This window comes from Peromyscus maniculatus, chromosome 18 (genome assembly GCF_049852395.1).
Source record: "Peromyscus maniculatus bairdii isolate BWxNUB_F1_BW_parent chromosome 18, HU_Pman_BW_mat_3.1, whole genome shotgun sequence".
Lineage (NCBI taxonomy): Eukaryota > Metazoa > Chordata > Mammalia > Rodentia > Cricetidae > Peromyscus > Peromyscus maniculatus.
The window spans coordinates 22829967-22902055 of NC_134869.1; the positions used below are offsets into that span (position 1 = coordinate 22829967).

The 72089-nt window shown below is 37.7% G+C and overlaps 2 protein-coding genes across 2 annotated transcripts; both read left to right on the forward strand.

Annotated features, from left to right (window-relative positions):
• Nucleotides 1-18656: 18656 nt before the first annotated feature.
• Lum (lumican) lies at nucleotides 18657-25715 on the forward strand. The gene is made up of 3 exons (XM_006989033.4): nucleotides 18657-18925; nucleotides 21272-22154; nucleotides 24893-25715. The coding sequence occupies exons 2-3, from the start codon at nucleotides 21293-21295 to the stop codon at nucleotides 25045-25047; spliced, it is 1017 nt and encodes a 338-aa protein (XP_006989095.2). The 5' UTR covers nucleotides 18657-18925; nucleotides 21272-21292; the 3' UTR covers nucleotides 25048-25715.
• A 27650-nt stretch (nucleotides 25716-53365) lies between these two features.
• Kera (keratocan) lies at nucleotides 53366-62809 on the forward strand. Its single transcript, XM_006989032.4, has 3 exons — nucleotides 53366-53910; nucleotides 55318-56214; nucleotides 60205-62809. The coding sequence occupies exons 2-3, from the start codon at nucleotides 55326-55328 to the stop codon at nucleotides 60369-60371; spliced, it is 1056 nt and encodes a 351-aa protein (XP_006989094.2). The 5' UTR covers nucleotides 53366-53910; nucleotides 55318-55325; the 3' UTR covers nucleotides 60372-62809.
• Nucleotides 62810-72089: the final 9280 nt, after the last annotated feature.

Below are 72089 nucleotides of genomic sequence, written 5' to 3' on the forward strand. Positions count from 1 at the left end.
GTTGCTGAATACATAAACAAATGAATGTTAAAATAAAGAAATGACTAAACAATAAAAGGATTATTTTTTAGTCAATATACTAACTCTGACAAGAATGCAACATGCATGGAATTATTACTCAAAACTGTGTGAACCATTTGTCTTTACCTCCAGTACCTTGTTTTTGGAATAATGGAGTTGTGCAAGTTGGCTTAGGGGGAGGTTTTGTGACTTAACTCCTGAGAGGGGCAGCTGAGGAGGGAGTGGAAAGGGAGAGGATGGAGAGAGCTCACAGTGACACAGCACCAGTAAACGCCACACTTTCTCCATAACTTCTGAATGGAAACTTGTGCTCTCAACAACATAACATCCATTTTGCTCAGAGTGCCAGAGTGGTCACAAAAAGAGAAGGGGAGGAGGCAAAATAAAGAGAGACATGGAGGGAGGGAGGGATGCAGGGAAAGAAAGAGGGAGGCAGGAGGGGAGAGAGAGACAGAGAGGACACAGACACACACACACACAGAGGAAAGAGAGAGAGAGAGAGAGAGAGAGAGAGAGAGAGAGAGAGAGAGAGAGAGAGAGAGAGAGAGAGAACAGTCAGATGCCAAATGTGATTCTCTGCTTTGGTTCTGGACTCAGAACCCTGTAGTTGTGGTGGAACACATTTTTGGCTGCTGCAGGAGGGAAAGCCCCATCTTTTTAGCAGTCAGTGGACTGTGTGTGCTGCTGGGTTATTCAGTCTTTGGGAAAAAAATCCTAGTGGAATCTGTGGTGATGTGGCCACTAACTTTAAGAAGAGTTACAGCAAAGATATCTTCCTGCAGATCTTGCTTGAGTTTACCATTGATGAAATACTTTGAAATCTTTCTTTGATCTTTAAACTGTATATCTACTTAAGAGAGTGTATTTTGAAAGCAAGATAAGGAATCCTGAGCAAGCCAGATATATTCTTTAAAATAAACACAGGCATGAATACTTGCAAAATGCTGGCCAGGGTGCACCACAGTACTTAATACCCTGTATGAAAATGCCATGGGCATTTTAGAATACACACTTAAGACTTTCCACTGAGCTGTTTTCATATTTGAATGAGAAAGTATAATTGCATTTCATCAAACCACTATAGTAACTGCAGATGTTTAAAATAAGTTTTCAAGGATTTGCACAAAAAAAATGCACCAAAAAATTGGACAGCTAAAACATTCACTCTACTTCTAATTGGAATAGGAATATATGAACAGAATGAGTTAGCAAAACCATAATTACAAAATGGCCTGTAAGATGAATCCTGAACCTGTGTTTAGAAGTATTTATTGATCACCCTTACATGCTTCATTTGGTTTCCGGCTGTGTGTGCCCTAGGGACTTAGCCTCTTGGTGCTGACTTATGCCTCTCCCACTTCTTTCTTGGCATCCCTTTTAGCTTTTCTTTTTAGCCCATCTCCATTCCTCACAGTCTCCTGCTGACCCTAGGAACTGCTCCCTAGCAGGGACCCACAGAAGCCACACAAGGCTGGGATTCAGTTACTGTGGTATTATTCTCATTGGGTGGTGCTTCATGACCTCCATTCCAGGGTCTCCAAACCTAACCTTAGCCCTACTGTAGCCTGCTGTCAGGATCCACTTCTCTGAGCCCACATCCATCTACTAGTGCAATGGTTCTCAATCTGTGGTCACAACTGCTTTGGGAGTTAAATGGCCCTTCCATAGGGGTTGCCTAAGACCATCAGAAAACAGAGATATTTACATTGCGATTCATAACAGTAGCAAAATTACTGTTATGAAGTAGCAATGAAAATAATTTTATGGCTGGGGGGGTCACCACACCATGAGGAGCTGTGTTAAAGGTTCACAGCATTAGGAAGGTTGAAAAACTATGGTGATAGGGACTCTGCCTCTTTGTGTGGACACAGATTCTCCCTGTTTATTTCCCATCATCTTTTTAGCCCTTTCCTTCTAGCCCATCTCTATTTCTGTGTAACTCTGGCTGACTGGCAGTGCCACTCTCTACCAGAGACCCCCCAGTCGGTATACGTGGCTAGGACACAAAGTGGGCAACAGTAATTATAGAATAGAACACCCACCCAACAGATATAACAGCAGATATCAAACTAAGAAACATTCCAAACATCCTGACTCCATATTTGTATATAACAAGGAAGAAACATAAGCATGAAGACACCAAGACTTCATTGGGAAACTATAAACCCTATTTCAACAGGCTCTGAGAAAAGTAACTTAGCTGAAGCACGAGACAGGGACTTTAAAGTAGCAATTATGATTATGTTCAATGACTGTAAAGAGGGTATGAGTAATGCCTTAATGAAGACTGTTAAAATGCAAACAATGGTTGAATGAAATGACAAAAGCAATTGAAATGACGAAAGTGGAATTTAACAAAGAAATAGAAGCACTAGAAAAAAAAACTCAAGCTGAAATCAACTGGGAATGAAAAGGTCAGGATATCATTGTTTGGGGTGTTGAACTGTCCAAGTACTTGTTCAGAGTCATGAATTACTACTTTTTGAGTGGCATATGTACTGATCTATATTCCTTGACTGGAACTGTTTACAATTTATTACCTATGAAAGACATCATTGCAATCATTTTTAATGATGTTAGTCATCCCTGTAGTCATTTATGTGTGCTTTTATTCCTCTTAACATTTTGAAGTTCAACTATTATATAATATTGAAATATTGTTCTGATCATAGATTACTGTGATGGCTATTCTTGCTTGTCAACTTGACTATATCTGGAAATAACTGCAATCTAGAAACAGAGGGCACACCTGTAAGATTTTTGCTTGGTTTAAAGTGGGTGAATGTACTTCCAGTTAGGACCTTTGAGGCATAAAGAGACACACCTTTGATCCAGATCTTGAGGTGGGACACATGCCTTTGACCTGGATCTTGAGGCAGGAAGATACACCTTTAAATCTGTGCCACACCTTCTGCTGGAAGCCAATAAGGACATGGAAGAAGGAAGGTTTTACTCTTTTCTTGTTTGGTCTTACCTTGCCAGCAAGTCAATTCCTTCACTGGCATTGTAACCAACTTCTTTAGGATTCTACCATTTACAGACCAGTTGAGATATGTAGCCTTGTGGACTGAGAAACGTCTGGATTCTTGGAATTCCCATTTATAGCCAGCCATTGTTGGATTAGCTGGACCATATCCCGTAAGTCATTGCAATAAATTCCACATATATAGAATATTATATATATAATATAATATTATATATTATATATATTCTTACATGTGGAGTTTATTAGAATATATATATATACACACACATATATGTATATAGAGAGGTTCATGTGTAAGTTCCATTTCTGTAGAGAAGCCTGACTAATACACTTACTTAACATTTTTAAATCAAGGTGTTGTCATAATTAGATTAAAGGTTATGAATATTTTGGTTCACAATGCTAATTTAAGCCATTCTGAAATTATCATTACTATAATATAAAGTAACGTACTTAAATGTGTTATTTCTTTATGTCCAAACGAGTACCTTATTTTAACAGATATATTCTAGATTTGCTATTGTCTTTGCTAGTGGTATTTGTTTAATTGTATGTGTGTGTGTGTTTGTGTGTGTGTGTAGGACAAAGACTTCAGGCACATTTCTCATTTGTTCTCCACCTCATTTTTCATTTTTGAGACAGCATCTCTCACCGAAGCTTGGGCTCATGGATTAGATTGAGACTGGCTGGCCAGCAAGCTCCAGAGATGCTGGTCTTTGCTTCTGTAGTGCTGGATTCCAGACACACGCCAGCACGTCTGATTCTCAGAACCAGAATCTCTCCAGACACACTACTTAATTATACCTTATTAACATCAGTAAAATGGTAAAGATGAAAGACCAAAGGAGTCGGGTGGCTAATCTTCCTGGAATGTCAAACAGATCAATGAAAAGCAGCAATAGCCAGGCTCTTCAGCTGAGACAAGAGTCTTGTTACCTCAGTTTCTTCAAAAACATGAAATTCTTCTTGGAATGTGCTTTTTTTTGTTTGTTTGTTTGTTTTGTTTTGTTTTGTTTTTCGAGACAGGGTTTCTCTGTGTAGCTCGGCGCCTTTCCTGGAACTCACTTGGTAGCCCAGGCTGGCCTCGAACTCACAGAGATCCGCTTGGCTCTGCCTCCCGAGTGCTGGGATTAAAGGCGTGCACCACCACCGCCCGGCTTGGAATGTGCTTTTTGCCCCTGCCAGGTGTATCGGATAGGACTGAGTTTACTTCAGATTATTTATTACAACTGGCTATTGTTAACAATCAGGCATTGCGCTGGCCTGCTCAGGGTCCTCAGCTGCAGCACTTCCCATGTAATGTACTTGCTAGGACTGAGTCATCCACACTGTCCTGCTCAGAGAGACCTGACAGAATAAATCATCAGAGTACAATCATCAGAGTATCAGAGAAGGCCACTATGAAGCTACATAGTTCCTGTGCATGCCCTACACCCATTTAAAACAAGCTCCGCTGGTTTCCTCTTCCCTTTTCTCCACTACTTCTCCCCAGAGGCTGGCCTCTGTACTCCCTCTCCCATCCCCTCCCTTCCAATAAACCACCCACTATGTGAGTTTTGTAGTGCGGTATGACTTTCTAGGGCCCCATTGACTCCAACCTGCCAAGGTCGTCTCTCACCGCAAACTACAGCAGCTGTTGTTATTTGTTTATTTGCCTGTGTGGGAAAAACATGTTTTTGCCAAGTGAGGCTTGTCCACCATACGCAGCTTTTCCCTGTGATTATGCACGTTAGTCATGTGACTCCTCTTAAACCTCAGAGTATAAATTGGCTGATGCTCTGATTATAAAGTTGGCGATTGCATGAGACTTTATCAGCTCCGTTCCCCCAGGCCCTATAGCCAGCTGGAGTGGTAAACAATGGTGCAATTCTTAAAGGATTTGTTTAAGAATGCCTAATATAAAATCCACATCATTTGATGTGTGTAATGCTTTCATCCAAGACAACATTAAGCAATGATCGAATGTATCCATATGTGTTCAAACTCCTGCCCTGTGCTGAGTAGTGCATTAGATTCATAGAGGTGTTCTATGGAACCCCTGGAGAAGCTTCTCTTCCCAGTGGGTAGAGGTTAATAAGGGGATTTATAACTAACTGGCTCAAGTACTGAAATTAAGTGACTGCTAAGTGCTGAGCCCTAAAGAAGACATCTGAGGTCCACAGAACAACACGGAAGTGTCAGCAGGAAAAATGTACGAGTCAGAGCATAGATATGAGCTTTCTGGAAGTTTTCTTTTGAATATGACAGGGGTGCTGCAATCAGAAATGTAACGGGCGTGGCAGCCTGCACGTGCACAAGATTTGTTGAGAAGAAGAGATGTTGGCAGGAGTGTGAGGAAGGGGGAGTAATGGGTGATGAATATGATCACAATATTATATATATATACATATATATGCAAAATATATCAAATATAGAAATATATAAACAATAGCAATAACCTTGAAGAAAAATCAAGGGGTCTTGCCAAAAGGCCAACCAAAGAAACCAAAAGAGAGGGTCATTCACACATGTGCACATCTGGGAGAAGCAGGCAGAAAAGTCAACAGTGAACCATGATAGACACTCTGTCAGAAACAAAGTGAGAGCTGGGCTGAGTGGCTGGCTTGCTGAGAGTGAAGCTTAAATATCTTCTGTATGGGGAAAGAATGTGATTTGAGTTGGGGATGGGATGATGAAAACTACTGAGCCAACAGAAGGAAAAAACCGACAGCATGTGACAAAACTCAGGGTCCTGAGGCTTTGTCTCATGCGGGTTTAGTTTTCATTTTACTTGAAGTTAGAAAATATCAAGTGAAAAAAAATTGTTTTAAATAATGACTATAGTGGGTTTGTATATGTGTACTCATGAATATAAGAAAAGCACTTGACGTGTATGGCTGTGGCTGTGGCTGTGGGTGATGGTATGGAGGTCAGAAGGATGACTTTGTGGAGTCAATTCTTTCCTTTCACCCTTAGAAAAGTTCCAGGGATTGAACCCATCTCTGTAGGCTGAGCCATCTGGCCAGTCAAGAAAAGAACTTTTATATTATAAATTTATCAAATAAATGTAAATGAACATTATTTTCCCTGTCAAGAGTGGTGGACAGGTGCACTCATCCCTGCCATGAGAGTCATTTGAGGAATTGAGGTTAAAAATAAGAGCTGTGTGAAGCATGGCTTAGAAACAGGAGCCTGCTGAGAATGACCACATTGAATCCAGAGTGTTGGAGTCACAGCTTCCCGACACCAAGCCAGGTGCTTCCAGAAGGCTTGTGTATTGGTGGGCTCATGAGACCTTGGAGTCTCATTGGTCAGTGTCACTTTTATTTTCCCACAATGTAATATTCATTCACAGGAAGAAAATGATACTTAGAACCAAGGAAGGAACATATGGAGTTCAGATTATGACATATTAATCATACTGAGGAGTATCTACTTTGTTTCCATGGACATATATCTTTTTAAGGATTCCCTAAGAAATGGAGACACCAGAGGTATTCCTCTTGTCAGAGTGGATATAAATAAGAATACCATATATATGTTTAATATCAAAGTAGCAAGTTTATCTAAAAGTAATGGGGCATGCCTCTGCCTTTATGCTTTCTTGTCCTGTTTAGTGGCAATTTGGGAAGAGAGACTGTGCAGCAGATACACATTAACATGATGGTAGGCAGTGGCACAGGAGATTGGAAGAGTGGAGATGGAAGAAAAGGACTAAAATACAGGGAGTGTGGGCTGAGGATGGTGAGATCAACAGAGAACCTGAAAACTTTCAGGGCCCAGAAGACACTAGGGACATGGGGGAGAGTTTTCGCTGGCTGTTATTGATGATCCAGAACAAGTGTGGCCTGTTTTCCTCCTTAGATTCTTTCTTCATTCCACTTTTCCAAAGTGGCAAAATGAAATCATAATTCAAGGTTCCACTTGCGTCACGGTCATGGCAGGCACAAACACAAGAAGGATGGAGATCCCTCATGCCCTCGCTCTTGTTGGCCCATCTACACTGCAACACCACTTCTGGGAAGAGCAATCCACATACCCACAAGCACATTCCCAGGGTACTTTTAAGATTATTCCAAAGTCTATTCCCGGAAAGGACATTAACTAGATCCAGATTAAATATATCATAATGTTACTTTCCTTGGCTTCCAAAGGGATATGTTTTAACAATTGGGACATATAATAGCTGAATAACTCTACTAAAAGTCACATCTCTACCCACCTTCCTTCCTGGCTATTAAAACATAAAAAAATAAAATGTCAAATTCTCAAATGATGGTATGGATTATGAAATTTCATATGTATGTCCATAATTAGTATTTTTAAAAAGTATCAATAAGTACATTTGAAGTCATTAATCTAAAACAGCAAAATTTCCTCTAAAATCAAAGTAAGCATACACACACACACACACACACACACACACACACACACACACACACACACGAAGAACCAATCCCACAAGGAAACACTGTAGTCAGAATCAGCTTTTCAAAGATGTCCACATTTTAATTCTCAGGTGTCGTGAACATGTTACGTCCTACACCAAGCAGGAATTAAGCTGGGTGGTGGGATAAGGATGACACAATTGACTCTAAATCTTGAGTTGATACTGAATTATCTGCGTAAGCTCAATGCAATCACAGGACCCTTAAACAAAGAAGAGGTGGAAGGTGGAAGGCTTCTTGTCAAAGTGGCCAGGTTGGCAGCAGGAAGCTGAAAGAAATGGGTTCTCGTTCTCTCTCTCTCTCTCTCTCTCTCTCTCTCTCTCTCTCTCTCTCTCTCTCTCTCTCTCTCTCTCTCAAATTAACTAGTTTTATTCATTTGTTTTACATCCAGACCTGAGTTTCCTTTTCCTCCTCTCCTCCCATTCCCTTCCCCGGACCTTCATCCCTACCCCACATCCTCTCCTCCTGTTTCTGTTCAGAGAGGGGCAGGCCTACCTTGGTATCAGGGAGGCATGGTATATCAGGTTGTGGTAAGACAAGGCACCTCCCCTTGTATGAAGGCTGAGCAAGGCAATCCAACATGAGGAATAGGTTCCAAAATGCTTTAGAAATACATACTTGACAGAATTCTGTTTGACAGATATACTGATTTTTAACCCACCCACAAAAATTCATTTTGGATTTTTTTTTTGGGGGGGAGTCTTCAGAGCTAAAATATAGTAATTTGTTTTTGTTTTTTGCACTAATAAATCTGTGGCAATTTGTTGCAGGAGTAGCAGGATGCACAGGGGCTCTCCTGAAATCTTGTCCTCTTCCCTCACTATGCTCTAGGCATGCTACACTGGGTTCTTTACTGCAGAGCCACCGCTGAAGCACAGATGTGATTATAAGCAAGAGAACAATGATGGGCATGTGGTTGACGCAGGACCCAAGGCTGTAGACTCATGAGTTCCTGTAGATAGCCTCAGGAACCAGTCAATAAAGAAACTCAGAGGGTCAACAGAACAATGAAACAGACTCCCACAGCTAGGCCTTACCCAATTTCTGTCTGCCGGTAATGTTAACTCAACGTCCTGATTCCCAAATTCCATCTTATAGAAGGAAATGCTGAAATTATTGAAACAGGTAGCTGTTGCTGGAGGGCTTCTCTCCAGGTTCCCCAAGCCCCGCAGTCCCACAATCCACGTATAAAATAATCACTCAGACGCTTATATCACTTATAAACTGTATGGCCGTGGCAGGCTTCTTGCTAACTGTTCTTTTATCTTAAATTAACCCATTTTTATAAATCTATACCTTGCCACGTGGCTGGTGGCTTACCAGAGTCTCTACATGCTGCTTGTCCTGGCGGTGGCTGCAGTGTCTCCCCGTCAGCCTTCCGCTTCCCTGAATTCTCCTCTCTCCTTGTCCCACCTACTTCCTGCCTGGCCACCTACTTCCTGCCTGGTCACTGGCCATCAGTGTTTTATTTATATAGAACGATATCCACAGCAGGTAGCTCTAAAGTAATTTTACATCTTGAAAGTGAGCTTAAACACAGGTGAAAAAAAAGTGTCAATTGGCCTAAACTTCCTACCACCTACAGTTCAAGGAAGAAAGAGCATGTTAAAAAATGAAAATAAAAGCTATTTAGAGTTTCTGGATAAACATCCAGTGTTAGACAAAATAAACAAGATAATTACTCTGGAATTCACCAGGTTCCAGGTTCCTGAGCACATGACTGAACAGCGGAAGTGTTCTAGAAAATCCTTATACTTTATAAGTCTTTGCCTAAACTTGTGTTATTTGTGGAGAGAATAGGTAAGTTCCCCAGCCCACGTGAGGACAGTCTGAATCTCCTCCATTGTACTTACATATTTTTCATCAGAAAATAAATAATAAGGCAGATTTACTCTCTGTAAAGGAAAACTGAAAATGTAACACACTGGAAAGTGCTTATCAATTGTGTCAACAAGCACAAGAGACTTGAATCTCATGTTCTTAGGAAGTGATAATTTTAACAATGTAAAGCAGGGATGTCTGTCATATTCAGCCAAAACTTTCAAACTTGGCATTATGGGATTTCATGCCACACAAAGAGATAAAAATCAACCAACCAACCAACAACCAACAAAGAAAAGAACATAATTTACATGCACCTCCCAATTATTTTAGTCACTTAGAACATTTGTCAAAAATGTAAATAATCTTGGCCACTCACATTCAGCCTGAAACTTTAAAGGAAATTTCTGGATATCCACCTTTATAAAAGCACATTGCCTTTCCTCAAAATCTGAGATATTTCCAATCATAGCTAAAGAAATGAAAAACATTGTTTTTCTGAAAAAAAAATATATTTAAATAAGCAAACTGTTGCCAGGATTAGCACAATTTAGCCACAGAGCTTTCTCGTTGGAAAGTTTAGAAGAAATTTTATGGACATCAAGGTAATTCCACTGTTGTACGAAGGAAAACATTAGGATTGGGTTGGAACATGAGAAGTTTGGGTACGTATGCACAACCATGTTCCACACAAGGCACAAGGGAGACTTAGAAACAGTGTTTTCAATACTGAGATAATTATTGTAAAAACATCATTGTGGCTTATGAATAAGTCAACTATAACTTGTATTTTAAAACCCCAGAGCTATTTTCTGAAATTCCGCTCAGAAGTGTAGAGGCAACCACATAACTCTGGAAAAGCATATTATCTAAAGTATATTAATGACTACATTTTATGATACAAACTTGCTCTTGCCAATACAGAAAGCAGGGTGTCTGGATTGATAGCTGCATATTCAGTTCTATTTACATTATTTACCCAAATTATTTACACTGAAATCATAAGAACTATCCAGTGCTGGGACACACCAATACATTTCTAGTGGAAACTATTTGATGACAAGTCAACATTATGTCATTTTTCAAACATGCTCTGTGGTTTGGGTGATGAAAACACATGGGAGAATTAGCCATGTCTTTAGAACCTGATACTTTTATGAGGATGTACCTATTAGACTCCTCGGAAAACATTCATTTGTAAGCAGATTTGAAAGTGTTTTAACTTAGACATTAATCGTGCAGGGCTAGTCTCTTGGACGATGTTGGGTTCTGAACCATCACAGATGCACTCTGAAGAAAAATAGATTGGTTTCCATAAACATTCTATTTGTGTATCCAGCCACGAAAATCAGTCAGTTTCCCTTGGAACTTTATAGAGCTTCCTTCTGCCTGGGGTGGTCTGGACTTTTCTCTCAGGGCAAATTTCAGCTCACCCTTTCCCCAAAACCTTTTCCTTGTCTTCCTTACATTGTATAAAATCTCCTCCTGGGACAAAGGGCTGGAGCTATCATGTTCTTTGTCTCAGAGGAGGATGACTTTTTTCTCCTAGGAAAGATATGGTCATGTGGTAGCAAAACTGCATTTATTTGCACACGTTTCAGCTAAGCTTTGTGTTTCTCAGGTTAGAGAATTGCTCTAGGTGTTCACATATGGACTGATGAATGAATGGTCAGCTTTTCATTCAAAAGACACATCAGACTTTTGAAAGATACCCGGAACTCATTGCATTAGTTACTTTTTCATCTGTGATGAAATACCTAAAGAAACCACTTGCATTCAGAAAGGCTTATGTTGACTGTTCCTTACTGAGACTTTTAACCCATCTTGGCAGGTAAGGCCAGGAATAGTAACTCTGTCCATGGCAGTGGGAGGGAGACAGTGGATCCAGAGAGTAAAGCAAGATCCAGAAATGGGTAGAAGCTCCAAAAGTCTACCCCTAGTTTCTGAATTCTAACAGCTAGGCCCCACTTTCTAAAAACTACCATCCTCAAAACAGTACCACATTCAAGAAGATTGATGTTCAGCACATGAGCCTGGGAGAATATTTCAGAGTGAAAATGTAACACCCACAAATTTGTGATGATTATTACTTGAATGGCATGTTGGGAAATAACACCATTGTGTTTGGGAGACTTGATTAGGGTTCAATCTTCAGAAGAGATTAATGTGCTTATTGCAGGGCTCTAGTCAGTTCCTAGGAGAGGGCTTTGTGGTAGACTGTGTTCACCTCATGTCCTTGGCCTCTTGCGCATGTTGCATCATTACATCAGCTTTGTGTTGACCTAGCCAAGGGAGTACTTACTGGAGACTGAGTAGTAAAGACTGCCAAAACTTGAACTTTTAGCTTCCAGGACTTTAAGGAAACATATTTTTTTATCATAAAGTATATATCATCAGTTATTTTGTTACAGTAGTAGAAACCAAAGATATTTAGTGAGCATCGTATCTTAACATCTTATTAAAGAATTGAATATTTACTTTCTTGATTGAGTGGCTGAGAAGTATGCTTCACTTACAAATTGCCATAAAGTAAAACAATGGTAAGTTGAACCATGATAGAAAATTCCGAGTGTTCTCCTTAGTTGCTTCATTACTTTATTGCATACTGTTTATAGCAATTCACAATTTCACTAGATATTTATTTTTAATATATAAATGTTAACATAATTATTAAGCATACATTTGTAAATTTGATTGAATTTTACTGTGGTTTAGCTTAAAATATACCACAATATGTTCTCAGTACTTTTGCATATAAATTCATCTGATCCTATAATAAACATCCTCATGTTAGAGATCATTAGCCATATCAGGGAAAGGGGGTAAGATAGGAAGGGAAGAAGGGAGAGAGAGAGACACTGTGGAAAAATCCTCTTGTACACTGTAAAGATTTGTCACTCAAATTAGTTTAATAAAATGCCAATTGGCCAGTAGCCAGGCAGGAAGTATAGCCCAGGCTTCCAAACTAAGAATGCTGGGAAGAGGTAGGGCACAAGTCAAGAGTCATCAGCCAGATTCAGAAGAAGCAAGATGAAAATGCCATACTGAGAAAAGGTACCAAGCCACCAAGTCACGTGGCTAAACATAGATAAGAATTATGGGTTATTCCAGTGTAAGAGCTGGTTAGTAATAAGCCTGAGCTACCGGTCAAACATTTATAAGTAATATTAAGCTTCTGAGTGGTTATTTGGGAGCTGGTGGGTGGGAGAGAAACCTCCGGTCACACACATACACGCACACACACACAGAGAGAGAGAGAGAGAGAGAAGAGAGAGACAGACAGACAGACAGACAGAGAATCCTTCAACTCAGAGGGCAGAAGAGACAATGAAGACTCACTTCAGGGAATCTACTATCCCAGTGCTCTGTGTCTTTCAAGCATGCTGAAGTGAGGCCCTTGGTAACAGCTTCACCTACTCTTTGTAACCCTTCGTGGAAGAAGGCCTCAGACATCTATCTGCATGCGGAACTCACAACTAAGCTTTGTCATCGGTCACTACGTCCTTTACTTTTAAGCTGGATGCTAAACCTGGTTTTTGCTTTATATTTTGAGATAATGTTTAATTAATCTCTCTAGGTTGACCTGGGACTTACTCTACAGTCCAGGTTGAATTTGAACTTGTGATCTTCAGCTTCCCTAGTAGCTGAGTTAACCAGTCTTGTGTTGTCAGGCATCGATTGTAATGTAGTTTTACACACACACACACACACACACACACACACACACACACACGAGAGAGAGAGAGAGAGAGAGAGAGAGAGAGAGAGAGAATAGAATGATGTATTTGGAAAATGCATTCTCAAAAACCAAGTATATCTTCCAAAATGGAAAAATGTCAGTTTTTGATAATTTTTTATTTTCTATCCCAAAATCAGAATCTTGGAAACCCAGAGAGGTAATATTTAACTCCATTATTTGATTTTATTTCAGTTCTTTTCTTTCCATTTCATCTGTACTTAATACACTTTTGGTTTTGTGTTGAAAATAACAATACTCACCACTTATTAAGTTTCCATGTTTATTTGGAAATCTTGCTTGGATTTACCAAAGGATAGTGCTGTGGGATGGTCCTTCTTCTGCTGTGAATGTGTGTTGCTGTCATTGGTTAATAATAAAGCTGTTTGTCCTATGGCAAGGCAGTATAAGGTTAGGCAGAAGAATCAAACTGAAGACTGGGACAAAAGTAGAGTCAGGGAAATGTGAACCAGCTGCCCCAGAAGCAAGATACCAAAGGACCAGTAAAGCCAATGCCATGTGACAATACATAGATAAATAGAAATGAGTTAATTTAAATGTAAGCACTAGCTAGTAATAAGCCTGAGCTATCAGCCAAGCATTCTGTAATATATATATATATATATATATATATATATATATATATATATACATACCTCTGTGTGTTTATTTGGGACCAGTCAGGACAGAAAATTCCACCTCCTTTTGCAGGGTAGTAGTACATTTACGGTCAAGTAAACATCTGTATGGAGTGGTATTTTCCTCATGTGCAACAGTCAATGTAAAGTGTCACAATGGCTTTGACATGGAGGCTGATAAAAAGACCCAACTTTCTTATAAATAAATATCTGATAAAGGTTTACATCTTGTAACAGAGTCCTTATGTACTCCATACTTCTAAAGAAGTATTTTTCAATGCAAGTGTTTTCATAAAGTGCTGTTCATATTAACAGGGAATGGGTCTGTTATTGCTACATTAATGCATGATTTAGTCATGTCTCCATTTTCATTTTGCATGCCAGCATCTGTATAAATGTACTCCTCATACATCTCTGTAGTTCTCAAACTGTCAATGACTTTTAAAGAATATAGTATGTCCTTTGGATAGGACTCCCAGTTTTTGAGAAGAATGGTTCAGACAGAGAACAATTAGTACATGTGTTGAAGTAGAAATGGAGTTTTGTACATTGGAATCAGGATGGCTGAGTGCTAGGAGAAATAGGAAGGAAGGTGGCACCAGGGACTTCGTCCCCAGTTAGATCCTTTCATTCTTACCACCCTAAAATTAAAGAATCATAAAGACAAACTAAGTTCCACATGTGAGAGTAGATATGGAGTATCTATCTTTTCTGCCTGGTTAATTGCAACTGGACTGTCCAGTTCTATCCATTTTGGTGAAAACTAAGAGATGCCATTCTCTTTTATGGCTTAATATAATATTCAAGTATATATTTAAAACAATAGCAAGAATCCAGACACAATCCAGAAGGATTAAATCCTATTGCTCCACAGTACAGTGGTGACTACATTTCACACACACACACACACACGCACGCACGCACGCACGCACGCACGCACGCACGCACACACACATGCATACACGCATGCATGTAACCATGCATGCATGCATGCATGCACACAACACACACACACACACACACACACACACACACACACACACACACACACACACACACAAATTTAAAAAAATCTAGACTGTAAGAGATCAAGTGGTCAGCATAATAAAGAAATGATAAGGAGGCCTGGCTGGTAGTGAGTGCCTTTAATCAGAGTACTTCAGAGGCAGAGAAAGACAGATCTCTGCAATTTCAAGGCTAGCTTGATCTACATGAGATGTTCTATCAGGGCACATAATTCTGATAAAGTCACATGGTCACTGTGCACCACAGATATATGTTGAAGTATCATTTTGGATTCCATTTAACATGTGTAATTATTTCCTATTCAATCGTAAGAGAAATTGATTTTTAAAGTGTGAAAAGAGAGGAGACAAGAATCTCTGTGAATTCAAGACAACCTGGTCTACATAGCAAGTTCCAAGCAACTCAGAGATACCTAATGAGATCCTACCTCAAACAAACAGATAAACAAACCTTCTCTTTTTGACAGCTTTTACATTACTAGAGAAGGATTGGTTTCATCTGCTTTTCCACTGAAGTCTTCTAGAACTACCTTTTCAGTTCAACAGCAAGCAGGACCTCCCACCAGAACTTTTATGACAAAGGAGTGACCTGACTGTTCACCTTGGGGCTTTGAGCCCAGGGCAAATGACATACTTACCACCTTCCTCCCAATACTTGCTGGTCTCAGGGAATAGAGGACCTGGGGGTCAGGATGCAGAGTGGCCTTCAGTCTGTCATTCTGGGTTCAAATTCAGCCCTCATCACTCATTGTCACACATCTTGTGAATCTCTACTTTCCAAGAGTTCTGAAGGGCAGATGCTAATGTGCCTCTTGTGATGTTCAGGAGGACCAGCCCTTGGCCACCATTTTGACTGAAAATTCTTCATACTTAGTCTTTCTGCTTATTTTCATTGGATATTAATACATTTTTAGTTTTGAAAATATGATCATAATACATTATAGGAATTTGTGTGAAATCTAAAATAAACAAAAATTCTGAGAAAATGGGGGTGTAGTATGAATACATTATAAAAAATGATGGTAGGGGATAGAAGATGACTTGGCCACTAAGAACAGTGCTGTTGTTGCAGAGGACTGGAATTCTGTCTCTAACACCTACAATTAAGATGCTCATAGTCACCTGTATCTCCAGCTTCACGGAACTCAATGCTCCATTCTGGCCTCCATGGGCATCCAAACACAGATGCATGTGCTAAATACAGCCACACACTCCCACTCACAAATACATAAATGAAAATAAATCTTTAAAAAGTGATTTCCTCCTCATTGACCTAGGAAATATGCTTGTGAAATGTACATTTTATTTGCCTACAGTTTTATTAAAGTTTATTTTATTTTTTATTCTTTAATTTTTTTTGAGATCTATATATTCTAGATTGGGCTTCTGAAACTTTTTCATCTAAAAACACAGACAAGCACTTTCAGAAATGCCTCAGATTCATTACACGCTTGATTTTGAACACATTTTTGGTTGTTACATGTTCAGAAATCTGTGGCTGTTGCCACATTTTCACAACATTTGGCATTCAGTCACAGGGTTGTGACCCAGAGTTTAAGAGCAGAGTTCTAGTTATCCTCTGTCAGATGACTACCTGGCACATACTTTTCCTCATTCTCTGGACCTTCATTTCACTCTGTTAATTGCTTCCTTGGCTGTGTAGAAGCCTTTTAATTTATGCAAGTCCATTAGTCAGTTCTGGTTATTACTTCCAGCACTATTGGAATCTATGAGAAAGTTATGACTTATGACTGTTTCTCAAAGTGTTGTCCCTCAAGAGCTGAACAGATATCAGAAAAATGACCTAATTCATGAGGGAGGTTTACTCAGCCATATGATGTCATTTTCAGAAAAATGAATGGCATTGGAGATGATCATGCTAAGTGAAATAAGCCATTGCCAGGAAGACATTTATTACATTCTTTCATACACAGAATAAAAAATTAAACATATAAGAATATTTATGCAATGCATATACAACATGAAAATAGATGAAAGACTTTTTTGTTGTTGTTTTGGTTTTTGAAACAGGTTTCTCTCTGTAGTTTTGGTGCCTGTCCTGGATCTCGCTCTGTAGACCAGGCTGATCTCAAACTCACAGAGATCCACTTGGCTTTGCTGCCTCAGTGCTGGGATTAAAGGCATGTGCCACTGCCGCCCAGCAAGAAAGACTATTTTTAGAGGACAAAGTGGCCAGTGGGAGAGGAGAAGGATGAGAGAAATTAATGGAGAATGAATATTAGCCAAGTTCATTGTATACATGGATGAAATTATCACAATAAACCCATAATCTTTACAATTAGTTAAAATTTTTAAATGAAATCATTAAATTAATTATGTTCATATGAACAATTTTATTGAAAAGCATATACTGACCACATTAGCTTTGTGGACCAAAATCAAATATGATTTATTTAAACTGTATTAGAAATAAAAATGCATTCCTTGCTTTATAAAGAAAAGTCTTAAGGCATAAACAGATGATAGATCAAGGAAGATCCAAGATTCTAAAATTTGAAACACATACAAATAATGTTTACATTTGTCAAATGTCTTATTGCAAAGTCATTTGATTACTTGATCTCTCTATTTGTCTTTTTCTAATAACTTTTTCATTTCCTTTATTTTAAGCCTGACACCTCCCCACAATATTCTTATAATAATGATAATAGTACTAGTACTAGTAATAGTAATAGTAATATTACACTTATCTTTCAACTCTGTCAGCTTTACACGCAAGAGCAAAAACATCTTTTGTCTTTCAACAGTTGTAATGAGCATAAAGCATTTATTCTAGTATTTTCTAGATGAGTAAGGTTGTGATCGAGGAAATTAACTTTCCTTGGGTCTGACTATTAAAATATGAAAAATATGATATGGACTCAGGTTTTTGTTTGTTTGTTTTGTTATGTTGAGAAAGGCTCTCATGAATCCTAGGCTGGACTCAAATTCATTGTGTAGCTGAGGATGACCCTGAATTCCTGATCCTCCTGCCCTACCTTCAGAGTGCAGGAATTAATGGTGTGTATCATCACTCCTGGTGTAACATGTGGTGCTGGGAGTTGAACCTAGGGCTTTATGAATGACAGGCAAACCTTTACCAAGTAAGTGATGCAAGATATTTCTGAAAGAAATTATTTCTATTGTAGCAACATATGTTGAAGCATCTTGCTCTAAGAGTTTCCATAAGTATGAGAAAACGAACATTTTTGAATGAAAAAAACCCTACAGAGAGAGCTGATATAATTAAATAATTAGAGAGTTAAGGGATTGAATACATTGCTCATTTATGTAAGTACACACAGAAAGTGACTTGGAAAGATCTATCAAGCCAGGCTTTTGGAGCAACCACAATTTTGGGTCCCTTCCACCTTGGAAAAAAGCCAGGAGCATGCAGTGACAAAATGAAAGATTAGTGACTTGTGATATTTTTAGGATATATTTATACTTTCTTAGTTGTCTTTGTTTTTTTGGCTTTAAGCTATAGGATATTATCTGCAAGTAGGATTTTGAGTGAGTTCCTGAGGGAAATCCATAAATGAGAAACAGGTTGGACATTGCTGAGTGGTTCCAGATCTGAGGAACATTAAAGAGATTCCTCAGCCTGAGAAATGAAATGTTCATGCCATCACTTGTATCAAAATGTATGTGAAAACACTGTGCATAGCAGAGACATGCATTTATCCTGAGGACAAGAGGCAAGCTGGTCCAAGTGCATCGAATATATAATCCAAGAGAGAAGGATGAAAAAGATTCAATTCCTTTCAGTTTGCTCATTTGCATTTTTCTGAGATCTTTTGCTCTGTTTGTGATTTATGAGTTCTTTACATGAGCACAACAGTTGGCTGCACGGATCACACTTAACTGCAGCCACACACGCAGGAGTCCAGAAGTTTATAGTAGAAACATTTCTCACACAAAATTGCCTCACGTGCAGCAGGCTCAATTCTTAGGGGATTTGATCCAGTTGAGTACATCTTGCTCTCTCCTCTCCCCTTCCATAGGGTAGGGGCTGTTCTGCCCACCTGCACTTCGTTAGAGAGCAGAGTGTTCACATGCTACACCACAAGAACTTACCATGACACAATCCATCCAGAGACTGGCGTGACTGGGCTGGTCCCCCCCCCCCCCACACACACACCCTCCTCAGCTCTTGTATCACTGAGAGTCTGGCAGCCAGTTCCACCCTGACAGAGTTCACAGCATATATTAGTGGATCCTTGTTCTCAGTGTGTCTGTTTAAGGAATTAACGGAAGCAGTGTCGAGTAAGGTAAGTGCTGTTTTAACGATAGCCCAGGGGATGCTGAGTCTTTGGGACAGTGTTTAATTTTAACAGAAACAGAAAAAAAAAATCTAGAGAAATTTTGCCAATTTGCTATTCAACGTCAGGTTTGAACATTTATTTTTACATTTTACTTAATAGGTTCTTCCATCATTTATGGATAATTTTCACAGTGTGTGCCGGATTGATTGGCAAGGGGAATTTAAAATGTTCCAAGGTCACAGTGAGAAAATAGTTCAACTAGACATTCAAAAAGTACAGAAATTAAAATGCTAACCATTTTTGCTGATTAACTACATATGCTTATATTGTTGAAACCTAGTATTGGAGCAGAGAAAGGTCATTGCTACCAGCATCCAACAGATTTCGCAATAAAATATGTTGTTACAGGTTACAATAAACATTCTGTGTTATAAAACATTAACTGAATGGCTAGATATTTGTATGGATTACTTCTTCATGTTTTGCTAATTTTAAAGATTTGTGATTTGGGATGTACACCTTGAAGAACATGTTTTAAAGAAATTCTGGGAAACATTTTTCCTTTTTGCAAAGAGCTTTTCTTTTATGGTCACAGTTATTTGAAAAATATGAGTGAAAGTACAGTGTGGACTTTCTTTCACAGTGGAGGCACTGTATGTTTACAAGCTCATTTTGAATTCAGAGTGTTAGTTTTTACTTTGCCAAAACTTTGGAAGAAATTTTTGTTACTATGCCTATTCAATTAAAAAAGTCAAAACTTACAAATGAATCCATAAAACATTATGCATCATTAATGTGTTGAAAAGTATGAGGAATTCTATTACTATGCCTGTGTTCCTAGTGCTTAGCTATGGGCAAATCCTGTCTACTACATTAAAGACCTCCATCAGAATCATGGGGGAGGGGAGCATAATTTATTAGCACCGTGACTATATTCCATGTTAGAATTTTAAGTGTTTCTTTTGTAAAATCTTCTTCAGTGTTTCATTTGATGAAGTCTGTTAGGATTCTAAGGTATATATTTAAAATGCATGGTCTCCCAACTCCTGCTCACTTCAAGCTACCTGACAGAAAGCTTGTCTCATACTATTCACACAAAATATCACACAATGCCTTTGATTTGAGTGTGAATTCTCTTCACATCATCTCTCTCCAAGGAATAGTGACTTTTTTGTAATGTATTCTCTGAATACCAGCTCTTATATTCCAGCTTACTTTTATGCTGCTAACTTTTCTCTGAAAGCTGAAACATTGTTGACCATCCTCTTAGAAACATGTTACATAAAAATAACTACCAGGAAACATTTTGAATTTACACTCTCAACTTAATACCTTATACACAGGTCATGATGCCATCGTTGCTATTGCTATTATTATTGTTGTTGCTGTTATTTTTGTCTCTCTCATCCTCTCTTCTCTCCGACTTCCATTTTGTAAAGACACTAAACTTTGGATTTGCAAATCATATCACCTTATACTTTGGCTCAAAGAAGATATACTTTTAATGTATTGAAAAGGGAAAAGAACTTAATTTTTAAAAGTTGGAAACAAGCTATTTTTCTCTAGCTGGGATCCTTTTGGGTTTGGGTTTAAAAGCCAAGACTGACATTTTTTTCTGTTGGGTAAACATCTGTTCTTCTAAAATTAATTTACTAAATAGTAGCTTTGTAGTATCGTTTTGCAGTGGGTTTTAAAGCATGGAATGTTAAGCTGCAAATAATGTAAATATTCACCTAAGAATCCACCACCCCCATTCCTCTGAATCCACAATGATAACAAGGCCTTAGAAAGGAATGTGCTTACGGCCCCTTCTGCTTTACAGGCAGCTAGAGCTCTGCTGCCTTCAGAAAAAAAAAAAAAAAAACAAAACAAAACAAAAAAAAAAAAAAAAAAAAAAAAAAAAAAAAAAAAAAACACACACAGATTGCTCCTGTTCCCAGCTAGGATCTTTCTAATGAGGCGCCTTAATGATGTTGATGGCAGAGTGCACTGAAGAATTTACAGTGGTCTTCTAATTTTCATTTCTTGTGGTTTAGAGAAATGTCCTTAAGTAGGGTTCTGACATGGTTTTGAGATGGGAGCTACCTCCTAATTAAGCGAGGACCAGAAGCAAGGGCTAAAGGGGTTATGTTAGCTATACCCAGAAGGGGGCGCATGTGCACATACCTGAATAAACACAACACACCCCGATCCTTATGCTTAAATAAAGAAGTTTAAATGACAATGAAGACACTACTTTAAGAGGCATTGAAAATGAAATAACAAAATGAACTTTGTTGATGGATTTAACGTAAGTCAAACTTTTTCTTGGAGTTATATTATTTCATAATAATTTGTTTCCACTTTATTTAGGATTCAAAGCACTTACTGAACATGAATCTACGTGCATTTGCACTTCTCCTGGCGTTAGCCAGTGGTGCCAGTGGCCAATACTATGATTATGACGCCCCTCTCTTTATGTATGGGCAATTATCACCCAACTGTGCCCCAGAATGCAGCTGTCCCCACAACTACCCCACCGCCATGTACTGTGATGATCTGAAGCTGAAAAGTGTCCCCATGGTGCCCCCTGGCATCCAGTACCTTTACCTGAGGAACAACCAGATCGATCATATCGATGAAAAGGCTTTTGAGAACGTGACCGATCTGCAGTGGCTCATTCTAGACCACAACCTTCTAGAAAACTCCAAGATAAAAGGAAGAGTTTTCTCCAAGCTGAAACAGCTGAAGAAATTGCACATCAACTACAACAACCTGACCGAGTCGGTGGGGCCACTGCCAAAGTCCCTGCAGGACCTGCAGCTCACTAACAATAAAATCAGCAAGCTCGGCTCCTTCGAAGGGCTGGCCAACCTGACCTTCATTCACCTTCAGTACAACCAGCTCAAAGAGGATGCTGTGTCCGCCGCTCTGAAGGGTCTGAAATCACTAGAGTACCTTGACTTGAGCTTCAATCAGATGTCCAAGATACCTTCTGGCCTCCCAGCATCACTGCTCACTCTCTACTTAGACAGTAATAAGATCACCAACATCCCTGAGGAGTATTTCAAGCGCTTTACTGGGCTTCAGTACCTGCGTTTATCTCACAATCAGCTGGCTGATAGTGGAATACCTGGAAATTCATTCAATATATCATCCCTTCTCGAACTGGATCTCTCCTATAATAAGCTTAAAAGCATACCAAATGTTAATGAAAACCTTGAGAACTATTACCTGGAGGTCAATGAACTCGAAAGTAAGTATAAAGCTGCCCCTGTGTTTGACTGCTGTATCAGGTGTGAAAATACTGAAGCGTCACAGCATATTTAAGAATGAATTAAAAGAACAACAAAATTCAAACATGGAACTCTAGCTCAGTCACACACTGAGTTCTTCCTAGCCTTACCTCAGGGTGTCAAGACCAAGAGCAGTTAAAGTCATAGAATTTTACATTAAATTTTTCAGGATTTAATATTTGAGGGTAATTGACATGGCTGCTTTAGCTCTTCATATTTATCTGTTCTTGCCTAGTTTGTTCCTGATGTAGATTTATGTGCTTCCTTTACTATTTGGCAAGATTCGACTGTGGAAAGGGAGAGAAACATCCAGAAGCGATGCAGGAAGCACAGGCTCTCCAGCATGCTCCCACTGTCTGACGCAGACCACACATCTATTGTCCCATTGTCCCCAACCTCTTGAGAGTCAGTGTGTTTCCCTCTTAACATGGCCAACACCACCTCTCTTCCCTCACATGGTATATGTGGCCTTCACAGTATTTTCCTGAGGATTCAAAGGAAGATTAAGAGTGGAAAGATGTTGGTGAAGATTTCAAGTATCTATTTATTTAAAAATATCCTTATAGAACCCTTTGTACAACCCTTCACTTACCCACAGTCATACCTTCTCTTCACATGCTGCCATATTTTATTTTTTTTCTTATCTCTGTGATGGAGCTGGACTTGATACAGGCTTCCATTCTCCTTGGCTTACTTTCATTTAGACAGTATGGAATTAGACATGAAATCAAAATATTCCATCCCAACCTGACCACATAGTAAGAGTTTGGGAAAGGGATGTATTAGTTCGCGAATACATGAAAAATTCGGGTGGGAAACACCATTTTATATAGAAAACAATTATATGCAAGTTGAACTTGTTTATTTAAATTGAACTTGTTTATCTAATGAAAAGTTCGCTTCCCTTGACATGATAAACACATTGCTATCAGAAAAATTATATGGGACATTGTGACTACATTGCAATCTTTCCATGATTCCCATAATGTAGCTCCTGGGTTGCATAATCTCATGAAGGAGACAGTGATTGATAACATGAGCACAATGCTCTCTGTTTCATTTTTAAAGCCACCAAAGCAAGGTTTGGAACTGTTTGACTGACTGTCACATTATATATGGTTCAGACTATCATAATTCTATTAGCACAATTGTTTATAAAGTTCACTATGTGACAATTCATGTTCTTTCATTTTTCTAAGTAATAATTACATTTACTAATTGCAATTATCTGAGTCTAAATCAGGTTCTTCACATTGAACACTACATTTAGTGAGAAACATTAATGACATGTAAAGGCACATTCTTCAGTACATATGGAAAACTGGTTCTCAAACTGTCTTGCATTCAAAACTCAAGTCTATTATATAAATGGTATAACACTTTTGTGTAACCTTATACATATCCTCCCTTGTACATGAAATCATCTATAGATTAATTATGATGCTCCACAAAATGAAGATGCTGTCTGTTTAAAACATTTTGCATTACTTATATATATACAAATTTAAAAATATTTTGGCTTGTTATCACATCTGAAAATGAGAAACATGCCCCCCCCCCAAATACAATGCTGTACTATATAACCACAAACAATTATCCCTATTCCAGTCATGTGAATAAGAGTTAGCTTAAATCAATCTTATCTTCTTTAGGTTAAGTGATTTGAGAATGAGCAATAGGTTAAAAAGAAGATACCAGTGATTGTTGACGGTATTATGTATGTTGTTATGCTGCGAGGTGCTTTGAACAATTCAATAATTTTAATGCAACTTACTGAAAGCAGTACATTATACCAGACAGAGGGGGCAGCAAAGAGTTCCAAGTTCCCAAGCTATGGAGTAGGGATAGTATCCAATCACAGGCCTAAAGTCATCTTCTTTCATTGCATCACACTTTCTCAGAGATGGGTATTGTAGAAAGAAAGACCATGGACTTACACTGAAATGTAATGTAAATAAGCACCATGAAAGAATGGAGTTCTTTTATGGAGAGTGTTTGAGTTTTCCTCATCATTGCTAACTAGACTTTGAGCATAAAAAGAAAACAGCAAACTAAGGACCAGACAAGGTCAAGTTCCAATTGACCAGGGTAAACATAGGTAGTTCTAGTAAAGCTCATTGTTTCTATTAAAATACTAGATGAGTTTTGGTTCATGATAGCTTCTCAACCACCAACCTACCCTGGCTACACATTCTGTGATTTGGTTTATGCCTTGGGGTTTTGATTCTCAGCCATCATGTGTGGTTAATGGAAAATTCTTTAGTGATCATGTAGTCAAGTCTATTGTTTTTCAGCTGGAAATACCAAGGATGTGAGTTTTTCACTGATGTGTTATTCATACAATTCATAGTTCTTCAGGTCAGACTAAACATTTGAAGACAGTTCTAGCTAATTCATATTAGTTGAATGCATTTTTAAGCCTTACTATTAAAGTTAAATAAAAATTGTATTTTTTTTGAGAAATTTCCTTGAGCCTCTCAATTTATCATTATTAGTGCTTATTAAATATTTCTGTGCCAATTTAGTAGCCTGAAATATAAGCTCAGTGGTCTTTATCTCACAAATACATAGTAAAGATGGCTTTCTACATGGGATATCCTATCTAACAACAAATCAGTCAGAGGGTATTTCCTTTAAATAATAATTTCAAGATCATACAATGAAATATGATTGATCTTTTTTATTCTTTCATCCACAGAGTTCGAAGTCAAGAGTTTCTGTAAGATCCTGGGACCACTATCTTACTCCAAGATCAAGCATTTGCGCTTGGATGGCAATCCCCTCACCCAAAGCAGTCTACCCCCTGACATGTATGAGTGTCTACGTGTAGCAAATGAAATCACTGTTAATTAACATTTTTTAATAACTGTTAATTAACAATACATGGAAGTATGTTCTGGAGCAATACTTCATGGTTAGGTATTCTGGGGATGTGTGTAAAGTTTTCACAATATTCTTTCGTTGTTGTTGCTATTACTTCATGGATTTTAATTAATGAAGGAAATGTTTTGTGAACATTTACCACTTTTTAATAAAAGATGAAAAGCAGGCCTATTTCATCGTGAGGACAGACACACAAATACATTAAACCTAGTTCTTTATTTGTAAATTTAGTGTTTTCTAAATCTCTGTGTCCAAAAGTTATGAAGTCTCTTTACTGATTGTATGGAAATCAGCCAAGTTTTTATGGTCCCTACAATTTAATTTAATGACCTCAAAAATAGGAAATAAATATGCATAGATGTTTATCCTAATACAAATATGTTCAAATCTTGATATGTTCAAATTTGTTTTGCTGAAATATAGATTCTGTATTGTGAGGCCAGTAATTTTGCAGTATACCAAAAAAAATTATGAAGCTACACCCACTAAAAGAAATGTATTTAGTACTAAACATTTACATAGTTACTTAAGGAAACTTTTCTTGAATCATTTTTCTCTGTCATGTGTATGTTTCTTTTTGATTATTTGCATGTTACGATTAACAAGCTAATAGCAAAATAAAACATTGCAAATGGCATCATGGTGTTAATTCTTGTGAAAATCATATCTCATAAAATACATAAAGTGATCCAGTCACATTCTAAGACAGCAGTAGTCTGTAATATCTTACTTGTGTGATCATAGAATTCCCCGTGGCTGATTCTAGCATCCCATGCAATGAATTACTAAACCAATTTAATAAAATGCAGTTAGAACTTATATCTTCTTGGATATTGCTGATATTTTCATTTTTTCTCAAGTATATACATTACAACCCCACCAAAGGAGGTGTGGAGAATCTTAGTAGTCATTGCTGAATTCTTAAGTGAGAAGGGTAAGACACAAATGACCAATAAATTTAGTCTGAAAAAATTATAAAATGGAAATTATTATGTCCTTAATCCATTGTATTTGAAATGTAGGTGTTGATTTTATATATCAATGATAACAGATTTCAGTGTTGCGTAGTATGGGATACCATGGTTGTTCACATCAGGAAATAGTAGTAAATGTCATTAAGGAAAACAACCTCTTCTGCCCAGGAAACATTAAGGTTTTTGTTGCTATTGTTGTTTTCTTTCTTTGCATTCAGAATCTTTACCATTGTTTTAATATAATTAGATATTTTTATTCTTAGAGAATAATGTACCATGTATCTCTGTCATATTCACTCCTAGAACCCCATGTCCTCCCAGGAACATCCAGCTCACATTCACATACTTCATGAAATATGTGGATTTGAGTTTTTTTTTTTTAAATTGAAAATAGATTTTTTTCATTCAGTATATTCTGATCATGGTTTCCCCTCCCTCATCTCCTCCCAGAGTCTCCTTACCTCCTCACACATCAAATTCCATACCTTATCTCCCTCTCCAACTCTCCGTAGAAAACAAATGAGTAAATTAAAAATAATCAATTTGAAAAAAAAAAAAAACCAAAGTGAAGCTACAAGAAGCACATATACAAATAGACACACATACACAGAAAACCCATAAAAACACAAAATCAGAAACAGTAACAGATAAGCAAAAGACCATTAAGGTAAAAAATGCCCAAAGACTTATGAGACCAAAACAAATCTTGAAAAACAACATTGAGTCTGTTTTGTGTTGACCATCTCTGGCTAGATATTGGACCAGCCCTTAGCTGTGATTTGTAGACTCAATGAGATGCCATTGGAGAAAACTATTTTTTTTCCTTTATGAATGGTTGCCAATCAGAGATAGTTTCTTGGTTAGGGATGAGCAATCATGCTTACTTTTCCCTCTCAGTGTAAAGCTTATTTAATAACAAATGTTATATAGTCAAAACTACACTCATCCAGTACCCACTGAGTATACACCCCCCAAGAAGAAAGTATGTCTTCAAAGCATGGTATTTTCAAAGAACAAATTTAATAAACTTATTCTTTCTTTAAATGTTCTGTAACTGAAGACCTGTCTAATGAGTCTGGACCCACTGAGATTGGAATGGGAAGAATATTACATCAGATGACCATGTACCTGTTAGTCTCATGTCTTTTCTTTGTAGAGTCAAGTTCTTTGAATTGGGATTGTTCAACTCCTTTCTTGATATAAACTTAAAAGTACTTCTCTTCAACAAATCTATTTTGTAGAAGAAACAAAATTAAAATTTCTTGCTTTTCCCATGAAATTCACTACTAGTTCTTAGATACCTGTTCTCAAGTACAAAGAAGAAAATGTGTCATAAGCTCTCTATTAATATATGGCACTAGATGAGCTTTGTCCTTATTGAGCTTAGGAGCACTATCTTGACTGGAAATGTGGCTACGTTTTTCAAAGCCTTATGTCTACCTCTATCCAAAGTATGATATTATTTTTAAATCTAAATTATAAGCCAGTGACTTAAAACAGCAATCCTCTTTGGAGTTGGGTTGAATTGACAAAGACAAAATGAAAGTACAGGAAAATGTTTCCTTGTAGAAGGATCTGTCGAAGTTAATTGATCATGGTCTGGATGTCATCTTCTAAGTGCAGAGATGGACAGAGCCTCTAGTAGTCTTCTCTATTTCATGGCCCAGTTTTAGGCAGGTTGACAGGATTGAAAAGCTAGACACTGATAAATATATTCTTTCCTTGTCGTCCCAGATAAGATAGGGTTTTTCAAAATGTCTGATGTCTACCAGTGCAAAGGCCCCAGATACAGAGACCCAGCAGATTGCACAGTAGAATGTCCAGCATTTCATAACAGCCTCTCTTTGATTATTATTCTCATCATAATGACTCAGTGTGGCGCCATTAACACTAGCTCAGCTAGTGAAGTTTCAAACAGTAAAAGACAGACATTGTCCTTTTCCTAGAGAAATATGACAGAAAGAAGCCCGCTGTTCACAACATCCACCAAGAGATTCAAAACCCTTTGCATATTCACACAGAGTAAACTTGCAATTTTGTAAGAAACTGCCACTGACCTAAGATGCTTAGGCACTTCTAGGCAGCTTTTCTCTTTCAGAATGGCACAGTCTGGACTCCAGGCAAATGGATGGAACTAGAAAAAAAAATCAACCCAGACCCAGAAAGACAAACATGGTATGTACTCACTCATAAGTGGGTATCAGATGTAAAGCAAAAGATAACCAGACTACAATCCACAGCTCTAGAGAAGGTAGGTAACAAGGAGGACCCTAAGAAGGACATGCATAAATTGCCTTGGGAGGGGAAAATAGATAAGATCTCCTGGGTAAACTGGGGAGCATGGGGTTGGGGAGGGTGGGAGAAGGGGAGAGGGAGGGAGATGAGAACGGGGGAGGAGGGGAATAGATAGTCCAGTAGGGGGAGGAACGGAGAGGGAGAGCAATGAAAGAGATATCTTGATAGAGGGAGATATTACAGGGTTAGGGAGAAACCTGGTGCTAGGATAGTTTCCATGAATTCATAAGGATGACCCCAGCTAAGACTCCTAGCAATAGTGGAGAGGGTGCCTGAACAGGCCTTCCGCTGTAAAAAAAAAAAAAGAAAAGAAAAGAAAAAAAAAGATGGCTTCAGATTCATTTTGATTGAATTTTCAACAAGGGAAATGAATCAAAACAGGATGAATTTATAGAAGGAATGCCCCTCAGCTGACTCAAAAAATGGTTTTGATTTCATCTCTTTTGGAATAAATTTTCCCATGAATGGAGCAAATCTCTGAAGAATAAAGATTTTTCTTTCTCTAAGTTGGATTTACTTAAACTCTTAACTGTGGTCCCTTAATTAAATGGAAAGCAGAAGAATGAGCATAGCCCCTCTTTGTTCTCAAAATGTCCATTTGAAAGTTCGTCTTTTATAGTGCAAGGGACTATAATATTCTCTGGTTTTGAGGTTTGAGACAGTCCCCAGTGCTCTATTAAGTATAAGAAGATACATGAGTAACAGACCACTAAATGAACCAGAGGAATGCTGATTCCTTAAGTTATAAGTTCTTTTGCTGGTAATAGCTAGGTTTTCAGAAATATTGGAGGGTTTGAAAAATTGGGTTTACAAAGGACTGAATTTCTTTGCTCATGGTGTTTTAAGTTTGGGGTTCAGTATTCCCACAGCTATGATTTTGTCATAATGATGGCCTTAGATTTTTCTTTGGTTAGATGCACCCACCATAGATGCTTAACATTTATTCACAGTAAGAAAAATAGTCTTGATATTTAAAAGACCCAAAGTCAACTTTAATATCAGAACTTAGAATATACAAAAAATAAGAATGACACTAACTTAGACATGTTGAAAATATATAAAATGAATAGGAATATAGCTTAAAGATATCCAGTGAATTATATTAATTTACTAACATATACATTCAATAGATTTTTTCAGTAAGAACTATGAGGTGGAAACAAAATGTGTGAGAAAAGAAGCTGAAGTTTAGGTAACATAAGTAGATGAGTTTTTATGCATATTAATCTCGCTATACAATCAAAGCCCTGTGTGCCAGTGTCTCTCTCAGATTTTATTAGGACAAATATTGACTAAATTGAATAAATCTATTCATGCTTTGTGTCTTTAAAATATATCTGGTATTCTGTGTACTAGGAAAGTAATAAGTACCCCACAATTTGAATACTTGCGTGAGTCCCAAATGCTGTGGGTTATATGTATTTCCACAGATGTCACTTCAAAACTTTCTCATATTTCATCTGGATGAGGGAAGCTGCTCGGGCTTTGAGTCACTTCAGTATCCATACAAACCTGTTTCTCCTTTATCTACTGTTCAAACCTAGCATAAGATTTGTCATTGTTTTCTGAATATGACCAGGATCCTCTGGGGAGGACACAGGGATATCAAAATCCTTTGTGATCTGCTTCTAGTTGTCCTCTCTAGACATCTTCTGCCAGGTTTTGTAAGGCCAGTTGTGCACCATATAAGATACTATTAATATCTTTTATCATAAAAGGATAATTACTTATTACAAGATTAAAATTCATTATCAGATGTTCATTCTAATAAAAGTTCTCTTGTGTACTTCTGTAGGTATCTTTTAATTAATTCATTTAACAAACATTTAGTAACCCTCTTCCCAATTCTAGGAATAGTTTCCCTGCTAGGGGCACTTTTCTGAACACGATTAATGAATCCTTATCCTCCCAAAGTTGATATTCTTAGAGGAATAAACACTCATTCTGTAAGACATTAGTTAGTGACAAATGCTTTGAAGAAAGATCACCTAAGTCATAAGAGGAAGACGTGTAGGTGATTATTTTATCGGATGATTGGGAAAGTGAATTATTTACAATAATGTTACATGTTATGATGCTTGGAATAAGGCAAGGAATTAATATTATTTGTGTGTGTAATAACCATTAGTGAAGACACATGACAGACATCTGAAGGAGAGTGAAGAGTGCTTTATGGGAATGTGTGGAGGGAGAAATGTTGGAAATTATAATATGCAAAAATAGAAAAGAAAAGAAGGAATAGTTTTTATGTATTGTTTTCACTCAATATATATATAAGCTAAATTCCTACTGTCAAGGAGGAAATACCAATATATAGGGTTGCACATAGTTTGAGCATCAACTCCCATTGTGACTACTTCTGTTTTCAGCCTGAAGATTTTTATTCAACAAGCTCTTGTGATACTAAGGGGTTCCAATGAGCTTTCCAGTCTGTCTATAAATTCCCCTTTCAAGTCCTGACAAAGAACAGAGCTTGCCAGTGAGATCTTAAGGTGTAGTTGTTGACTGGAGTTACTGTAACTAAACAGTTATGGAGAAGAGCAAACTACGAAATTCTGTTTTGTACAGACAGGGTCTCTTCCCACAAGTCCAAGGTCCTTCATTCACTCTCATTAACTCTAAACAAATCCTTAAAATTACCTTAACTCCTGGGACCACTCATTTCTCTGAAAATATTTTTGGGTGTAATTGACAAAATTACATTTATTGAAAATAGATAACATGTACACCACACTAGCATATAAAATGTGTCATGGTTTAATCAAGCTAATTAATACTCCTATCACCTCATGTTCTTAGAAGTGTCTGTTTTGAGGATGTTTTGGATCTACCATATTAATACTCAAATATATCCTATATCTTTTTTAACTACAATTGCCATGTTGTGCAGCATGTAGCCATGCTTCTTTATTCTATCTGGAAAAGTTACCCTTGTCTAATGTCTGATCTTGAAATCACCATTCTATTCTCTTTGTTCTTAAGTTTTGTTTTTTTCAGATTCTATAAATACATGGCACTTTACTTAATAAAATGTTCTCCAGGTTCATCCATTATATTACAGACTGATAGGTTTCTCTGCTTTTCATAAGTTTAGCTAGCATTTCACTATGTATCTTTGACCACTTTAAAAATCCATGTGTCCATCAAAGAACATCTGGATGCTATTCTGAATAATGATGCAGTGAACAGAGGAATTCCAATATCCTGTGAAACACTCATTTGCAATTCCTTTATATATTTAGGCACAATCCAAGAAGTGGAATGGTTGGATCATGTGTTAGCTCTGTTCTTAATTTTGAGGTACTTTTAAATTATATCCCACATTTAATTTGTTAATATTTATTCACATTGACAGTATATAGGGATTCCCTTTTCTCCTGGTCTTCTCCAACATTTGTTCTCATTAAAATTTTTTTCAAGAAAATATGGATCATGATAATTTTAAATAGAAATTAAGGAGATAATAGCATTTGCAATCATGAACCTATTGCAACACAAATAAAATTCAAGCATAGCCTCTTGAGATTGCTGTTGTCAACCAACTTCTGTTTTCTGACATTAGTGATCTTGGTACTAGCAATGATATTAAAACATATGAACATTGATTGAATAATGACATAATTCTTGTAAGGACTGTATGCAAAATATTTTTCCCTAGAGATGCACAACACATGCTTACTCACGCCAGCTAGAGAACCCACAACAGAACAAAGTAAGAATTGTACTGAAGTCCATCTGGGTGATGTGTTACTCAATAGCTTACTATTGAAGTTTCTTAAGTTGTGAACCTAAGATGGAAAGGTATATTTCCCCCTTTTATGATTCAATTATAAAAACAAAACGAAAACACAATAACTCAAAATTTAAATAATGCTTTTGATAATGGGGAGGTCAAAAGATGGATAACATAAGGGTGAAAGTTATTGCTAATGTTCTTCCTCTTGGAATCTGGGCCATACCTCCAATCCCATCAACAATACCTTAGTGACTATTGACCAAAGTGTAGCTAAATTCTATTTTTCCTTGTCTCTCTTGCTAGCCCCTAAGGGTAAGTTTAGTTAACCTGACCTGGGTGACTTCAAGGTTTTCTAACTAGTCTTTCCTCTATGTTCCTAAATTCCATTCTGAGTTGAACATATCTTTCAAATATCCCCATCTGTAACTCCAACCCTTCCTAACTCAGAAGAATATAATTTGAGGGACTTGGAAGAAATAAGGTCCAAAGCCTGAATTCTTAATCATTTGCAAAACAATACAAAATAATGCAAACAAACAAACAACAACAACAACAACAACAAAAACCCCACAAATGTTCTTATTCAGTTTACAATTAGTCCAGAACGGGGCCTTCATTTAATTGGTTTGTATTATGAACCAGGAATTATCATGACTGAAAGAAATGACTGGAAAGTTTCCAAAGAATCTTCCTTTTTAAATTCTTTCATCAACAAACAAAGCTTTTGACTCAGAGATCGTCTTGCATTCCAGTCTCCTTTTGGTGTTCTGTAGATTCCTGATCTACTTCAGTTCGGTCTTAAAGGTTACTCTGGGTAGATAATGTGGAGGACTGTGGACCTCATCTATTTCCCTAACTGCTCATTACCAGTGTGCTTACTCTTTGAGTAGCTCTGTCTCCCAGACAGACAGAGACAGACACACCAGCCCTTTCCTACAAGGCCTGTGCATTTTGTTCCCAGGAGCATGGTCTCCTCTGTGGAGTTAGTTAAACTGGAATTGTCCCAGATTTTAGAGTCCTTACCCAAAATTGTCAACTTACTTGCCAAAACTCCCATCTGTCTCCTGTTTCTGTTGGTTGGCACTCCTCCAGAAACCATCTGGGATAAATGTCTTGTTTTAACTCTCTCTCTCTCTCTCTCTCTCTCTCTCTCTCTCTCTCTCTCTCTCTCTCTCTCTCTCTCTCTCTCTCTCTCTAATGGCCTTGAGTCCTGAGTTAAATCATCTTAATTTTAGGTTTATTTTTCAGCTTTTACTGTTATGAGAAAAACAATGACCTTTATTTGCTCAGGACAGCAATTGCAAGGCCTATGATTTCATGGCTCTCCAGACATATGGAGATGTTCATGTGTCTTAGCCCTGAAAATGTCAATGTGTTGCCTGATTGCTTTGCCAAGAATTGTTTAAAGGAGGATTTTTAGAAATGAAAACAACAGCAAAACAAATGGTATTTGCTAAACTTTCTGGCCATGGCTTATGGAAAATGGCTCAGTGAAAAAAGTGCCTGAGCTACAAGAATGAGAAAATAAGTTTGAAAGCTATACACAGTTGGACATCAGTATCCCCAGCACTGGAGGAGTGGAGGTAGGCAGAGTGCTTTAGAGACCTCGAGGCTGCCAGGGTAGCTGAATCTATGAGCTCCTATCTCACAATAAAAGGTAGAGTGTGATGGGGAAAGACGTTCAGTGGTGGCCTTTGATGACCACACATGTAGTCTCACATTAACTCATGTACAAATACTCATGAGAGAGAGAAATATTGATCAGTAAATGCATATTCAATATATCATCATGAAAAAAAATGTGATAGGCATAAAAAGATAGATCAACACACTCTCAGAGGCTGGTTCACATATTTATAGATTTTCTTGATATATATTTTAAAAGACCCTTGAGAGAGGATTTCTTGGAGACTGAGTTTAACACAATTTCTGAGCCCTGATTCAGGTTCATTTTTCATGAAGGACTTAGCTTTCACAGGCTAACCTTGCCTTTATGTTAGCTAGAGTTCTGGGCTAACCTCGCCTTTATGATAGCTATAGTTCTAAGCTAACCTCACCTTCATGAAGGATATAGTTCTGGAATAACCTTGCTTTTATGGTAGCTATAGTTCTGGGCTAACCTCACCTTTATAATAGCTATAGTTCTGGGCTAACCTCACCTTTATGAGGTTATTTAGCTCATATTTATTTAGCTATTGTTCTGGCTGTTTTAGGTTGCACTTTCCTTTCAAATCTAATACAGGCAAAAACACAGACCAAAAAAGAAGCCCTATTTTTACCTTTATTTTTCTATTTTATTACTTGAGTTATTAAGCTACAAAGATGTTCAACTGAAATAAATTACTTGAAAATAAAGGACATGGGTGCCAGAAAGTAACTCCTAAGTAACTGTAGCCTATCTTTATGCAACAGATATATTTGGAATATTCTCAGTTTCAAACAGAGTTTCTGAGTTCGCTCTTATCTCTAGACTCTTTATCTCTCTCCAGGCACAAAAACTAAGTGCAGTTCGGTTTCATTCAGACTTCAAGGGACATTTCAGAGCTATTTGTTACCATGATAGATGTCTCACACCCAGCACCAGAGAAGTCTTTCATTTTTGTGCCTTTTTTTCTAAACTGCATCCAATTTTCTATTCAGAGATGAAATTTTAGACAGCTGCAGTCTGCCTGGTGCCCGATAATTCTTCTACTATAAAAGTTCAATGCTTTCTTTGTTTTCCAAGTAAATTCATCCAGCGTTTGCTGAGCTGATACTCAAGTCCAGCCGCATAGGTCAGTCTTCCTCATGAGAGGGCGCAAACACTTTGCTAAGACAGAATCCATGGGTACCTTTTCCTTCTCTTGTTTGACAACGAGGACACAGCCTGAAGGTTTGGCTATTCATTCTACACGGGACCTTTGTCTGTGGTGGCTTCTTTTCCACTGTCTTCTTTTAATCGCTCCTCCCCTTCCTTCTCTTCCTATCTCACCACCTCCCTTTCACTCCTCCTCTTACGTCTCTTCCTTTGCTTCCTCCATCTTTCTCTAACCCAGGACTAGACAGCATAAACTGGGGATAAACACAAAGAACACTGATTAAAAAAATTCCACCCATGAAAAACACTTAACCAGCTTATTCTAATCATTGACATTTGGACTTAAAAATAAATGCACACCTAGTCATCGTCTTAATAATCACACAGGTCAAATGAGACTTCATCCATCTCCGCTCAAGACCCAAGAAGTCTATGGTTTAAAAATAGTTAAATCATCAAACCAGAACCCATGAGGAGAGTAAATGCTGCAGGTTATATTTAAGCTCTAATGAGTTTTGTCCAAAGGACTTTTTTTCACATTTGAGGAATAAGAAAATGAAGTAGTTCTCTGGGTGAAGAGTTCACTTCACACAATGGAAAGAGGATACTAGTGGGGAACAAAGAGCCCTGGGTAACTGTGATGCTTTTGCCTTTCTTGTGTGGCTAAGTAATTGTCTGGAAAAATGAAAGGACATTGGACTAGGTGATTCCACAGTCCTTGGGCTCCAAGATTCTGTGTTTAATTTTTGCAGTGCCACAATGATAGACATGTAGACCCTGAGGGCTCTCTTCACTATGTATTTCTGTAGTCTTTGTATTCAGCTCCATCCATAAGTAGGCAATACAGACATTCATACCCTCAGGAACCACAGATAAAGATTTAGACATGCACTGTATTACACAAGCAGAGTTTGCCTGTGCCTCATCCTGGACTATCTCTTCTTTCTCCACCATCCTGTAGTCTATGTCTATTAGGCTGGCCAGCCAACCTCCAAGAACTTGTTCTTATTCCAAGACTGTTCAAAGACATCAGATACCAAGAAGGATATCCTTAGGCAGGGAATTATCATCTTACATGCTCTTTATCTTTTTAAGGAGAAACAGGAAAATCAGAAAACCTAGATGAATTTCCTTGTTTACTGTAGGCTTGGTCCTTGCTCCCACCTTCTTCCTGGTGACTCACTCCTACAGTTTACTTCCTCTACCTCACTTCAATATGGTTCACTTGATGATAACTTAAACTGAGTCAGTGTACCTTTCATTACTGATCATTATTGTTTTTATCCTGAGGTGAAGAAGAATGAAGAATAGCCTTAAGACATGATAAGGACATGACCATCCTCTTAGGCTGGCCAATCAGCATCCACTCTTTGGATACAGGCAATTACAGAGTTAAGGGGAAGTTGAATATCAAGGCAGTACAACAAATAAAAACCAATTTGTGGAATCCAATTATTTATCTCATGTACAGTTCATTATGTTTGCCTTTAATTATTGGAAAACCTCTAACAGATATCATCAAAGTATATGAAATATGTTTGCACATTCTCCAATGTAATATACATTACCTCATTGTTATTTTAGTAGATAATTTAGTAGATAATTTTTCTTGTTTTCCACAACTATCACAAGACAATTAATAGAATTTTATATTTAAGACAATATTACTAAGATGTGTGCCCATTTCATAAAAGATAAACTACAAATAAAGTCAGAAAATGTCATGTCTACAATACCTCAATGAAAGCCCATTTTCAGACTAAATAATAGGGGCTTGGGAAATGGCTCAGTGGATAAAGATTTGCTGAGCAAACTTGAGGAGCCAATATCAGATGAATGCCCAGAAGCATTTTAAAATCAGATGTAGTAGCATGAATCTGCCATCTCATTGCTCTTACTGTGAGAGATGGGAATCAGAAATGGGAATCTGTAGAGACTCCCAGGCCAGCTAGCCAGATACACATAGTATTCAGCAATAACTGCAAGAAACAACGTGAAAGGTGAACAGCAGAGCCTAAGGTTATTCTGAGCCCACACAGTAACTCTCATACACAATACATATCACACATAGGCACAAGAAAACCTAATTACTTGGTATTGTAAATAATTAGGAACTGGAAATAGGAGATCTTTCATGAAAAACAAGAACAAAAACATCAAGTACTGAGGAGGAGCTGGGTTTTGGCTTACTTTATTTCATTTGTTCTTTTGTTTCCCACCTCCTAGCAACCAGTTCAGAACATTAATTCTATGGAAGAGGTATTTTTCTTCATTTAGTCAAGTGTTTATTAAAAATAATACTTTAAAAAAAACTATGTGTGCAAGGTTTGGGGGTCATAAAGTACCTTTCTACCTGAAACCGTAACCTGCTAAACACGCCAGCACATCTGCTGTGCTGGGCCAATTGGACAAAGAGTGAAGTTTCCTTTCCTTGTGTCCAGGGAATAAGCTCATGCAAGCAAAGGTATGAGCCCCATGCATTAATGGTGACAACTAATTAGTCCTTTGTGCAGTTTTTATTTATCCATTTCTCCAGACACAGACGCGATGCCTAGAAACAGGGATCCTGTCATCTCTAAAGTCGATGCTTTGTATATATACTCCACCCTGCTCAGCTCAAGAGCCTTTTAGAAGTGGACTATTATGATAGATTCCATCTGGTAAAATGGAAATTTTTTTTTTGTTTCAATCCCATATCGGTATTTCAGCCAACTGGCAACAGTGTTAACTCAAGAGTTCTCTGCTCCCTCTCTTCTCTCACACAGGCCAGGGAAAGTTATAAATGTTAAAGAACAACAGGGCTGCACTTCAGGGCTAAGGGACAGAGCAATATGCACAAACTTCTCTCCATCCAAAGCTCCAGTAACTTATCCCTAGGCAAATATGATATTGCAGAAGGACTTTCAATATTCTTGCCCCAGGATCTACTCGCCCAAGAAGCATGGAGAAAAAGAACATGGTTAAGAGTGAGAGATACAACTTAATAAATAATTAAACAAGTCTGTACAGAGTTGTGTTTGGCCACTCTGAATCAGCCCATCTTGGAGTCCTGATGGGGCGGATGGCTGAGTCTCCTTTCGTCTTTACTAAATGAGATTTCTAAAATCAGGGATTAATAACATGAAACTTGATGAACTCCCTGGATGAGTGCAGATTTTAAGAATCGCTAAGATAAGGGTATTGAAAGGACAGAGAGAAATCTAGAAGGGATGTTCATGTACTAAAAGTACTTCTTTTAATCAATAAAAATAACCTTATTGGAGTGTTTGAATTTCTCTTTGCAACCTGAATTTAAACGACTCTTCTTTCTTCTAAAAACTTAGGGAAAAAAAGTTAAGGTATATATTTAGAGTGACTTTGGGTCACTCTTCCTAAAATTCATAGAATACATGTGTTAAAAGTAATGTGATTCATTTCACATTAGAGACTTGAAAAGTGAAATAATTCACATGTTCTCGCATAAAGTTTATGGTGCAGAGCTGAAATCCTAGAAACGAGGAGATGGGGGAGTGTGCAGCCATGATGCCAACAGGCTGAAGGCTTTCTCGGAAGATGAAGATGAACTTAGCAGTAACACATTTGCAGTCTTTTGGCTGGAAACATTTCAAATGAAACTGCTGGCTTGGGAAAAATCTGTCAAGCACATAGCCTGTCACGTGGCTAGTTCTTTCTAAATTTCTGACACTTCAAATAAAGCCAATGATTCTCTACACAGGGGGAAAATAAATATTTGGTGGCACAGACGCCTGCCAGTCCACCTCAGGTTCCACCCGAGCTGTTCTGCTTTACAAGAATTCTTTTCTATAAAATGTGTAGGCTTGGTCAATTTCACCCTTGTCATCCCCCCCCACAACCCTTTCTCTACCTTAATTCTCTTCAGTAAAATTGCAAGCAGATAGCAACAACAACTGATTAAAATGGAAAATATACAACGTGAACAAAACAATCATGCCATTTCTGTAAAGGCCTCTCTATAAACTAAAGGACTGAGCTCACTACAAAGTTTCAGCCAAATGTGAAGAAAATAGTCTGAGTTTTTAGGAGCAGGAAAAAAAAATATCTTTGGAAAGCTCGCCTGCCAGTCTTTGCCTTGGAGTGTCGAATTTCCTCATGCAGAGGCCACTTCAAAGACCCAGGCAGCTGTTTACTCTCTTGCTATCTCACGTGGCTTGGCTAGTCGGGTTTCTCTCCAAAAAGGACTGGAGTGTGTAAACTTATATTAAATTTGATTTGGTATTGGTCCCACCTTGGTAGTTCAGAGAGATAAAATGGCTTAGCACTTTCTCTTCTACTTATACCCACAAAGCCTAAAATAGTTAGACTGCCAAGAATAAGACCGCCAGACTCAGTAGAGCCAGTTAAAACGATATTGTAAGTGGCAGTCTAGGCAACTTTCACAGTACGGCCATCAAAAATGACAAAACCTTATGATTTGTGAGGAATTTCAAGAACAGTTTTAATTGTGAAATATTACAAGGTTAAAAAATTTAAGTAGTGGGGATGAAGAGATGGCCACCAGTTACAAAATCAAACTGTTCTTGCAAAGGACCTTTGACTCCCAGCACCTATATTGGGTGGCTGATAATGACCTTTAACTCCAGTTCTAGGGCATCTATCACCTTTTTCTGGCCTGTGCAGATGCTACACTCAAGTTCATATAAACACACACACACACACACACACACACACACACACACACACACACACACACATTTACAAATAATAAAATTAATTTCTTAAAAAGTAAAAATAGTATGAGGGAGGCTATCCCCTTAGCTCAGGCATATGCTAGCATATGTTTTGGCACTTAGCCATATAATTATTTCTTAATTGCCTTAATAGTGACTATTGGTACAATGACTTTGAGTGGGTTTTTTTTAATGCAGATTTGCTGAGAGAGCAAGTTATTGATGGAATAGATACAGAAGTAGCTTGAGCCATAACCTGATTCTTGTGACTATGGTTTTTGGTATCTCCAAACTTTTACTGATATTGGGGGAATATAATAGTGGCTACTGGCAAAGGTATATAAATTTGAATAGTATTAATTTAGAACTGAAATATCAGTTCTTTTTTGAAAAATATTATCCACATCGTAAAACCTTTCTACTTATTTTTATTCAAGTTGCCACGTTTCATATCATTTTTGTTTTTGTTTTTGTTTTTGGCTTTTTGAGACAGGGTTTCTCTGTGTAGCTTTGCACCTTTCCTGGATCTCGCTCTCTAGACCAGGCTGGCCTTGAACACACAGAGATCTGCCTGCCTCTGCCTCCCAAGTGCTGGGATTAAAGGTGTGTGCCACCACTGCCAGGCCACATCATTTCCTCTTATCAAATGGAAATTCTATTGTCTATCAGTGACTATTATCAAATACTAAGTCACTAAAAATAAAGTGGGAAATGAGCATTTGAAATTCACTATCTTCCTTGAATTTACTGAAGGACTTCCTCAACTCCTCCTCTTTCTCATTCTTACTTCTCTTTCGTGAAACCTGAATTACATGAGTTGTTTATTCCTGTATTTATGTTGTTTATTTACATAATGTGATTAGATCACACATATTATAACTAGAATAGTTAGATTAATTATATATAAAATTACAGAGAGGTGACAACCTACAATGAGATTTTTTTTAATCTCAATTGGCATTTTTTTTCTCTTCTTACTTTATAAACGTTTTATTTTTTAAATTGGATCTAGAACAAAGTCCTCAGGTTGAGACCTTCGCAGCACAGTTTCAGTCACTTTGTGTCTGTTTCCCTAATTTAGAGGGTAGAGCAGTATCCACTGTATTAATGTCAGTGTGGTTTATTCCCTAAAATTCAATAAATGAAATACACAGTGTTTCTGGAATCTCCATTACTCTTCTGAAACCGAGCTCAGTAGGAGAAGCATCATTTTAGTCATTTAGTTAAAAAAATTCGAGAGTTATATACAAGAAAAGTAGAATTTTATTGCACTTCTGTTTTACACTTAGTATCTGAACCTATTTGGGCCATGAAGAGCATCAAGCATTGGGTTTCTTCAGGCTTAGTAGGTTACTTCTGTCTTAACTTGTCATCTAAGAATAGGCTCCTCTTAGTAGAAAAAGAAGTACCTTCGTATCCAAAATTATAAACATAGAAAATATCTCTAGCCAGAGAGATGAATAACTATTTCAACAAGAAAATAAACAATAAAATGTTATATAACATTCTATCTTCTTTTCAATGATAATTTTTATCCTAAACTTTGATAACTAAGAGTATATAGCAAAAAAAATAAATAAAAATAGAGAAATAAATGGAATAAAGTATCTATACAGAAGTTGATTGCATTGTTTAATTCTAGATGGTAGCTATATGTGGTAGAATTGAAAATTTCTATTGCAATAATGTCAAATATGCAAATCATTAATATTAAATAATTGTTTTTCATAACTCACTTTTACAATGCAAAAGACTTAGAAAATCAGAGCTTAAAATTGAAAAGAAGGTTGAAGATATAGCTCAGCAGTAAAATATTTGCTCAGCACAAACAAGGCCCAAATTATATCCCTAGAACAACAAAATAAATATAGACATTAAAAGCAGGAAAATCAGAAAGAGAGAGAATGTTTAAAGTCATTTAGCTTGGGAGGCAAAAGTGTGAAGCAATTGACTAGTTTTAATTTTTTGTTGCTCTCAAAAGTGCCAGTGATGTCCTGGCACAATTCCAATCATTGAAGAGAGAGGGAGAAAGAGGGAAAGGGAGGGGGAGGGAGGGGGAGAGAGAAAGAGAGAGAGAGAGAGAGAGAGAGAGAGAGAGAGAGAGAGAGAGAGAGAGAGAGAAGATGTCAGGCATCAAAAAGATTTCAGCTTAGGAAACAGATATAGAAAGAATCAGAAATTGTTTCAGTAAGCATTGAGTCTGTATGCATCCGGTAGTTTCAGACAGTAGCATGGGAAAATGAGCTTCCCCTAAATGGGGATGGGTGATATGATAAAACGTCACGACTTAAGAAGGGTGTGTTACGTGAACAAGGTAAAGCAAAAGTATTGCAAATGAAGTGTAAAAAACTATTGGTATTACAGTAAATTCAGAGAACTGCAGTCAGATAGGGGAGGTTGCAGCAGGTAACCTGTGGGTATATGATGATCTTCTGGAGCAGTATGTCAAGAGGAGTCCAGTCGAGGAGATAGAAGCGGTATTTTGTGAGCAAGGGACATTAAGATCATGATGGGGAAACCTACAGAGATAAACAAACCAAACTAGTGGAAACTCATGGAATTTAGATCAACAGTTGTGGAGCCTGCATCGGGGACTGGACTAGGCCCTCTGCATAGCAAGACAACTGGGTAATATGATCTGCTTGAGGGGCACCCTGGCAGTAGGATCAGAATCCATCCCTGGTGCGTGAGCTAGCTTTTTGGAGTCCACTTCTATGGTGGGACAGCTTTCACAGCCTTGGGGCAGGAGGAGGGGCTTGGACCTGCCTCTACTAAATGTATCTCTGTAGCTGGAAGTTTTCCTCTGTCCCAGCTGGTCAGTGGCTAGGAAAAAATCTCTCCCACTCAAGTCCCCCAAGTAAGCACACAGAGGCTTATATTAATTATAATTGCTTGGCCATTAGCTCAGGCTTATTACTGACTAGCTCTTACACTTAATTTAACCCATAATTCTTTTTTTTTTTTTTTCAGATTCCACATTTTTTTTGGTTTTTTTATTATTATTATTATTATTATTATTATTATTATTATTATTATTTTACAACACCATTCAGTTCAACATAATAGCCACAGAATCCCCTGTTCTCCCCCTCTCGCCCACCCCTCCCCCCAGCCCACCCCCCATTCCCACCTCCTCCAGATCAAGGTCTCCCCCGAGGACCGGGGTTGACCTGGTAGACTCAGTCCAGGCAGGTCCATTCCCCCCTCCCAGACCGAGCCAAGTGTCCCTGCATAAGTCCCAGGATTCAAACAGCCAACTCATGCAACGAGCCCAGGACCTGGCACCAATGCACAGCTGCCTCCCAAACAGATCAAGCCAACTGACTGTCTCACCCGTTCAGGTGGCCTGATCCAGTTGGGGGCCCCTCAGCCTTTGGTTCATAGATCCTGTGCTTCCATTCATTTGGTTATTTGTCCCGGTGCTTTATCCAACCTTGGCTTCAACAATTCTCGCTCATATAAACCCTCTTCTTACTCACTAATTAGACTCCCAGTGCTCCACCAGGGGCCCAGCCGTGGATGTCTGCCTTCAGATTCCTCAGTCCTTGGATGGGGTTTATGGCACCACTATCTGGGTGACTGGCCATCCCATCACCAGAGTAGGTCAGTTCCTGCCGTCTCGCGACCATTGCCAGCAGTCTTTTGAGGGGGTATCTTTGTGGATCTCCGTGGCCTCCCTAGCTCTCTGCTTCCTCCTCTTCTCACCTTCTCATGTGGCCTTCATTTACCATGGTCTCCTATTCCTTGTTCTCCCTCTCTTTTCTTGATCCAGCTAGGATCTCCCACTCTTTCCCTCGACTGTCGCCCTTCATTGTTCCCACTCATGACCCGGCTATTCATGTAGATCTTGTCCATTTCTCCGTGTCTTTTTTTGGGGTCCCATTTTCCAGGTAGCCTCACTGGTGATGTGAATTCTGGGAAGAGGAAGGTTGAGTCAGGAGTCACCTGCCAGACACAGAAGAAGCAAGATGACCCATAATTCTTATCTATGTTTAGCCATGTGTCTTGATACCTTTTCTCAGTTCTGCCTTGTCATCTTGCTTCTTCTGTGTCTGGCAGGTGACTCCTGACTCAACCTTCCTCTTCCCAGAATTCTCCTTGTCTGCTTATCCTGCCTATAATTCCTGCCTGGCTACTGGCCAATCAGCATTTTATTAAACCTGTGTAAAAGGGCATTATGCGACAGCATACCTCCCCATGGGAAGCCTTACCTTCTTGTAGGAGGGGGTGGGGAGTGGTTTGGGAGGGGGAAACTGGGTGGGGGGTAGGAGGAGGGAAAAGGGAGATCTTTAGTACATAAAATGAATAAAAATTTTGTTCTTAATAAAATAAAATAAAAAAAGAATAATCCATGGTGAAGTGCCCCATACTGATTCTGAATCACTCTACTAATCAGGGCATTGTGCATTGCTTGATTAAAGACAGACAATTCAGGTGCTGGAGAGATGGCTCAGTAAGTTCTTGTTACCTAAGTGTGAGGATCTTACTTGAATCCCTAGAACTCACATAAATCTGGGCACTGTGGCACATGTGTTGTAATCTCAGTGCTGTCATGTTGAGGTGGGAGGCAGAGACAGGAGAATCACAGAAGTGCACTGGACAGCTAGTCAGGCCTAGACAACAGTGAACAACAAAGACATCCTTATATGGAAAAGGTAAAAGGCAAGATTGACACCCAAATGTGTCAGCAGACCTCCACATATAAGAGGTGTTGTGCACACCTGTGCACAAACACACACACACACACACAGAGAGAGAGAGAGAGAGAGAGAGAGAGAGAGAGAGAGAGAGAGAGAGAGAGAGAGAGAGAGAGAGAGGAGAGAGAGAGAGAGAGAGAGATATTTACTTCATTTCTCCCAGGTCCAATATCTAGTTGTATAGGTAGAGGACTTCCTTGGAAATAATCTTAGTAAGACTAAGCAGCCTGCACATATTTCTCCTCCCCCTACCCTCTTATGACCAGGATGGAGTAAACATTTCCAAACAGTTTCTGGTTCTTAGATTAGATCCATCAGCAGTGATTGCCTGTGCAAGCTATCATTAGGACCCTCTGCTGCCAGTGATATCCAGCAGTGATGACAGAGTCCCACTAGCCAAATCAATTTAATTTCCCAGGAGCTTCCTGTTTTCTGTTTTCAAATCAAGTAATAAGCTGTGTTCTTTTATGTTATTCCTTATAGTCTCCTTCAAAGAAATTCCCTTTTGCTTAGAACACACAGTTACCATTCTGGTGATTATACCCTAGAACCCTGCTTAATGATGATATTAAATACAAAGTTATTAACATCAGAGTGTAGGTCATGTATTAAACTCAGTTGTTTAGGTGCAAAATTGATGTATATAAAAGTGAAACCCTGAAAATTAAATAAAAATGAGTGTCTGGAAGGTGACTTGTGCAGAAGAGAGGCATCACTGTTGATACTTTGCTTGAAGATGAGGCTTTGAAGGATTTCATACAAGATTAAAAGCAGATAGCTCAGTCTGAGTCTATGGAACTGTGGAGACAAAAGCGAGGGATGAGAAGTCCAAGTATCGAAATTCTCAGCTCAAATTCAGGAATTAAAGTCTATGAACTTCATAAAATTATTTTAAGTGTAAATCTCTTATTAATATCCTTTGCAGAATGGCAGAGCTAAAATCAAAATTGTTCCCTGGTTTGGAGTGCAAAAACTTTTCATCTCGTTTCTTAGCAAACAGCTTCAGCGTTGCTCTGGAAATGGCTTCTAGAATTGGAATTGGAATCACACAATAGGATCCAGATGGCTGGAGTGACTGTGACCCTTCTTCCCACTGAGCCTCCTTTGAAAAAGGCTCATGCTGCTCCACTGTTAAAGCCATCCCCACCTGGCTGATTTCTATTCCCTGGACTCAGGAATTGAAAGGAAATGCTTTCTCACGCTTCCTCCCCTGAGTCTTTGATGTTCCTTGGTATGCAAGGAAAGGTTGTGACCAATCAAAAGAGACGTCTTGGAGTGAAAGCATTACTCTAAATAGGCTACAGAATTTAATTTATGCTTACAAAATATTAGGATAGTCAGAGATAAAAAACTAGAGTGAATTGGATTGTTAGAGACTGAATTTGGTCATAGGAATATATTTAAATCTGGGCTCCATTATTTTACATCAAGAAGTTGGAGTCTTGATGTATCAAGTTATTCCCCCTTTTCCCCTAAAAATATTTGATTGTACAAATATGGTATATGAGGCAGAATTTTTATTCTTTACCAGTACATCATTAAAACCATAGACCTAAAGCTTCTGGACTGAAGAAGAGGGTACTTTGAGTCAAAAAATTAACTCTTCATGAGATCACAAGCACATGTTTTCAATTGCTGTCTTAGCTTATTCTTTTCCTGAAAGAACGAAGTGTAAATTTACCAGAGTAATTGTGCCCTGAAGAAGGAAGCACAGTTTTTAAACACAACTAATCTTGGGATAGCAGTCACTTCATAGTCCCACAGATATAATTTTTTTTGAAATTATTTTTTTTTAAGTTTTTTTTTCATTTTACATACAAATCCCAGTTCCCCACTCCCCTTCTCTAACCCCCTACTTCCCTTCACCCCACCCTCCCTCCACTCCTCAAAGAGTAAGGCCTCCCTTGGGAGTCAACAAAGTCTGGCATTCCAAGTTGAGGCAGGACCAAGCCCCTTCCCCTTTGTGTCAAGGCTGAGCAAGGTATCCCACCCTAGGAAACATGTTCTTAAAAAGCCATTTCACGTACCCAGGATAAGTCTTAGTCCCACTGCCAGGGGCTCCCCAAACAGATCTAGCCAGATAACTGTCACCCACATTCAGAGGGCCCCTGTAATTCGATTATTGATTACTCTAAATGTCATCACAGAACCCATGGACAGTAGCTGATGGAAGCAGATGTAGTGAGCCACATCCAAGCACTGGGCTGAGCTCCTAGACTTCAGCTGAAGAGAGGGAGGAGGGATCATAGGAGCCAGTGGGTCAAGATCATGATGGGAAAAAAAAAAAGACATCTGACCCAGGCTGGGGGGAGCTTGTGGACACTGGCCTGTTAGTTTGGGAGCATGCATAGAAATGAATTTTTGTTATCAAGTGTAAGATTTCCTCTCTTCAACTTCTCTCCTTCTGATTTGAGCTTTTCAAGTCCTTGCAAGCACAGTTGGAATAGGTCACCTGGCAGAATGATTGATTTCCCATAAAGGCTCTATGACTGAAGAAACAAGGACTTTCAAGCTGCTTCTTCTGGTGTGTGATACTTGATGTAGAGATTCATGAGAGTCAAGGTGTGGAGAATAAATGACTGCACACATTGGTATCTCCCTCTCCAAGGACCGTGCAACATCACCGAAGAATGGGCACAAATGTTGAGAGACTGGAGAATGAGGAGAGGGGCTATGAAATACAGCATTCCAAATATGCCAGGACCATTGCATTCGTGAACATGAAGTAGCTTTGTTTGACCACATAAGATAAGACAAACAGCAATAAGAAGACATAAGTAAGAGGCCATTAGACAGGAGGAAACAAAGGGGAGTGGGAGTGGAAGGAGGCTAAGAGAGTGTAATGGGTGTTGAAGAGGATCACAAGGTGGGCTACACACACAAGAAGTTATCAAAAATCAAACAGGAAAAAAAAACCAAAATTAAAATCCTTTTACCAAAGGTCAGAGTTATCCACTATACCACTATATGAAAATATAGATCATTGTTGTCCAGGTTTCTACTTCCATAACCTGCAGAACATCTTCTCATGCCAAAGAGACTACAATGTCAGATTCTCTGTGTCTATCTTAGGGCTGTTAGCTTGGTGGTTTTGTGGGACTCCTAACAGTGGGGGTAAGTATATTGCTGACTCTTTAGCCTGTTCATGGGACACTTTTCCTCCTATTGGGTTGCCATGACCAGCCTACATATGAGAGATTATATCATGTTTTATTGTATCTTGTTTTGGTTTTTTTGACTGTCATCTCTTGGAGGCCTGACCTTTTCTGAGGAAACCAAGGGGGAGTGGATCTGGGGGAAGAGGGAGATGGGGGTAACTGTGAGGAGTAGAGGGAGGAGAAACTATGGTCGGGAAGAAGCTATTTTCAGATAGATAGAAAATAGATAGATGATAGATAGATAGATAGATAGATAGATAGATAGATAGATAGATAGATAGATAGATATCACTAAAGTACTCAACATCTTTGACAAAATAAAAGAAGAGGTTAAGTTTTAAGAGCTTTCTCTAATGTTAGGCAGTGTGCTCAATAAACAGTCTTACAAGATATTGGAGACTTTCCCAAAGTTTAATTATATGATAATTCCTGCTTCAATTTTTGTTTCATGTCCAGTACAATTCATTACAGACCATGGTGCCTTTCACAAAGTAATAGCTCTGAAAATGTCTTTATGGTCTATTCCAATAACCAGATTACCAGTAGCAATCTCCATCTTTTAGTAATGTGATTTTTGCCATATTAATCCTGAATGATTATGGTTCCTTGACATTGGTCAATACTTCAGTTTTCAGGAATACCATCTGACATGACATCATGTCAAGCAATTTACAGGGTAAATTGTATTATCTGGAGAAACAAATTAGAAACTTTGATGTCAGCAGCCACTTTGCTTGGCAATAAATACTGCAGAATATGACGTCTGCAAAGTCATTGATTTATTATACATGTTTGGGGTTTGAAAATAAGGTAAGACAACTCTCAAAGTCAAACCAAATTGCAGAATTATATTTTCATTGCCACAAGAAGCATGGGCTCTTTGATTTTTGAAGGCAACATGCCACTGCAGGCATTAAATGCATTGCTGAGAAGCTGACACACTTCGAGGTGTCACATGACAAGAAAACTCTCTGAAGATTTTTGAGGTCAAATTTATCTTCTTATTTATCATCCAGCAGATGAAATGATGTTCAAGGAGTATGTCATAGATGACGGCATTATATGTGGCCATCAATAAGCATCAATAAGAGAATTAGAATTCTGATTTTCCATCCAAAGTCTCACTATCTTTAGTAAATTAATATTTTGAGAAACCAGATCCTAGCAGGGGCTGAATGATAATTGAATATTTGATGTCCATCAATGCATTATTGTCTGACCTGTCATTAAGAGTTGCCTAGCAGACATAAATAAGCGAGTACAGAATATACATGGACATGGATGGAGTAGGTGTTAGAGTGTTTTGCTGTTGTCCTCTCTTAAGACACTTAGGATGGTGTGAGGGCTTTCCCTAAATCCAAAAATTGCGAAGACTACAAATACAAAATTGAGTGTGTTTTGCTGTGGTGATATTGCTTGGGTTGGGGTGATCAGAATAAACTGTTGGGTAAGAAGCTGAGGACAGCGAAAGTATATCTAGGATCCGATGGCCTCTTCCTAGCACCAGTGGAAATGCTGGAGCTGGGTGGCGTTTTCTTCACATAGTGATGGAACAATGCCTTCTAAGAAATTCCTTCAGAGGAGTAACTGGGAAGAGATTTACATTAACTGGTTTCCAAGCTGCCCTACCTTCTGATAATCTTGAGGAGTTGTGGTGTGGAGTCTCACTTTACAAAAATGGAGAGGATCTGAGAACTCAGAGCAAATGATTCTGGTCACAGCTCACAAGGAAATCACAAAGCTATTGTTATTTGTATTTTGAAATCCAATAAAGGAAATCTTGGTTGAGTCCTGGAGCAAAGGGAACCACTAGAGTAATAAATGGCATATTAGCAACTTAGAAATGACAGGGTCACTACAGTGTTTGGATCTATTTGGAAATCAGCATGATCTCAAGTCACTTCACACAGGAGGGCTAAACTAGGCTTTATATTCATTATTATAGTGAAAATCCACATTAGTAAAAATGTAAAATTCACAGCTACAAAAAATACTAAGAAGAAATGTGATAACCTTTTGCTAATTTATACCATTTACATGATATATATATATATATTTAACATGTATATATATATATATATATATATATATATATATATATATATATATATATATATAACATGTATATATGGTAAATTCAAAACCAGTGAAGAATGAAAGAAAATAAAATTATTGTAACTAATAAAACTTCATATCATCATTAAAACACTTCAACTTAACATCCTGAGTAGAATAAGAAAAGACAGTCACTGCATAAAAATAAAGAATTATTTTAGGAGAGGATCACTAAGGAACACTTTCCCATAGTAAATATGCTATGCACAACACAATAGGTTAGAAAAGAAAAGTTAAGAAAATCCACCAAAACCAGTACGAATTCTTCTAGACACAATAGGACCAACATATGAACTCACAGATACTGTTAAAACATGACAGGTTCAAAAAAATGACAGAGTCCTAACACTGAGAAGGGAAGCCATACAAAATCGTACCCCTAACCAAAAGCTATTGGCAATTGTTAATTTCTGGGCAAAGGAATATCAGTTTTCTCTAATGTCACTGGGTAGTCAACCACACTGTGGGCAGGTCCTGTGCCCAAGAGTAGTTGGCTAACACACACATACACACACACACACACACACACACACACACACACACAAAAAAAAAAAAAACCCTCCATATTTTGTGTCGGCTTGTTGTTTTGTTTTGTGACATTGAATTTTTTCAGTTTATGTGTTTTGATTTCAGGTTTTTGGCTTGTTTGTTTTTTTTTTCGCTGTTTGAGGGGGGGGGATTAAGTTAGATATATAAGGAGGTAGGAAAGAAGAACAGGAAAGATTGGTATAAGGTAAAGAATATGATCAAAATATAAGAAAAAATATTTAAATAAAAGTTTTTAAAAATTCTTAAGATGCAAATTTAAAACTATGAGATAAGAAAACTATATACCTCGACCAGGAGGTTTGCTTTCTGCCACTTAAAGAAAAAAGAGAATAGGAGGGGAAACTATTTAGCCTGCATGGATATGAACCTCCGGCTCAAAGATTTTCTTGAATGACTAATACATTAAAGAAAAGATTCTAAAAATTTTCAGAAAGAAAACAGACGAATTTTGAAGAAAGAAAGAAAACATAATTATATCAACGTTTTTTATGAAAGCCATTGAAATTCAGAATAATGGCTTTTTCAAATAACTTTGTGGTAGTTTGAAAGAAAATGGCCCCCAATGGGAGTGGTATTATTGGTAAGTGTGGCCGCGTTGAGTAGGTGTGGTCTTGCTGGAGGAAGTGTGTCACTGTGGAGGTGGCCTTTGCGGTTCTTTTCTCAAGCTTTCCTCAGTGTGATAGTCAGTTGACTTCCTGTTGCCTCTGAGTCAAGATGTAAGGACTCTCAGCTCCAGGACCACATCTGCCTGCCATGCTCCCCTTCGTAATCATAATGGACTGAACCTCTGAAACTGTAAGTGAGCCACCCCCCAAAAATGTTTCTTTTACAGAGTTGCTGTGGTTATGGTGTCTCTTCACAGCAATAGAAACCCTAACTAAGACAGTTTTCAAAACCTTACAGAAATACTACTTCAAATAAGAATTCTACACAATCAAAATGTCAGGGAAGTGGGTGTGTCCAGGAAATACATTTTTAACCTTCAGAGAAAATAAAGGTTTAAAAATATGCCAGGTAGCAGGAAGTTACTCTAAAGAGAAAAAAAAAATGGAGGAAGTAGTCAAGCAACTAGCCTGGAAGATGAAGAGCAGAACATGGAGAAGAGTAAGGGGATTCTCAAGAGTACACTATTCCCGAAGACCCAGGATGCAGGGCTGCATCACTCATAAATGTATCCAGAACAATAGTATTTCAACAGAGGGTGTGTTTTATTTTGTCATAATCAGTGTTTAGTATGTTTAGTGAAAATTTAAATAGCCTTCATAATGAAGACACTCTCCACCTATGATTTTAAACCCAATTGTAAATAAATGTCCATTATATGAGATTCAACTTAATGACATGTTAATTTAGGCACAATCCATCCATGTAGGTTGTAAGGGAAAATTTGTATAATTGTCACTGCCAACAAGGAAGCAGCTGTAATATCTCCTTGTCACATATATATCTTGTTGTGATTGGCCAAATTATCCTCAGTTTGCAACAGCAATAAAACTATTTTGAAGAAGAAACATACCAGAAATCTCAGAACAGTAAAACTAGTATGTCTGATTTTATAAGTCTGTACATTTATAACTTTAACATGTTGACTTATTTAAATGTCATTTCAACTCTGTCAAATGGGTAGTTTTACTATTATAAATCAATCATTGTATTAGCCGTAATGTATACATAAGGAGACTAAGGAAAAGAGAATAATTATCCACAGTTATCATTTCTATCAATAGATAAACATATGTTGGAGTACTGGTATTGTTCCAAGACCAGTTTGGAGATACTTGTTCAAGAGATATTATAACAGAAGGGAAGGCTGGGAGTGGAATCGTGTAGGAGCTGTGTCTACATCAGGAAGAGGCCCAGGACAGCAGGCAGAAACTCAGTACCTTTAAAGGCTTAGAAACACCTCTAGCATTTTACATAGAGTTAGAAAGAAGAAAGAGATCCCCAAGATGTAGACAAAGGGAATTACTGAAAAGAGAAAATATTCCAGGAAAGGATGATGTCTTCAAGTGAGAGGGATATTTAATTAGGTAATTTTGTACTATTCCAGGCCAAATAGGTGAATCAGTGAATAATTCTTATGGAGATCACTGCTGATTTGGCCAGAGCAACTTTGAAAAAGAACAACACAAGAGACCACATTTTGGTGAGTAAATCCTAAGCAGAATGATGAATGGAAAATAGGCTGGAGACGTGAAATATGCTGATTTTCCTACTGAACACATAGAAATATTTAGGCAAAAAGCTTAGAAATGACTAAAATCAGTGTGCCTCAAAAAGAAAATTATGACTGTGTAGATTTGAACATCCAATTGCACTTCTGTCGCAAGGATTGAGAAAAAAGAAAAGAAACATGAAATGGAGAGAAGAAAACAATAAAACGTAATGTGGAGAAGAGAAAGATGGTATATAAAAGCTATAAAAAAAGAACTAGAGTGTTTTTAAAAAGTATTTTCTGTGTGTACCTGTAGGACCATGAAGAGATGTGTGAATCATATTTCTTCTTTCATCTATAGCCATTAATACACACACTTATTCTAATTGGATATATAGTGAAAATTCCCAAGAAAGACTAGTATTTTTATATTCATTTATCAAAAGAAACGAAACCTGTGAGGGAGTCCATTGTTGTTGTGTAGATGATAAAACTGAATCCTAATGGACCCATGTAAGGCCACAGAGATAGGAAGATATGGTTCAGAAAGGTCCTTTCCCACCAGTGCCCTCTGTCTCTGATACAACTCGTATAAACAGTGTTGGTGGGTGATAGACATGGAAGCCTTTATTACTACGGTCAGAAAACAGCCTGAAATAAAACAGATTTTTGTTTGCATCTTGCCTCAATAGAATTACCATTTTCCCTTAAATATGATAAATAGAAGAACTTAGCCTAGACATATGTTAGAGAAAAAAAAATTCAGTGCAGCAGAATGCCTTATAAGCCACCGAATGTAAAACATGTGTTACAATGTAATAAAAAAGTCATCCCGTTTTAATAATTATTTAAAGTTATTATTAAGGAATGGGGGAATAGAGAGACAATTACTGATTCTATGAAACAAAGGTGATTACTATATTTATCAGGTAAATCAACTATAACTACTCCAAGAGAATTTTAATTTTTTTTCAAATCTGTGTTTCTCTTAATCAAAACATTCCAGCATCTGTTTTATATCAGAAATGAATAAAATATGTCCACATGAACAGAATATATTGGCCTTTACTTTTTGTGCTTAATTGTTTTAAAAGATCATCAAGAAAAAGAAATGTTTCAAAATCTCTTTTTGTTTTCATTACAATTAAAATTCTCCTCAGTTGCTGGCTAGTGGATCCGATCTATACATCAGCACATTTTAACGTCCCTGGAATTGTGAAGTAAGAGTGAAAATTGCCTTGACTATGGAAAATCATGCTTGGAATTAAAAGAAAAAATTCCTCTCCTGAGGTGACAAGGTACTGCTGTTGTTGGAGGGATTGAAATTGGAGCCAACAGTGCATACATCTTACAGAAGACTCTAAAAATCCGACAGCAAAGCTTGGGTCGCTCCATTACTGTGAGGGGCAGTGACCAATAGAAAAGGAGGGAGAAGATCCAAGGAGGCTGAGGTAAGCCATCCTGAAGCCTGTCAGAGTGGAAACAATACATCAAAAGGTCTTCATGGTGAAGAGTCACCATCCCTTTCATTTATTCTGATTGGAGGTTTAACAGCATCAAGTCAAAACAAAGAATTTTCATTCTTTTATTACCTCCCCTCCCCCATCAATTTATTTTACCCAGCGTCAGACCAGCCACGGGACTCAACGGTATATTCCTGGAAAGCAAGGTAAACTATTCTGTACTTTTTTACAACTTTTGGTTTAGATAGTCAGAGTTCTGATTCAGAAGATGTGGTGTTACAGTTTCAATAACTAATGCAAATCTCTACTCTGAAGAAACTTTAACTTGTCTCTGTTGGAAGCAGTCCAGAGAAGCATTCTGCCTTCAGAAGCAGTCTGACAGCTGGCAGAAGCAATTCTGAACGTTAATGGGAGGAATAAAAGACCAGCATACCATTAATGAGTGATTTTATGTTTATGTTCCTAGGATTTGGTGAAATGTATTTGTGCTATTAGTTGCTTTAGCTGAATGCCCACTGAGGTAACTGTAAATTTTATATATGTAACACAGGTTATAAGCTAATGTTTAAATATGTACTATGCATATATTTTTCTCTGACACTAGTTCTTTGTGAATGTTATATTTGGTGCTATTCAATGGAGGAAAATTTCTTTCTTCTAAAAGTATACATCAGAAAGTATTAACTTAGTATTTGTTATATTTATACTGGATATGTAAATATAGGGGAAATTTTAACTTATGTTCTAAATAGTTTTTGTTCTTTCTTATCCTGATTAATTATGTCATAGGTGAATAAACATGTATCAAAATTACATAACTGATACATTAGCTCTAAATAATTTCTGTCATATGCAGGCATGAGCATATATATACATTTGTAAAATATAGAGACAGTCTATATGAGGGAGATTATAACAATTATATATGAGATAATGGTTATGTGAAAATTTCATAATTCTGCTTCTTGGCTAAACATCTTCATTCTGATTTGTACTTAAAGTTACACAACTCTTTCTCAAAAGTAAAGCTTACCTGAAAAGTTCAGCAACAGAGCCAGAGATGAATCTCCTACTTTACTTCAGATCCTAGACCCATCCTTTACCATAAACTTCTAAATTGTCCTTTGATCTCTACATTTCTTTGGTCTGAGGGCCAAAGAACCTGGGAAATCTCCTCCAGATGTTATTCTCATTTAAGGGTAAAAATAAAAGCACATGCAGATGCCCACCTCTTAGGAACAGCTCTCAGTTGCCACTTCATTTATTAGATCACATTTTGTTCTCTTATACTCAACTACTGGTTTCAGTAAAGTTTCTCAAGTTAATAGCTTGAAATGGAAAAGCACTTAAGCTTGCTAAACTTTGCTTTCCATTTCTCAGCTTTCACTATGACTCAGTTAAACCCAGAAAGGTTAAGGACTGTGAATTTGTTTCAACGTCTGTAAACTGCTTTGCCTGTGATGGGTACTCAATACATGTGTATTCATTGCTGTGTATGGATTAGAAGTGAAGATTCTCAGCCATACCTTGAAGGAACAATGCTTACTGGGTTGATTCTTGCTGGTATTTAAAGATCAATGTACTATTTAACATTTGTGTTACTTATTCTACAGGTGTTGTAATGGCAACCTCAATCTCTTTGACGCTTTGGGTGTTACTCATAGCAGATACTGTGTGGACACAGAGTGTGAGACAGGCCTATGAGGTACAGGACCCAGAGGACTGGGATGTGCATGATGATTTCTATTGTCCTAGGGAATGTTTTTGTCCACCTAGTTTCCCTACTGCCTTATACTGTGAGAACAGAGGTCTCAGAGAAATCCCTGCTATTCCTTCAAGGATCTGGTACCTCTACCTGGAAAACAACCAGATAGAAACCATACCCGAGAAACCATTTGAGAACGCCACCCAGCTAAGGTGGATCAATTTAAACAAGAACAAAATAACCAACTACGGCATTGAGAAGGGGGCTCTAAGCCAGCTGAAGAAACTTCTTTTCCTGTTTCTAGAAGACAATGAGCTAGATGAGGTACCTTCTCCATTGCCAAGAAGTTTGGAACAGTTACAGTTAGCTAGAAACAAGGTATCCAGAATCCCTCAGGGGACCTTCAGTAATCTGGAAAACCTGACCCTTCTTGACCTACAGCATAACAAACTTATAGATAACGCCTTTCAAAGAGATACCTTTAAGGGACTTAAGAACCTCATGCAGCTAAACATGGCCAAGAATGCCCTGAGGAACATGCCTCCAAGATTACCAGCCAACACCATGCAGCTGTTTCTGGACAACAACTCCATTGAAGCAATACCCGAAAATTATTTCAATGTGATTCCTAAAGTGGCCTTCCTGAGACTTAACCACAACAGACTGTCAGATGCAGGCCTCCCGTCCAGAGGGTTTGATGTGTCGTCAATTCTGGATCTCCAACTGTCTCACAACCAGCTCACAAACTTTCCCCGAATTAACGCTAACCTGCAGCACCTTCACCTTGATCACAACAAAATTAAAAGTAAGTAGCCATGAGGATATGCCTGTGACCAAAATGTCCATCATGATGTCTAGTCTCTGTCCCTTATAAGATTATCAATTGTGTTGTTCCCCCCACCAACACACAAGTAATGGGCTATTAGAATTGACAAATTATTTTCAGTTTTCATTACACAATGTTGTTGACTCAGCTTTCATAAACCAAAATTCCCAAATCTTCAAGTTCAGGATTGAAAACCGAATCTTAGTCATCTACACAGGACTTTTACATATGGGAGAAAGGAAACACCTCTGTTTTCTTTGCCTTGGAGAGATTCTGGTATTTCTCTCTCTGTGGTTGAACATCACTACATCTCAGTGTCTCTCAGAGTAGCCTTGAACACAAGGTCAACTACTTGTCCCAGGATCCTGAGTACCAGGATTATAGGATTGTGCCCCCATGCCTGGCACTCTGTGGGGTAAATTTGTTGAGAAAATATGTAAGGTAACAATCTCATGAATTATCTATAGAATAGGATATAAGAGTTGATGTGCCGGGCGTGGTGGCGCACCCCTTTAATCCCAGCACTCGGGAGGCAGAGGCAGGTGGATCTCTGTGAGTTCGAGGCCAGCCTGGGCTACCCCAAGTGAGTTCCAGGAAAGGCACAAAGCTACGCAGAGAAACCCTGTCTCGAAAAAACCAAAAAAAAAAAAAAAAAAAAAGAGTTGATGCCTGAATCTCCCTAAGTATCTTCATTGACCAAATACTCCATGGTAGAGTGGGTTTCAGTGTGCATATGATAGTGTCCCCTCACCCCAGAGTTTCTGAGTCATTCAGTCTTGGGTAGAACCCAAGATCTCTTATTTTCAACAAGTTCTCAGGTGCTGGTCCTGATGCTGTGGGTTATCATACATAGAGGTACTACAGATGCTCAAGAATTTAGTTACTTGAGATGGAAATGAATGCCCTGGGAACTGGTGATTACCAGGACTTAGTTATGGATCCACAGTGAGGAAAATAACTATTCTTTCTTGAAAACAGCTTTGGATATAGAGTGGATAGTGGATCAGGTTGAAGCCGATCAAAGCAAAAATGTTATGGAAGGATGAAGTGGTTACAAAACGTACACTCTTGGAAACATTTGAGATTAACTCAACCTGTTCAGAGTTACATCAGGATGTCTCTGATGGTAAAGTGAGTAATTTTATATTCCACACTTAGGAACTGGTACACAGCCTGAGATTCATCTTCAATTCCAATATAAGCATTTTGGGAGGATAACCATGGGGAGATTCCTTCTGTAATTTTTTTAATGCGGTCCTGAAGTGAGTGGTGATGAAAGTGTTCTATAGAAAGTAACCCAGGTAAATGCCACAGGTTTATGCTTCCTAGTTATCATTTGCTAAAGATTCATTTAGCATACGATCACATAACCATTCCATTACAGGGTCGGAGCACCTTTCCACTGCTTGGAGAGCACAGATTTTTGTTTTCATTATTGTTGTCATGTAATTGAGCATAAAATTCTGGAACTGTATGGCATGTTGCCAACACAGCAGTTATTTTTTCCCCTGTGGTGAGGAAATGCACTGTTTAACACACCAGTCAGAAGGAAAAGATACAACATAGAAAAATTGTTAGATGAGTATGTTTAGTTGAGCCAAACATCATAATGTTTAAGGAGGACCCTGGGTTTATATGTCTTTCCTGATGAGAGGTCTATGTTCCTATAGGTTAATTCCTTATCTACAATAAAGCCCCACAGATAACTGGAGACGGAAATTAATTTCAGGTGATTCAACATAGACTTTTGTATGTGAGCTGCAGATGCTGGGAGCTTGAGATCAAGTCTTTAGGAATGATGTGCCAGCATTGAACACAAGGTTACGAAGCAAGCCATTGTGTCCTCTCCTGAAACTTCACAGAAGGTTTTCAAAGGCTGTGAAATACATTCCAATATTTTAGTCAGTCAACCTTATATATTAGCATGTGTCAGACTCAACTGAGTTTGTGAAAGGTTGTAGGGATCCCCCACCCCAGGAGCCTAAGGATTCAAGTCTGTAATCATTTCGTTGCTTGTAATCATTTCCTTGGCTGGAGAAACCCGAAACCTCCCAAGACCCTTTTGTGATGTCATTGGGAAGTTCAAAGAGAAAACTAAACCTCAAACCTAGGAGGGTGACAGTAGCTGTCTTAATGACACAGAGTGATGGGACATTCAAAACCAGAGGCTCTGGTCTCTTACCTTAACAAAAGGCCGCCATGTCTGCTCATTTAACACAAGGACCTAGTTTTGTTTACCATAGAAATAAATGTAGAATAAGGGTTTCCTTTCTTGGAATAACTGGATGAGAATTTTATCGATCACATTGTGTTATAATAATTATTAGTGTACTTAGTTCTTGTCAAATAATCTAGTTGCTAAAAAATATTTGCAAGAAACAAAACTTTCATATGAAAAGTCCATTAAATTTACCAGTGAACTTTGCTTCTGTGATTTTGGAAAAAAACATGTATTTCTTCTGAGCATGAGGGACTTGAATTTTTATGGAAAATATGCATATAGTCTGATAAGTTACTTCTCCACATTCTCTGAGAAGAATCCTAACTTATGGAAAATTATTAAGTTTATAACTCCTATTTCTCATATTCCAGTTATTTGAATATACTGAATATGAAGTATGGGAGTGATGAGGATATCAAATAAGGAACTGAGTGAAACACAGTATCCCTGGTGGGCAAAGATCCCAAGTAAGAGAAAAAGGCTAGTCTGGGCTGACTTTTTATACAATACCCAGGTCGAAAGAATAGCCATATTTCCTGATACGGTCTGTGTGTGGATAAAGTGATTATGCATTTGAAAAAACTATAACCACAAAGCTGATTTACATATGTGAGCTTTGTTTAAATCAAGTCAATTCACAAGATAACATAGGGTTTGGACAAAACAGCCATTATCCAAGTATTAAATCATTTGAAATTATATTGTGAATTTGCACCAAAAGGACATAGGAGAGAGACTTTTCCCAAGTTAGGTGTGTCTAGTTGAAAAAGAGCTCTTGCTCATTTTTTTTGTCGAAAGCAGAAGCCATCGATTAATACTTGAGATCATCTGCCTCAAGCTTACAGGAATTTTGGACACATAACAGCTCTTCACTCTGGAGAGGACTCTCAGTCTGGCTGTTAGTGCCGTGAGCTCTAGTCCAAGACAGGTCTTGCTTTCCCCATCAGTACCAGGTATAAAAGTTGATGGGGTATTTCTTGGGCTCAATCCTCTGTAATTCAACCCTTGGCAAATGCCTTCTCTTATGTAGGGGATTCATGGCTTTAAGTATTATATGTAGAATTACGATAAATACTTCATGTAAACGTACCATATATTACTTCGCATATTTTTTTTGGGGGGGGGGTTTCGAGACAGGGTTTCTCTGTAGCTTTGGAGCCTGTCCTGGACTAGCTCTGTAGACCAGGCTCGCCTCGAACTCACAGAGATCCACCTGCCTCTGCCTCCCGAGTGTTGGGATTACAGGCGTGCGCCACCAGCGCCCAGCTATTACTTCGCATATTTTAAGGTAACAATACAGCAAATTATCCTTGCAAGAACTCTTCTACCAATCAGTCGACTCATTTACCTATGTACCAGGTCTAATAACTGTCTCTGCTTTTAATCCTCCAAATACGTTCCTCATTTTTGCATAGTAAGGCAATTTTCACATGCTTCCTCTCACTTGTAAGCTTAGAAAATATCTGAGATATCTTATTTACCTTGGATCTATCATTGTTTTAATATTACCTATGTAATATCTCACACTAAAATACAGCAGGGCATAGAGTGAGAACACTGTACCTGATACATCAAACATTTTCCAGGATCATTCTTATGAAACAGATAGGTACAATAACTTGTATCTCTACAGCTTTCCTCACATGAGGTTATTTGGCCCCTTAAGGCCACTGCAGTATTTTATTCATCTAGACTTCTAAAATTTTGGTGTTTCAATTTAACCATTCATTCTATCATTCCTTCCATAGATGTGAACATCTCAGTAATATGTCCCACCACACTGCGTGCCGAACAGGATGCCTTCATTCATGGACCTCAACTGAGCTACCTGCGCCTGGATGGGAATGAAATCAAGCCACCAATCCCAATAGATTTAGTGACATGCTTCAAGCTTCTTCAGGCCTTCATTATATAAACAGCCATCAAATCCAAACTGGATTAAGAATAGATGTGTGTGGCATGAAATTTGATTGTTTCTCCTAGGTTTAGGTCAGAAGCCACATTTACCATTGTTCTTAACCACAATTTTCATCTGTGCAGCTTACTTTTTTTTCCATTTGAAAATGCTTTGGTCACTGGCATGCAGCTGCTGCTTGTTTGTATTAATTTGCTTTCCTCTGATTAACTAAATAGACACAGAGTTGAGATAACTTCTCAACTCAAAGCTATTTTTGTCTGTTGGCTACTATTACTAATATCAAGTAATTTTTATTGTTACATATTCTAAGTGATTTGTCTATGACCAAATATATGTGTGTACTGGTTGTGTACATATAAGCACAACAATGAGACAGCTGTAGGAAGCGCTGAAGAAAATGAATAAGTGAAATAATCCTTTGTCATAATTATCATGAACCTACTAGTCAAATGCCTCCTAGCCATTAGAAATAAACAATGAAGCAGGAGAGAGATCTTCTAGTCACTTAGGATTAAAACAATGAAGACATTTGTGGTTTATTATCATTTCCTATAGTTTTTCTTAGATCTAATACACTATTTTCCAGTAACTCCATCCCTACATTGTACAGTTGGCATAACACAATTCTCATGAAAGCACACTGTTTTAACAGTAGAAATTTACTCAAATTGCAAATTATCCAGCTCTTATTTTTTTGGATTTTCTAAATAAAAATATCAAATGTTTTCTAACAAAAGAGAAGTGTGATGTTGTTTCAAGGACATTATTCACAACTTTCATTTAGGAACTGTTATAATAAGAAAGTGTTATAGTCTCAACTATTTTGCTAGCACGAATACAAAATGTTCTCCTGTCTTACTTTTTCCAATAAGCATAAGAATGATTATATTCTAAGTACATGACGTAATATACTTATTTGTGATAAGTTTTAAAAAAGTCAGTATTTCATTATTCAACCAGGCATACTTTTCTGTCGCATTTTAGTTTTATAATTTTTTCAGATACTATAATAATAAATATATAATACAAAATTTATATATAAATTTCTATATGATTTCAAAATGATTTTCTAACAATCCAATATATTTCTATATAAAAAAGACCGTATACATTTGTGAAACACTTGTAAAGGAATCCAGTAGGTTCCTATACTCCAAAGTCTTTTAAAATACTTATAATATTTGTAACATGAATTCTCATGAACAAAACATGATGTGAAGTATTATTTATTTTCACACTCAAATTTATTTGGAGTGGGAGGCCAACTAAAATATTCTTAAGGCAAGAAAACAAATTAATTGGCATAAATCAAAATTTAAAAATTATTTAAGGCACATACATTATGAAAATTATGTCATATACAATTATAAAATATAGGTTATTTGCTGTGACCAGACTTGGAAAAAATAGTACACAGAGAAATACACTTACAAAAATTTGAAATGCTATTATTTGAAATATATTTCAGGTAATTCAAAAGGAAATTTGAATAGGTGAAATTTATAAGGAATCAAAATCTATGTAGAGGCATGTTTTCTGATACAACCATCCCCCATTACCCACAGCTTAATTTTCTGATGTTTCTGTTACTAGAGTTCACGGTAGTTTGAAAGGAGTAAAAGAAATATTTCAGAATTAAAGACACAAGTTTTAAGTTATGCACCTTTCTGAGAATGGCCAGTTTCCAGTGCCCTGCTACATCCCAGTAAGGAAGTGGACCATCCCTTTCTCCAAGCAATCTATTCTGTAAACCCTATCCATTCTTAGGTCACATAGTGGCCATCTGAACTAAGTGACCTGCTGTTACAACATCATGATGTTCTTGTCCAAATACTCTCTATGTCCAAATACGCACCACAGGGCCGGCCTCTCTCACCTCACTTCTTCTCATACTGTAGACACTGTTGTTATCTCCAGAAATTGCAAATGAAGGGTGCAGTATAATATTTTGAGAAAGGAATAATATCAAAAACTGTATTACTGTAGACTGCTATATTTACTCTCTCTTCATTAGTCATCACTGTGAATCTCTTTCTGTGCATCACTTACAAATTCATCCATGTTACAGCTATGTATGTGATGAGAGAAGACGGAATACTTATGGATTGGTATGGTTTATAGCTACTTATTATGGATCCATGGTTTTAGCTACCCACTATAAATCTTCAAATGTATCTTTCACAGATAATAAGAAAATACCTTTTTACTCAGATTTGTCCAGCAATTTATCTTGAGACGATTGGTATTGTTTAAGTGGAGCCTGGGTAATGATTCAAGAGAAAAGATATAAAAGCATTACTAATCCACAGGTTTGTTGTGAAATGTTCCTGCCAAGTATTTGCAATTTCTTTTTTCTTTCCCCGTCTCTCTCTCCTTCCCTCACTCTCCCTGTACCTCACTCTCACTTTCCTTTCCACCTTCAATATTTCCCTCTTTATTCCCATAACTCCCTTCCAGCCTGCCTTGCTGCATTAACTTCTTGTGTTTATTTCAAGCATTTATTGGATAGTGTGTGTGTGTGTGTGTGTGTGTGTGTGTGTGTGTGTGTGTGTGTGTGTGCCCTCACAGTCACCCATACACAAGACTGCATTACACAGGCAAGATAAAATTTTGTTCAGTTATATTCTAGTGCATGACATGCAGATTAGTGTAATATCACAAAACCATGATGGATTTTAGTTGTAACAAATGTTTGCATTCTGCAAAGTAATTAGTAATACTAACTTGATGAAGAATTTTCTAAAGAAAAATTGACTAAAGAAAAACATAAAAAATGAAAAGTACTTAATAAACGAGGTGGAAGAAAACAATATTTCAAGGCATTATTTAAAGACTGTGAAATCCTTGGAAGAATTTGGGAATTACAGAAGACTTTTAATATGGAAAAGATTATGTTCGTCAGGGGTAGCATCATGCAGTGGCGAAGACCATCAACCATAAAGCTAAAATCTCTGAGTTCACACCTCAACCTTGCCATTTACACTTGGGCAGAATTTTCAGATTCTCTCTTCACCTGTCAAATAGTGACAAGAAATAACACCCTCGTATGTGGAGAGTTAAAGGAGTGTAAACATCAGAAGAGTCAAGACAAGCTCCCAGTGCATGGTAAATGCTGTGAGATTTATATGCTGTGAGATTTATCAGTACTGTTGTTATGACATTTGAGGGAACTTAAGGTTGCATGTGAAGAAATCAGCTAAGATTTCACTCCTGTACACTGACTGCTTTGAATTAAAACAGCAACAAGAAGAAAGATACAATAATAGAATGGCAGTTAATGTAAAAATGATGATGTTAGAGACTATATGTTTCTAAGAGAGATGTATTGTTGCATGCATATAATCCCAGCCTTTGGGAGGTAAAAAGCAAGTTCAACACTTTAATCACAAGGCTGTCCTGCTTATCATCCATCCCCTATACCAAGCCACTAGAATTATCTACTTAGAAAGAATGATTTTTTTCTTTTTTACTAAAAAAATTCTGAGGTATGTAGAAGCTGTATCAGTAACCAGCCTCAAAGACCAACTGTATGAACAAAGTTTATTCTAAGATACTCATCTGCAAGTGCCAAAGCCTAAAGACAGAGGTCAATATGGATATTAACATCAAAATATGGATATCTAACAGATAAACACATAGGGAGACATTTTAAATTTAAAAGCTCCAAGAGGGCCAGCCACTGTGTCTAGGGATAGAAAGCTTATTGACCCATGAACACTTTTTATTTTTCCAAAGTTAATCGTAACATAGAGATTGTGCAACTTCCAAACTAATGCAAAAGAATAATAAAATCGGAGTACGTATGGCACCACAAAGGGCAAAAACCTCGGCAATGCATCAGAAGCTCTTTAGGAGAAGCATGTGGCACAGTGATTTCTGCTTTGCAGAAAAAAAAGATCACATTTCTAATCAGCCAGTGCTATTTACCATGGCTCTGATCTTTGTCAAGTGCCTGCCTGATTGTAGGTACTGGGTCCTCATCTATTAAGCAGAGAGCAGTACCATCTATTTTACCTAGCAAGAGAACAGATGTTGATCTTTTATCACCTGATGTGTGGAAAGCACCCAAAAAAGGATAAGCCAAAAAATTTTATTTTTATTAGTTGGCACTCAGACATGAAAATTTAAGGATTTTCCTGTAGTGGGAATCTTAGAAGTTCTTATTAATAAAATCAAACCTGAGCCAGTTATTGGGGTGAATGCTGGAAGGTCAGAGAACCAGAACAAGCCACAGCTATCTCACCTCGCCGGATCCTCAGCTGGTCCTGTTTCCTCAGACTGGAAGCCTCTGAGTCCTCATCCAGAATGGATCTCAGCTGAACTGTGCTGCTCAAAACCTAAAAGCTTAACCAGCCAAATGCTTAACCAGCCAAATGCTTAACCAGGCCAAATGCTTCTAGTTTCTGGTCCTCACGCTTTATATACCTTTCTGCTATCTGCCCTCACTCCCTGGGATTAAAGGCTTGCTTTCTAGAATTAAAGGCGTGAGTCACCATGCTTGGCTGTATCCTTGAACACATGGATTTCTGCCTCTGGAATGCTAGGATTAAAGGCATGTGCTACCACTGCCTATCCTCATGTTTAATATTGTGGCTGTTCTGTCTCTGACCCCAGATAAGTTTATTAGCATTCACAATATTTTGGGAAACACAATACCACCACATTTTCCTTTCCAAATCAGACCAATGTGCAAAGCCAGAATGGAGAAAAATAAGTGATCAAACTGAAATTACAGGTTTGAAATTTTGATGAAGGGCAGACAAAGGTGGTGCTGTAGAGCTGGAAGTCAATAATGTTGGATTGGATCATGAAGGAAATTCATTTATCAGATAACAGATTATTTGGAGAAAAAGGATGGGGGCTACGTGGAATTAAATACAGGTTGATAGGACTGTGGTGCATATGGGTCAGAAGAAAGTTATTTGAGCCTTAGATATTATAATTTCCAAAGTCTTAAATGGCCCAAGGCAAAGAAATGGAAAGGAGATCAGAGAAACTAAAATTCCAGAGGTCAGAAGATCAAGCAACCTAACTGTGTGTAAGAATCTGATACAGGAATATCAGTATAAAATGATGAATTTTTGAATAATACTAATTGCTTAAGTATCTTGTAGCTACCATTTACCTGCTGAATGACAGGACAAACTTGAACTTGAATAGTCCATCTTCAGAGCTCTAGCTTCTGATCAGGAGGTATGCTACATATCTCTTCCAATAAAACATTGACATCTGTTTTTTTTTTTTCTTTTTTTCCCATCCTTTTTTAAAAAAATATCTTTTTTCTAAAATCCATAAATTGGCCAAATGAAAGTCCAATACCAGCTATGCTGACTTTCCTTGGAGTTGTTTTTCAAGATATCCATAGAGCCACATAAAAAGTGGACTGTTACCACTGCTCCTGGTTGCCCACCAGAATGCAAAGGAAAAACATTATTACTGAAGACTCTAAAAAATGTATGCCTGAGTGTGGTGGTTTGAATAAGAGTGGCCCAATAGACTCACAGATTTGAATTTTGGGTCAGCAGGGAATGACACTATTTGAAGGGATTAGGAGGTGTGGCCTTGCCGGGGAAAATGTGGGTGGGCGTTGAGGTTTCAAGAGTCCAAGACAGGACCATAGGTTCCTTCCTCCTGCTGCCTGCAGATCCAGACAGAGAACTCTCAGCTATTTCTCCGTCATCATGTCTGCTTGTGCGCCACCTGGCTCCCTGCCATGATGAGAATGGATTAAGCTTCTGAAACCGTGAGCAAGCCTCAATTAAGTGCTCTATAAAATAAGAGTTGCCATGGCCATAGGGTCTCCTCACGGCAGTAAAACACTGGCTAGGACAATAAAACATGGAGAATTCAAATTGGTACTGACCAAGAAGCTTTCTCTATCCTGACTAGCTTTTATAGTGCCAGAGGTGCTGTACACAGGCTTCTGGAGGAATCCTTTGAATCCTTTGAGCTAAGATACGGGGTGGAAAGATGTGGCCATGGATATAATAGTGGATTACATGTCATGGTGGAAATTTACCATGTTCCGTTTGGATTTAAGGACCGCTCTGCAGGAGGTCAACTGTTTAGGTACACTCACAGACCCCAGGGTTGACGACTACTATTACTGCAGCTCTCACACTCCATCAGAGCTGTTTCATTGCCAAGTGGACAGTGTTTAATACAAAAAGTCACAATTGGTCAGAGTACACAGAATATGTGTCTATGGAGTGTTCAGCCCCAAATTGAACAGATATATCACCCTCTCTCCATCGAGGCTCAGGGACTCTCACTGAAGAGGACTTAGAAGGATTATAACAAGCAGAAGTCGAGGAAGACCAAAGCAGAACAGAATCTTCTAACATAGCAGGCCTGCTGGGCTCATGAACTCATAGCAGCTGTGGTAGTCTTCCCAGGACCGGAACAAGATCAAAGCAGCCAACATTTAATCACGGAGGGGGAAGGTGCTCATGATCCTTACCCTTAACTAAGAAGCTACTGACAGCTGGTGACTTCCGGAAGCAGGAGAGTCAGGCTATTTATTTATTATTTTTATGGATGTCTCCCTAGTAGTCCAACCATGCTCCAGTGCATGGACCAACACACAGGAGTAATGAGTAACACAGACAGGACTGCTTGGGTTATTAAAAAACATGAAAAGGTACAACACTGTGTGTAGATCTAAAGATAGTTGGGGGAAACAGTGAAAGATGAAGGTAATTAAAACAAATGGTATGAAATTTTCAAAGAACCAATAAAAATGTTATATTTAAAAGTTGTACCAGTCTTTGTGACCAATGAATTATGCTAATTATACTAGCATTTAATTTGAGGGTGTTAGAATAAATAAAAATGCATTCAGCACAATCTATTGGAGCTAAATTATGGAGCGAATTGGAGGTAATTAACTCATCTTAATCTATAATTATCCTAATAATAAATATATTAATATACATACAAACAAAAGGAAAGAAAAAATACCTAATTACTCTAAAGCATTGTGTGTCTGCAACTGATTATTAAGATACTAGTCTAAACTATTTTCTTTTGATCAATTTTTGCAAATTTTGAAGGATTGCATATATTAGAAGTAATTTATGATTTAGTAAAGTAGCAAATTGTTTTATTAAACAAAAGCTCTCTATGAATGTATTCTTTATGCATCTTAGATAGTAAGATATCTTGGTAAAAATAATTCTATTTTGAGAAAACAAAAATATGTATTGATAATATTACACTGTTGGATGTGGTATCACATGCCTTTAGTCCCAGCACTCAGGAGGCAGAGGTAGATGAATCTCTAGTAAAGGTTATCCAGAGTAACAAAACGTATAGAACAAATCTCTCTCTCCATATATAGATTTATTAGAATGATTGCAGGCTGTAGCCTAGCTAATTCGACAACAGCCAGCTATTAATGGAAAGCCCAAGAATCCATTAGTTTCTAGTCCACAGGGCTAGATGTCTTTCTCAGATGGCCTTTGGTGTACACTGGAATCCCAAAGAAGTAGACTCCAGTGCCAGTGAAGGAATGGACTTGCTATCAAAGTTAGAGCAAGAAGGCAAAGAGCAAAGGTTTCCTGCTTCCCTGTCATATAGGCTTCCTGCAGAAGGTGTAACCAAGATTAGAGGTGGATCTTCCCAGCTCAAATGATCTGGATTAAAGATGTGTTTTCCCAACTCAAGATCAGGATTAAAGGTGTGTATTTCCCTAGCTCAAATAATCTGAATTAAAGGTGGGGGCTTTTGATGTTGTTTTGTTTGTTTGTTTGTTTGTTTGTTTGTTTTTATCAAAATTCAGATTAGAAGTGAACCACCTTACTTTAAATTAAGTAAAAATCCCTCAGAGGTGTACCCTCCATTTTTGGGTTTTAGTTAATTCCAGATGTAGTTAAGTTGACAACCAAGGAGTAGCCAGTTCAATGAATTTGAGGCCAGACAAGACGATGTAGTGAGACTCTGTATTAAATATACAGAGAAATATATTTATATATAATCAAAATCTTATAAGCAAGTTGAATAGAGAACCATAAAATTGCAGGAATTTTTGTTTAAATTTCTGTTTATTGTTCTAGCTTTGAAAATATTACTTTTTACAGACACTCAGCTGAGCAAACAAAAACCCAAGTACAGAAAGGGACTCTTGTCTGAGACTTTAAAGTTTTCAGAAGACAAATTAAAAATTTCCTGGACAAAGATCAGAATGATCAAATGACTAGCAGGAATGATTACTATTGTTTTATTTTTTTGCTTATGCAAAAACTGTCAGAAAAGTTATAGACAATATACAACAGGGTTTGTTTCCATTGGGAGAGGGAATCCTGCCATCTGTTACATTTTTAGGACCCTTCACTTGTATTCAAACAAACAATTCAAAACTGTTGGGAATTGACAGAATAGACTGGTCACACTATCTAGATGTAGAGATAGAGATACTGCCTTAGAGCAATGGAAAGAGATGAACTAACAGGATTTCTGTATATATATATATATATATATATATATATATATATATATAATTTTTTTTTAAAAAGCTACTTCTGAAAATTCAGATCATATGGTCAGTCCCTAAAGTCATCTGGGGAAAAAAGAAAGCATGAGAAATGTGAATTCCTTTAAATTGAAGATGGAGAGGGTTATCAGGAGGAGCCTTGGCATATGGCATCAGATACAAATGTACCTACCCCAAAGCTTGAAATGCAGATTTATTGATTTTGATGGAAATGCCCATTATCCTCTGTTTCAGAAATACATAAAAGAGTTAACTTTTTCATCTTCTAGGAAAAAGCAAACAAATTATAAGAGAGATTCTGGCCATGGTGCAAAGAGTGGAACCTCCAGATAACCCCTTCCAAACCCCAGGTTTGCTGTGCCTGGGGAAAGGAGGCCTTCATGTGTGGGATGTACCCTGCAAGGGAGCTTCCATCCCATCAGAATTTCTGAAGGGAGATACAGGGCAGGGCTGATGTGATGATGGACACAGAAATGTTCAGCTTGTTGGTAAAATGTGTAGCATTTGCAATTACAGTGTAACAGCCTTTCATGCATGGTTCATTCATATTTTATGTATCATTTCAATGTAATAAATGAATAAAATCCAAAACACTGAGTGCTACATACTGTTGTGATATTTGAACTTTAATTTTCTGTAAATAATACATAAGCTTGATAAAATTCCAACTTCGAGGAGGATTTCCCTGTGGGAAGAACAATATTACTTTTCAATTTTTCTATCTTATTCTGAGGGTATAGAGACAGCAACTTTAAATATTCACTGGGTTTCTTTTTCTTTTTCTCTATATGGCCAGCAAAATGCTTTCATCAATTTCTCTTGATTTAGCAGCTTTAAATAAGTTACTTAGACTCTGTTATGGAATATCCTTTAGCATATATATAATATGTAATAAATGAATATAAATAGTATCCTTTTCCTTTATAACAATTATTTTATTTTTAAAATTAATAAACTTTAAGAAATTAAAACCTCATAATCATAGATCTAGTTTGAACAGCTCTACAAAGTCTTTGCATGTTTTTTTTCTATTTGAGATAAACTAGTGACTAGTCTAGCCCTACCCTCCACCCTGTCATCTTCTATTAGATGAATATTTAGCTTTCTGCTCGTATTTATATAAATTTTATACTATCTTGAACAATGGACTACGTTTTCCACACATTTTCTTTAAAATATTTTTTTCAATGTGAGCATTGAAATGAGAGGACTTGGAGAAGGGGGAAGTGAATTCAGGAGGAGTTACTGGGAGGAGTGATAAGAGAGTATTATAATAATACATGGTAAGAAATTCTAAAAAAGTTAATAAAATATTATATTAAAAAAGAAATAATATACACTCATCAAATGTGTGTGTGTGTGTGAATTTTAAAATTTGTAGTGCCTACCTTTACAAATGGAAAAAGAAACATGGCAAATAACATAAAAAGAAGCATTTTATCAGAGTATTTTTGTACATGAGACTAATATCAATATATACCCTCCAAAGTTGCAAGAAACCCATATTTAAATGCTTTTCCATACCAATCTGTGGTAGTTTGAATGGGAAATATTCCCCCTTAGGCTGAAGTATTTGAACCTTTGGTCCCCACTTGATGGCACTGTGTGTGAATGTTCGGGTGTGGCTGAAGTGTGTCACTGGGGTCAAGCTTTGCAAGTATGCAGCAGCACCCTACTCTGCTTCATTCCTGGTGTTAGTGACATATCTCTCAGCTTCTGCCTCCTGCCACCATGCCGCCTGTTTGTTGCCCTGCTTCCCCATCATGATGGACCCTTCTCTTTCAATAACCCCAAATAAACTCTCTCCATGTATAAGCTACCTTTATCACAGCATCAAAAAAAAAAGTGACTAATATCACATTTTGGCAAATACTGAACCGAAGCACATACTTTGATTCATCACTTAATATATTTCCACCTTTTTTTATTATTATTATAGCAAAAGATGGAGATAATCTGTCTCTTGTAGTTAGCTCCATACACAATTCTTTTTGTTGTAATGGATTCATTGCTTTTCAGATTTTATTTACATGAGACTTCAATGGGGGTAGCAAGAGGAATATGAAACAAATACTCTGGGAATATTTCCTGTTCTTGGTTATTCCACTCACAACTTAAGCTGTTTGAAAACTTCTTCAAGGAGACTCCATGAGTCTTGAACAGTAAGGAGCTTTACATGGGAAATTGTAAGGTGTGGAGGGTTGGATAGAGGGCTACAGAGCAGAGCTTCATGCTAGAATGTGTCATGGGTGGACAGGGCCTATTGAAAGTCCAGTCAGCCATTTATCTGAACTCACTAACCATGGGAGGATTTGAGCTATTTTTAGACCTGAGTATGTAAAGATGATAGTTTACTTTGTATTTGAGAGGCTACTGTCCTCCAGTGAAAATTTTTTAAATATTATTTTAGCAATATTGAAGCATTTGACTTGGTCTTTTCAACATCATTCACATGATTGCTGCTGATAGCCTAATGCCAGTCCTACAGCCTCCCTCCCTGGCCTTTCTCTAAGTGTCCCATAGCACGAAGCTCCTTCTTCCTTGTAAAAAAAAGATTCTGTTCTTCAGTTAAACATTAAAATTAATCCCTTGATGTTTCTGCATTCCTGAGACTCTCAGCAATTTAGATACCCCTTTTCTTACTTGCTTAACAATCAAGATATTACCTCTTACATCTTCAGATATCCCACTCTAAGGAACATAAACTTATCACTAATTTTCAAAAGTCCATCATTCAAAGACACTAAAATCCATAAATTCCATTGTTATTATAGGTATGTTAGTTTGTAAAGGCTACCATAAGAAAATATCTCTAACTGAGTAGCTTGGAAAACAGAAATTGATTTTCTTTCAGTTCTGAGGTTGGGAGATCCCAGATCAATTTGGTTCTTTCAACACTGCTCTTATTGATTAATGGCTGCCTTCTCATATCTTCTTGTGGTTTCTCTCCTCTATTTTCAGTCTCATGACTTATGTTTCTCATCAAACCAAGAGTAAACTCCTTATAAGGATGCAAATCAGAATGGATTAGGATTGCATTAAGCATCTAATTTTAACTTAATCACCCTTTATGTACTTCTATATCCACAGGAATGGTTTGAGGTACTTTGGGTTATAGCTTCAAGAGGGGGATTTGGGTACACACAGTTCATCTGCAATATTAAGTGTGTGCTGTGGTTTTGATATATGCTTTCCAAAGTTTGTGTGTTGAAATGTAATGGGCA

Coding starts and splice junctions, on each gene's coding strand:
- Lum (XM_006989033.4), top strand. CDS start 21,293: ATGAATCTACGTGCATTTGCACTTCTCCTGGCGTTAGCCAGTGGTGCC. Junction 22,155..24,892: donor GGAGGTCAATGAACTCGAAA/GTAAGTATAAAG, acceptor TTTCATCCACAG/AGTTCGAAGTCAAGAGTTTC.
- Kera (XM_006989032.4), top strand. CDS start 55,326: ATGGCAACCTCAATCTCTTTGACGCTTTGGGTGTTACTCATAGCAGAT. Junction 56,215..60,204: donor TGATCACAACAAAATTAAAA/GTAAGTAGCCAT, acceptor TTCCTTCCATAG/ATGTGAACATCTCAGTAATA.